The 64,486-nt window shown below is 32.9% G+C and overlaps 1 protein-coding gene across 1 annotated transcript; it reads left to right on the top strand.

The window, feature by feature from the left end:
- Positions 1-4,020: 4,020 nt before the first annotated feature.
- LOC127718716 (sodium- and chloride-dependent glycine transporter 1-like) lies at positions 4,021-44,464 on the top strand. The gene is made up of 15 exons (XM_052224772.1): positions 4,021-4,157; positions 20,477-20,666; positions 21,468-21,599; positions 22,187-22,396; positions 24,304-24,358; positions 25,148-25,280; positions 25,847-25,981; positions 26,426-26,529; positions 27,519-27,643; positions 28,186-28,298; positions 28,605-28,745; positions 29,573-29,726; positions 30,955-31,070; positions 40,553-40,714; positions 41,045-44,464. The coding sequence occupies exons 1-15, from the start codon at positions 4,134-4,136 to the stop codon at positions 41,270-41,272; spliced, it is 2,022 nt and encodes a 673-aa protein (XP_052080732.1). The 5' UTR covers positions 4,021-4,133; the 3' UTR covers positions 41,273-44,464.
- The last annotated feature ends 20,022 nt before the right edge of the window (positions 44,465-64,486 follow it).

The following is a 64,486-nucleotide window of genomic DNA, read 5'->3' as shown; positions in this document are numbered from 1 at the left end:
AAATGGGTTGGCTTTAGCACGACCAATAAGTAGTCTGTCATCACGATAGGTAGTTAAACGGGTCTTCCGAACCTTGGTCTATCATTTACAGTTCCTGTGTCAATATGGCGTTGTAAAAATCTGACAATGACGGTGCGATTAACATTGAAATGGTTACTAATGCTCCTAGTGCTCCTACTGGCATTTGACATGTCAATTGCTTGTCAACGTTCAGTCACAGATAACTTACCGCTTACCATATTTCACAGTGACTTGGTGAAGGTCAAATTTCACCTGTACGCGGGATAGTAGGAAGATGATTTAAAGGCATCGAAACAGTGTGTTTGTAAAAGTGCAGATGACCTTTAATAAAAGGTTGCTTGGCGAGTATATCGGAGTTTAATTTTTTTGGTCGTAATGAATTTTCTTAGTGTATGCTATAGGCAATTCATAACACCAAACATAAATATTTTTTTCGCAATAGTTACAAAAATATTGATAGTTATATTTAGGTGGTGCTTAACTTATGGCGGACTGTATATGTAGTGCCATTAAAAATATTTGCCTGCTAACCCCTACTTTTCTTTTCATAATTTTATTATATATAGTTTAAAAAGCCATTTTTTTTAAATCTTATAAATCCTTTTCCCGCCAAATTTTCAAAGGTTTATATCTCGAAAACAAGCACACGGAACCTTATTTTTTTCTGCTTTTTTAGTTCCTTTATTCATGTACTATCAATTTATAGCATCTTTTAAAAAGCGTGTTACTTTGTTAACATAGTAGCGAACATCCTTAATACGTCACAGAATTCAAATGTACGAAACTATTGCATGTAAAGTAAATATACAAGTGCATGTATGTGAATGAGGCTCTAGTTGAGATCATTTAGCCAATAGCGAATGTTTGGTGCTTGACATGACGTACATGTATCCACTGTAATGAGTCTGGCTATTCATCCAATCCTACACATGCACGCTCTCGTTTATCGAGGAGAGACTCTCTCCTTTTAGAAGTCAGCGTGAAATATTCCGAACGTTTCATGTGAAGGGCATCAGAAATTAGAATTCCATGTATATTGACCTTTGTGATTTGTTGCACTATGTAAATGATATGTTTAAGAACTTGAATGCAGATATTATATTGACAACATTTTTGTACATGAACATGATGAATGGAAAACATAATTATGCCGTAATTCCATATATATATTTTTTATATTTTATTATACTCGTTTACGGAATGATGGGTAAAAGCAAATAACAACATAATTATTTAACTTTATATTTTTTTCAGAATCTTTTCATTAATATTTTAAACTTCCGCTATAGCATAATTGTGTGTATTGCAATACATTTGACGTCCTTGTTCTGTTATTGTCTTGATAAGTATCTGTCTCATTGACATATATAACCCTGATCTAAATTATTGTATTCATATATTGTACTACCTCAAGCGTTAAACAACGTAAACACTTACTATATGCATCATAGCTTATTTTCTATTTACTATGAGAGTCTGATTTTGATTGTTGATAAAGGATAAAAAAAATATTCTAATAACCTCATGTATTAACTCATTTAACAATTTCACATTGCATACTATTATAATTACATTAGATGTATGTTTCATTATAATACGTTATTCTGATTGGCTAACTGCAATTTTGCGTTATTCCTAAATCAACTTCATTACACAATAAAATGTATCATTCATGATGACACGAGGTCCCACAATAAAGTGCACAGGTAAATTAAATAAAAACTTGATAAAAATCGTGTTTTCATGATCCTAGCTAAAAAATGTAATTAAAAGTATTGAAGCCTTCTTTTTGTAACTTCATAGGGTTGTAAAAGAGTTGACCGTGCGCACATTTTTAGAATGAAGCGCTTCAGCGCTTCATACAAAATGTACTTCGGTCAACGCTTATACACCCCAATGAAGTTACAAAAAGAAGCATTCAATTCTTAAATATAAGAAGATTAGAAGGAAATCGATTTAATATAATACAGCGATCATAGATTCCATGGTCGTGCTGTCGTGTCGCTTGTCATCGAGTTTCAGTCTGTAGTTCAAGGTTTTTGAGACATCAACCACTTTTTCAAAGATTTACAGTTTTTACGAAACTTGGACGTTTTTGTTTCCGTATTTTACTCATATATGAACGTATTTTTTCTGCAGTTAACTTTAAGATAGAGACTGTTATGAAAGTTTACTAGACAAACATTACTGTTAAACTTTCATTTCATTTTACGAAACTTTGATAGATTCTGAAGCTTCTTCTTGATCAAGAATTAGCATCTGTCTAACATTTTAATTTGTTTCCTTTTCTTTCAAGGTAATAAATTAAGCATTTTGTTGTTAGATATTTTAATATTTTCTTTATAGATATAAATATAATGGTTGTCGTTGGTTGTTGTCAGCTGTCATCACTTTATTTCGCGTGTTGTTGGATGATAATACAGGTCGTTGGTTTATCTTATGACGTCTTATACTAAATCTGTTGGTGGTGTATAGACTGATATTTGAGTTTGAGAAAAACAGTTTATGTATTACATTGTGTAGATGACATTGTGGTTTGAACTAGCTTTCATTAACTTCAACTACCCTTAGATCGGTATTTTGTGTCTTTTGATATTAATTTTGGTGCTTATTGCAGATTTCATGAGCAAACTCCTTTCTTAAACGAACAACACGACAGATGCCACATGTGGAATTGGACCTACCTGCCCTTCCGGAGCACCTGGTATCATCCCTTGTTTTTGGAGGGGTTCGAATAGCTCAGTCTTTAGTTTTCTATGTTGTGTTTTAGAGACGGTTTGTCTTTTCGTAATTTTAGTTTTTTGCTATGTCTTTGTCATTTTGCATTTGACTTATTAGTTTGGATATTCTTCTGGTATCATTCGAAACTATTTCCAACTGATTTGTACTTTTACAATGTGTTCATATATTTTGTTGGCACTTTTTAGGAAAACATATGAAAAAAGGAGCCCGAAATAAATGTAGTTTAATATTTCAGTGAAATAAAATTTATATAAACTTTGCTAAATCCGCACTCCCTTGATACTTTCTTGGTCATGTCAGTCAGAAGTTCATTCTGTACAAGATATGTATGCAATCGAATGTGGGTTTTTTGTTGTTTTTTTTTTTTTTTTTGCTAGCAGCAAATCTGGATCAATAGTTAGCAAAGTGTTTTACCACTAAACAATTTACTGCAAGGAAAGTATTCATAAAAGAAATAAGTAGAATTGGATATCAAACATTGTAAAAAGAGGGATATAATAATATATAGTTATTTTCTAGCATTATTTTATTGAAAAGGGGATGCGAAAGATACCACAGGGACATACAAACTCATAAGTCGAAAACAAACTGACAATGCCATGGCAACAATCGAAAAACGACGAAAAGACAAATAACAGTACACAAAACACAAACATAGAAAACTAAAGACTGAGCAACACGAACCCCCCCCCCCCCCCCCAAAAAAAAAAAACGAGGTGTTGTGTTCTGTACATCAGCACTATTTCTTTTTTCCTCCAGCATGTATAATTATCTTAGATTCCATTCCTCTAATTAACATTTTTGTTCGAACATGTCGAACGTCTTGTTTTCCTGTTACTATGTATTAGATACACATTGAGGGCGTTATCTAATTTACACCAAAGATGTTATTTTCAATGCAGAATGATAATTTTCAATAATTTAGGAGGGGGGTCCTTTCAGCGATTTGATCGTATGTTATTGAAAAGCATGATAAATTCAGGATATCCAATTTCATTTTTGACGACATCTTGGTGTAAATACTTATGCAGTGGAATTCGAAAACAAATACTCGAGCTGATTCTAGTCATGAAACTATGCATATATTGTCGTTATTAATTAGTCAAGCCAACTCCTTACTGCGTCATCTTAATTACATCTACATTCATCTCCATGATCTTTACCATCACTGTACTTGTTTTTTTTCTTTTTTACTGCAATGAAGTGCTAGAGGTCATGTAACCTGACAATGTTTTTATATCTAGTGGTGTCACGTGATATTGTTGATTACAAGGTTATTCTTATTATATGCATATTCAACTTCACAATATTGACAAAGTTTTTGTTTCAACGGGTGCGTTTTTTTATTTGACTACTAATTTTGATATTGGATGGCGGAAAAGACTGAGAAAAGGGTAAGAAATTTACAATGCGTTAAAATAAATTATCGAAATCTCATCATCACCTGATTCAGCGTGTGATTTTCCTAAAATAACTTTGAACAAAGTATTGTTCTTAAAAGTTTTATGTTTATTCTGTCGCGCTGAATTCCGCATCGAACATAATTGTGCTATCAATTGGAACTCAGTCAATCGCACTAGGAGGACAATTTATGGCAAGTCGTTTTACTATTTATTCTAACTTCAAGATATCTAATAAACTTTATAAGATATCTCATATAGTTTATAAGTTATCTTATATAGTTTATAGTTTATAAGATATCTCATATAATTTTCTTTATAAGATATCTTATAAATTATATGCGATATGTTATAAATTATATGAGATATCTTATATATTTTATGAGATATCTTGGTGTTAGAATAAATAGTAAAACGGCTTGCCATAACAATTTGTTAAGAAAAACTGCGAAGTAGAACTCTACTTAAGACCTTGATAAATTCGGCAATGGACATTTGAGCGAAATGGCAGGACATTTGAGCGATTAAAAAAGCCGTTTGAGCGCCAAAGTATAGGACATTTGAGCGCCGAAATTGTAGGACATTTGAGCGAGAATTTTTTTTTTAAGAAAGTGATGAAGGAGTACCTCTTCCGTTCGCCACATATAATCTGTTACCCTTGCTCACCACGGGGAGGTGGAAGTAGGATTTCGAGCAGGATATAGTTATAAAATGTGGAGTTTATTACGCACAAAGTTTAAAACCTTTTTTAATCGTAAAAAAATACAAAGCACTATTATAAAACTTAAAATTCGGCAATGGCATTATTTTCAAGTCAGTTCGGGCTTGAAATTTATATCCTAGGCTTCTGACATAAAAATCCTTCGTTATTTCCTGCTGCCAGTACAGCGAATGAAGTCCAGAAGATTCTGTTCCTTCTCCTTGTCTGTTCGGGTATGAGGTTTGATTGGTAATTAGAGATCAACTCAGGACTACACTACCATTAACTAGCCAGAATCGGTCGAATTACTCGGGTGTAACATCAAATAAAACATATTTATTTTAAAAACTTACTTTTTTTTCTTACTTTTTAAAAATAGTTTGGTGGGGTTCGTGTTGCTCAGTCTTTAGTTTTCTATGTTGTGTTTTGTATACTGTTGTTTGTCTGTCTTTTTCTTTTTTAATGTCATGGCGTTGTCAGTTTATTTTCTACTTATGAGTTTGAATGTCCCTTTGGTATCTTTCGACTCTCTTTTCTTAACTCATAAAAGTATCACAGGAAATTTCGCTCAAACGTTATATTTGAAAATCCAGGTAAGGCTAATATTCCGGCGCTTAAATGTCCTATGATGTCGGCGCTCAAATGACCCTATGCGCATTTTTTTTTTTCTTTCGCTCAAATATCCTAGTATGCCCGATAAATTTAACATTTTTGCGTATTAAAATAATATGTTATACTATTGTTTATTCACTATTATTCGTGGATAACTAATTTTCGTTGATTTCGAGTGTTGAGACCCACCACAAATTTAAGTTATCAACGAAACACAAGTTTTCAGTTTAGGAACAAATGACAGAACCATGTAATATAAAGTATCACTGAAAAATCAACAGTGTGGTAAAGGACGAATATTGGCACCACCAAAAATAAATGAATCCACAGTTTTGCATTTTTTATCTTCCATGACGATGAAATTATCAAACTGTTAAGAACCATCTTTAATTTGTCAAATCTATAACAGGTACATGTGTAACTAGTATATAGTTTCTTAGTTTTACTACTATACTGAAGGGATATCGAAAAAGCAAATAACTAAAACCGGAAAAAGAAAGTCTCTCCTGTCCTGACTGTCATCACACTTGTATTTATTTTTTTAGTATATTAAATAAGATATCTTATAAACTAAATAAGATTTCTTATAAACTAAATAGGATATCTGATAAATTAATCATACATGTATGTAGCTTATAAGATATTTAATAAAGTAAATAAGAATTCTTATATATTTCAAAAGATATCTTATAAACTATACAATATATCTCGTATATATATAATTAAGTTTAAAAGTTATCTTCTAAAGTTGATACGATATCTTATGAAATATATAAGATATCTAGATATCGTATTAAGTATATAAAATATCTTATTAACTTCAAGTTGAATAAGATACATATCTCATAAAGAATACAATATATCTCATACAATATATCTCATAAAGAATACAAGATATCTCATAAAGAATAAAAAATATCTCATAAAAATTACAAGATATCTCATTAAGAATAGCAGATATTTCATAAAGAATGTAAGATATCTCATAAGAATACAAGATATCTCATAAAGAAAACAAAATATTTCATAAAGAATGTGAGATATCTCATAAAGAATACAAGATATCTTATAAACTTTATGAAATATCTTATTAACTTAGTTAGAGATCTTAGATTTTAATTATTATAAAAACGACTTGCCATACATCATGATACATACATGCATTGAAAAGTGAACATATAAACATAGGCCATGTGGAGTAATGTTTTTTACATTAGCTGGTAGAGATAAGACACGTAAACATAATAGCGTCTGGCCATGAACAGCAAGTAGTACTATACAAATGTACATGTTAATGAAGTCTTTCAATAATTGGTGAGTTGCCATCCACTCATGTCAGCATAGTATTTATCTAAATATAAAAAAGATCTCAAGAAGTTAAGTATGAAAAAATAAAGATTGTTTGACTAGTACTAATTCAATGTTAAGAACAAACAAAAAGTACCATGATGTTAAAAATGTCTTCCTATCATACATGTATCATATAATACCATATTTTTATGATATGACACAATACTAGAGTAACATATCAATCAAAAAGGTTAAACAGGATTGGGGACAATCACCCACATGGTCTTAATAATCCATTCAGGGTATTAAAACCCAAATGGAATATAAATTTTCAACATTTTTCAGTGCAAAAAATCTTAATTTTTGGATTAAGCAAAAGTATCAGAATGTGTATTTGTTTATGTCAATAGTACCAACTTTTGGTAAGAGACTTTTACAGACTGAAATGAATAAGTTGCTAGATTGATCCCTCTTAAAAACAGAATCTTCCAAGAGATCACAATAAAAAACAACCATGTATTCAGAAAAGTTGCTAACCAAAAGTTGTTGCTCTTTATGTAATAATTTGCAAGTCTTTGTAATATTTTCCTTTTGGTCCAAAACCTGTTAAAGTTGTAGATTTAGAGCCATCCGAGAAGTTGAGACATATGTCGCTTTCATTCATGAAGTTTAAAATGCACTGCATGTAACGATTGTGATTTCTGTTTTTGAATTCCATTTCATTTGTATTTTTTTTTTGTTATATATAATATATGCGTATAGTAGGTTCGATAAGGCCAGATTAAGGCCCCTATTTCTAGCAAAAAAAAATATAAGGATATACTAGTATTGACCAACCCACAATGCAACATAGCTAAACAATGACTAGAAAGGAAACATGTAGTTTGTTGAAAATATTTACGTATAATCGTTTATTCATGACGTTAAAAAAAAATCCAATGAAAATAGGTTAATTTCCACTGATTTTTTGGCCTAAAAACATACAGCGCATGCGTTGACAACAAAGTTTTTTTAGCATTATATAGATTATAACAAATTAACTATTTGAATGGAATATTTATTTTGTGGAGCCCTGTGCTCTATGTTTCCTAGGCCTAAGTTGACTTAAAATCCAGACGATTTTGTGAATTTGTACGAAAAGCTCGCCAGAACAGTTCTATTTCATTCTCCTACATGTCTATTCGTCAACTTTAAACACTTTTTTACCTAGAAACGGTGTATTTAATAATCGTCGTGTCAACCTCTCTCTCTCTCTCTCTCTCTCTCTCTCTCTCTCTCTCTCTCTCTCTCTCTCTCTCTCTCTCTCAGATGAACTATGCAGGACAATAAAATGTAGACAGGACAAAGGACATTATAATATCTGTATTGTATGGAAGGTATTTCTATTACTCTAGCTACATATGTTTGTACCATAAGCTAAAGCGCTACAATAAAGTTCTTGAGCATATGAAATATGAATTAAATGAATATCAGAAATGTCCTTCACACAGTACAGAAAAATAATGCAAACCCATTATTAACGCTCTATGAACTCATTTTTCAATCTCACGTGTATGTCAGAAAACAATTATAATGCATGCCAATATCCAAACAAGAATTCGTTTGATGTTTCAAGATACTATATTTACCAACAGATTAAGATTCCCCAAAAAAACTGTAAAATTGGAAATTACCTACATGTACCTGAGGTCTGGATGGGAAGGGGGGGGGGATTCTTTCAATTCTGTATTCTTTAATCTTTTTACGCCATTTTTCTTTATTCTTTATAAATTTTGCCTATTATTCTCTATTCTTTATATTTTAGCACCTCATTATTCTCTTTTCGTTATATTTTGGCCTATTTTTCTCGATTCTTTGGCAGTAGTCCATTATTCTCTATTATGTAAACACCATCAAGACCTTCCTACATGTATAAAAAAACATTGAACAAGCGGTGGAAATATACGAAAGAGGCCTCCGAACTTTCAAAAATCCCTTGATTTACAAGGTGTATATTCTTGGTATACATATGCTAAAAACGTCTTACCAGACAATAACCTTAAAGACAAAGTGGCCAACTGTAAGAATATTACAGATGTAAACTATTTAAAATCACTAATTAAAAATGAATTAAATGATTATTATAAAGATTTATATAAATGTAAAATAAAAAAAATCGACGAAAGTAGCAAATTTTTTTCTGTATAAAAAACTAAAACCTTCACTTGAGGCAAATTTTTTCTTATTGTTTAATGATTTTTCTAACAGGAATATTTTTGCGTGAACCCCTGAGGGTTCACGCATATATATTAGTTAGAAATATAGTCTATGGAGAAATATTCGGAAGCTAAATTATTGTTCATTCGGAAAACCTATTCATCTTATCTGTATTAGCTTCCTGCACTGATTAAGAGCACCTCCAGACGGTGTATCTAAGATATTTAAAACATGGCAATAAAGAATTTTCACAGATCGCTAATTCACTTATCTGATATATGATAATAAACAATCTATAGATCCTTTTCAAACATGTATATTTATTGTAAAGCTACATTTTATGCATTGCAAGGGTTTACTGACTTGAGCAAAGTTGACAGTTGTACCCTTTGATAAACAAGTGAAAGTTAAATGGTCAAGATTTAATTATAACGACCTATGGTATCAAACATCTGTGCCTAGATATTTTAAAATAGTGCTGTGGTTTCTACATAATGAGTTATAGTGGGCTTTTGGATTTAATTTGTAACAATAAAATCATTATGCACACTTGTCATTTTGACAAATCAGATAAAAAAAATCTGTTTCAAATGAAAATAAAACAAGTAAAATAAAGACTGTTCGTTAATATACATTTTTACAACTTTTACTGTTTCCTTTTTACAGTATTCTCTATCAATTTAGTTATCTTGTAAGTTAATTAAATGTTAATTTAATTCATTGATGTCACTATTATTTCAGTGACCGCTGCAGAAAATCTTGACTCGTTCAAGAGACTACTGCATGCACATTACATTTCAAGTCCCATGCTTTTATTTGCACCATGTATAAATGTTATGTACAGCACAAATTATTTCCTTTCTGTTAAAATTGTTTTTGGACTTGTTAAGTATGCCGCAAGCGCACACCAAAAAGTGACAGGATAGTCAACTAAATGACGGTGGTCACTTAGTGGTAGAAGTAGAAATTTCTTATATTAATCACACACTGTAATGCTCTTAAATTTATGTGTGTTTTGGATGTGCACTAGTGATTGGTAAATATTGATACGTTTCTGTGTTTTTAATATATGTGACTTAACATCAAGAATTCCATTATTATGGAATCGTTCACTTTTGTACACTTCGGTATCTAAACAGAGGGCGGTAAAAGAGAGGGTCTGAACACGGAAACACGTGAAATAACAAATCGCAAAAACGTTGCACGAAAAAAAAAAACACTCTGGAAAAACGAAGCCAAGGAATAAAATCGTAAATATTAAGGAAAAAAGGTATTACTTAGCCGTTCTTGGAGATCATGCAGTCATTATAAATGGACATGGCGACCCTGCATGTGGTCACCTTTTAGCGTCCGTTAGTTGCATCCGATTTATCCAAGTATAAATGGGTACAAATAATTGTAGAACTGGGCATGCCCAAATAGACATATATCGGACTAATCGGGCATGCACAATTCTGCAAGTTTTATTTGTGCTGAACACCATTAGCAAATGCTGTATAAATCCCATTACATGATTAATTGAAGTAAAATGATTTGAATTCAAATGCACAGTTTTACAACTTCTTGTATGATTATGCACCGATTTAATTCAAATGCACAGTTTTACAATTATTTGCATAATTCTGCAATAATTAGATTAAGTGCACAGTTATACAATAACTTTCATAATTCTTCTATTTCTTGATTCATTACAAAGCTTTATTATTATTTTCATATATTTCACGTGCACAGTTTTACAATTATTTGCAGAATTCTGCAATGATTTTTTTCAAGTGCACAGTTTTACTATCATTTGCGTAATTTTGCAATTATTTCAATCAAGAACAGTTTTGCTATTTTATAATTGTATGACTAACCTTATGGCATTACTTTACGTGCATACGTATGCACAGTTTTACAATTGTTTGATGATCTAGGCTTCATTACTGTGTATGCATATATGAAATGCTCACTTGTACACTTTCCTGGGGAATTGTGCATGGTGCACACAGATCGTATGCAAATTGTGCAACAATGCATGCCCAGTTCAACAAACTTTGGTAAAACTGGGCATTGCATAACTATCAAAGCATGCCCAGTTTTACAATTGTATGACGACTCTGGTGGCATTACTTTACGTGTAGAAGTATGCCCAGTTTTACAATTGTTTGGGGATCTAGACCAGGGGCGGATTCAAGCGGGGGCGCCCCCCTAAAATTTGCAAAGCAAGGGTTGTCCTCAGCTTAATAAAGAATATTTCGATATTTTTACCCTCAAAAAAATTTTCGCCTCGCTCCGCTCGGACAGAATTTATTTGAGCCCTCTAAACCTAAAATCCTAGATCCGCCCCTGTAGACTTCATTACTTTACATGCATATATGAACTGCTTACTTGTACAATTTCCTGGAGAAATATGCATGGTGTACAGATCGTATGAAAATTGTAAAACAATGCACGCCCAGTTCTACAAACAATTGTAAAACTGGGCATGCTCAGTTCTACAAAATCATGTGACAAAACATACCTCATTTATCATAGTGATATAATAGGCTATTAATAAATAACTTGGGACCACTCAATTAGTTTATAATTTAAAACAATATTTGGACTGACTTTGAATAAGTCCCGGTTTACTTTTTAATCAAATGCGGGACAAGCACGAGAAAATAAGAGTACCGACACGAAACACGGAAAATCATTAAGGGAAAACACGAAGCACGCACATCGAACCAAACACGAGAAAACGAGAAATAAAACGTCGAAACACGGAAACACGTGAAATAAAAAGGCCGAAAACGTTGCACGAAAATAACCCGTGCCTTTACCACCCTCTAAATAGACCATACTAGATGTCGACACCTCATATTAGAACTTAAGTAGATGGTAAATTTCGTTTGCAAGGTTAAAGAAATCTTCAGCTTGCTCTAATTTGCCTGTGAAGACCATAAAACCGTCATCCCTATTGACAGTGTAATTTGATGTTTTCTCTCTATTGGAACTTATCTAAGATTTTAATGAATAGGGCAGACAGATGCAGATCTTTGCATGTTGGTGACAATATACCACCCATGGGCGCTCCTATAATGTGTTTGTATAACAGTCCATTAAACTCAAATTCATTGTTTCTAAGAATTAATTTAACAAATGCAGTTAAATCTATTTTGTTGAGAATCTTAAAGTATATTCTCCTGTGTGTCAATAAATTCTAATGCATTGATAACAGTTTCTTCTAAATTATCATGCAATGATCATATTTGTGTACATTGACGTACATCATAGGCAATAAGAATGCATACTTTTTCACCTCGTGTGACTCTATTTTATTGATAAAGTTTTTTGTAGAATGTAAAAATTATGCCTCTTCAATAATTGGATGTTGGATGTGTACGGATTGATAATTTAGTCTTAGATGCATGATTTTTTTTATTAGTTGTTAGTGGCTTTGAACTAGCTGTCAGTAACTGCGAGTACGCTCAGATCTGTACTATGTCTATTTGTTGTTGGGATATACAAGTACTCGGCCACGTCCACTCTGTGTAGTATTTCTGTTTGTATCCATCTGATGAGTTAAGCCTTTTTCAACTGATTTTAATAGTTCGTTCTTACTGTTACACCACTGTCCCATGTTAGGGTGATTGTTGGGGTCCCGCTAACATGTTTAACCCCGCCACATTCTGTATGTATGTGCCTGTCCCAAGTCAGGAGCCTGCAATTCAGTGGTTGTCGTTTGTACCAGACTCAAGCTGGCAGCCACTTTTAGCAGCCAATCAAGATAGCAGCCACTTTTTTCCAGCAGCCAATTTTGATGATATGTCTAAAAACCCAAAACTATATCAGAGTCAAACGTTCCAAAAATCTCAAAATCTAAGTTAAATGTAATTCAACAGCGGAATTCGACAATTTCACGGCTTGTAGTGATTCTCAAAGGATTTCTGTCCATTTAAAATACCAATAATGATAGCAGCCACTTTTTTCGAAATTCAAGCTACCAATACGATATATATTTTTTTTTAACGTCTAAATGACCAGAGATGTTCAGCATTTTTTGTTGGACAATGACGTCAGTAACTGAAAGAACTTACTAACCTGATTTCTAAATCCCGGAAATCGTTTTATGACCCCTTTAAGCTCGAATATAAACCCTTATGTCAGTTGCATAATTCTTTATGTAAAATATAGTTTTATCAATAAAACAACATTTAAGATGTATTTTACATGCAATATTTCTTAAATCAATAAAAAAAATATCCTTAGGGCTAGAAACATTTGAAAAATATAAATAGAAATATTTATCGAAAGCCCCCGCCTACCCCAAAAAATGTATAGTGGAAACCTACCAACTTTGAACGCCAACAATTTTCGAATGGGCCTAACTCCCAAAAAATCATTCCAGTGTGGCCATCCCCAAGTTATTACCTTTCATTTGAGTCATGTCCGGTGGCGAACTTTACCGTACGGAGCTGGCGAGGCTTACCGAAAGAATGTAGGTTGTATACGTATTTTATTCCTTAACAGCAACTTTGAACCCCAACAATTTTTGAATGGGCCTAACTCCCAAAAATTCATTCCAGTGTGGCCATCCCCAAGTTATTACCTTTCATTTGAGCCATGTCCGGTTGCGAATTTTACCGAACGGAGCTGGCGAGGCTTACCGAAAGAATGTAGGTTGTATACGTATTTTTTTCCTTAACAGCAACTTTGAAACCCAACAATTTTCGAATGGGCATAACTTCCAAAAATTCATTCCAGTGTGGCCATCCCCAAGTTATTACCTTTCATTTGAGCCATGTCCGGTGGCGAACTTTACCGTACGGAGCTGGCGAGGCTTACCGAAAGAATGTAGGTTGTATACGTATTTTTTTCCTTAACAGCAACTTTGAACCCCAACAATTTTCGAATGGGCCTAACTCCATAAAAATCATTCCAGTGTGGCTATCCCCAAGTTATTACCTTTCATTTGAGCCATGCCCGGTGGCGAACTTTACCGTACGGAGCTGGCGAGGCTTACCGAAAGAATGTAGGTTGTATACGTATTTTTTTCCTTAACAGCAACTTTGAACCCCAACACTTTTCGAATGGGCCTAACTCCCAAAAAATCATTCCAGTGTGGCCATCCCAAAGTTATTACCTTTCATTTGAGTCATGTCCGGTGGCGAATTTTATCGTACGGAGCTGGTGAGGCTTACCGAAAGAATGTAGGTTGTATACGTATTTTTTTCCTTAACAGCAACTTTGAACGTCAACAATTTTCGAATGGGCCTAACTTCCAAAAATTCATTCCAGTGTGGCCATCCCCAAGTTATTACCTTTCATTTGAGCCATGTCCGGTGGCAAACTTTACCGTACGGAGCTGGCGAGGCTTACCGAAAGAATGTAGGTTCTATACGTATTTTTTTCCTTAACAGCAAATTTGAACCCCAACAATTTTCGAATGGGCCTAACTCCCAAAAAATCATTCCAGTGTGGCCATCCCCAAGTTATTACCTTTCATTTGAGTCATGTCCGGTTGCGAACTTTACCGTACGGAGCTGGCGAAGCTTATCGAAAGAATGTAAGGTGTATACGTATTTTTCCCTTAACGGCAACTTTGAACCCCATCAATTTTCGTACGGTAAAGTTCGCCACCGGACATGGCTCAAATGAAAGGTAATAACTTGGGGATGACCACACTGGAATGATTTTTTGGGAGTTAGGCCCATTCGAAAATTGTTGGGGCTCAAAGTTGCTGTTAAGGAAAAAAATACGTATACAACCTACATTCTTTCGGTAAGCCTCGCCAACTCCGTACGGTAAAGTTCGCCACCGGACATGGCTTAAATGAAAGGTAATAACTTGGGGATGGCCACACTGGAATGATTTTTTGGGAGTTAGGCCCATTCGAAAATTGTTGGGGTTCAAAGTTGGTAGGTTTTCACTATACGTTTTTTTGGGGGAGGAGGGGGGCTTTCCATAAATATTTCTATTTATATTTTTCAAATGTTTCTAGCCCTAAGGATATTTTTTCTATTGATTAAAGAAATATTGCATACAAAATACATCTTAAATGTTGTTTTATTGAGAAAACTATATTTTACATAAAGAATAATGCAACTGACATAAGGGTTTATATTCGAGCTTAAAGCGGTCATAAAACGATTTCCGGGATTTAGAAATCGGGTTAGTAAGTGCTTTCAGTTACTGACGTCATTGTAGTTGGTTTGTCCAACGTTCACTTCTAAGTTGTTATCAAAGGTACCAGGCTTATAATTTTATACGCCAGACGCGCGTTTCGTCTACATAAGACTCATCAGTGACGCTCAGATTAAAATAGTTAGAAAGCCAAAACAAGTACAAAGTTGAAGAGCATTGAGGACCCAAAATTCCAGAAAGCTGTGCCAAATACGGCTAAGGTTATCTATGCCTAGGATAATAAAATCCTTAGTATTTTGAATAATTCATATTTTTGCAAACAGTAAATTTATACAAATGACCATAAAGTTAATATTCATGTCAACACCGAAGTGCTGACTACTGGGCTGAACATCTCTGGTCATTTAGACGTTAAAAAACAATATATATATCGAATTGGTAGTTAGAATTTTTTTAAAAAAGTGGCTGCTATCATTATTGGTATTTAAAATGGACAGAAATCCTTTGAGAATCACTACAAGCCGTGAAATTGTCGAATTCCGCTGTTAAATTACATTTAACTTAGATTTTGAGATTTTTGGAACGTTTGACTCTGATATAGTTTTTGGGTTTTTAGACATATCATCAAAATTGGCTGCTGGAAAAAAGTGGCTGATATCTTGATTGGCTGCTAAAAGTGGCTGCTAGCTTGAGTCTAGTGTCATTTGTTGATGTGTTACATATTTGTTTTTCGTTCATTTTTTTGTACATATTATACAAATTAGGCCGTTAGTTTTCTCGTTTGAATTGTTTTACATTTGTCATTTCGGGGCCTTTTATAGCTGACTATGCGTTGTTGAAGGCCGTACGGTGACCTATAGTTGTTAATTTCTGTGTCATTTGGTCTCTTGTGGAGAGTTGTCTCATTGGCAATCATACCACATCTTCTTTTTTATATTTATAATTAGATCAAGTAAGTATCTCTCGCGGGAGAGTTACACTTATTGATGATTGGTCGGTAACGAACATTAATGTGTTCTACTAGCTGACCAGTTCGCAATGCCTCATTACTTATTTCTAGATTAATTTTATGAATATTTGGAAGAAGGTACATGTGTCCTCCATGTTTTGAATTATTATTATTCTTTAAGAAATTATACGTCTGGGAATCTTTTTTTTTTCTCTCCTCGCTTTATATTTAACACTTCTCTCAACATGCCAAAATTGTAATGATTTACAATAAAAAAAAATATTATCCTCCACACACATGGCCAAGATAACACTGATATATAATTTCTTATTCAGTTGAATTAATAACTAGAATAAAAAAAGTTCTAAGGTTCATTGTCTTTTTTTTTTTTTAAAAGCAACTTGTTACCATACTTCGTATAAGTGACCATGGTCTTGAAATAGAAAATGGACATTACATTAAAATTCCTAGAGAACAAAGACTGTGCAAAACCTGCAAATTAAGTCATCAAAGATGAATTTCATTTTATTCTGAATTGCAAGGTAAACCAGAATATCAGACAAAATCTATTTAATGATATACAATTAGATGATGAACATTTCATTCATTTCCCTGATGAACAAAAAATATTTTATATACTAAACCCCGCTTCCTTGAGACATGTTGGAATTATTGGCTTCTTTTTTAAAAGTTCGTTAGAACTGAGGGCAGATGTCTCATTGTAACATGGCTATTGAATATTGTAATATTGTAAATCTATCACTTATGTTTTTTTGTATACTGTTTTGTTTTTATCTTGTTGTTTATACACCTTATCGCTATTCCCGCTTGACCCGAGAATCTGTCCCGCTTGAACTTTTGACGTCATACAACAATCACTTTTCCATTGTGGCGTCAGATATTTTCTATTATGACGTCAAAATTTTACGGGAACTTTTGTGATGTCCAGTAATAGCGGATAAATAGCGATAAGGTGTATTGTTTGTTTAAATTTATATTGCCACAAACAAACTGTAAATGTTTAATGATAATAAAAAAATAACACTGTATAAAGAAAAAAAGAAAAAACTTTAAAAAATACTATAAGACTTTTGGCCATCAAACCTGGAGTGATATCAGTTACTCTGAAAGGGTAGGTGTAATACGGTGGATTCATTATTATTCATGGGGTGCCAATTTTCGCGGATTTCGTGGGTGTATGTAAACAACGAATTTTAAAGGTTTCAATGAAAAAAAAATGTTTAAAAGGCTTGTGCGTGTGCTGACTTTGGAAAACCACGAAACCAAATATCCATGAAAATACATGTTTCCTCATTCCACAAAAATTGGTTTCCATAACAATAAATGGATCCACATTACCTGTTTTGTATTCATATGACCTTGATACGGTAGTAGACAACAAGAATAAGATGCCGAAACAATTAATTAGACTTAAAATTACAATACACAAACAAGACAAGGGTATGTCAGGCGACAACTGGTATCATGCCCGTTGGTTAAAGCAGCTAATTATAAAGTGTCAGTTCCGGTGAAATGGTACACATTGGTAAAATAACGACGAACATTTTCATTTCGGTTATTTCCAACACCTTCTACTGATAGTCATGCCAATCGATCATAAAAAGCTAACCAACTCTGATAGGAATACACATGATCAAATGATACAGGTTCGTGTATACATGGTGTTTTCCGGTAAAAATCGAATTACAATAAATATTAACGTTTTTCATGAAAGTTCCTTTTGTTATTTTTCATGTGAAGTGATAGGTGTAAATAACGGTTTAAAGTATTATGGTATATAAAAAAAAGAAGATGTGGTTTGATTGCCAATGAGACAACTCTCCACAAGAGACCAAATGACACAGAAATTAACAACTATAGGTCACCGTACGGCCTTCAACAATGAGTAAAACGCATACCGCATAGTCAGCTATAGAAGGACCCGAAATGACGTAAAATAATTCAAACGAGAAAACTAACGGCCTGATTTATGTACAAAATAAAGAACAAAAAACAAATATGATATACAGCAACAAACGACAACCACTGAATTACAAGCTCCTAACTTGGGACAGGCACATACAGAATGTGACGTGGTTAAACATGTTAGCGGCGCCCAACCCTCCCCTTAACCTAGGACAGTGGTGCAACAGTAAAACATAAGAACAAACTATAAAAATCAGTTGAAAAGGGCTTAACTCATCAGATCGATACAAAGCACAAAAACAAGTAACAAAAACACAAAGTGGACGTGACAGGATACTTAGATACATCCCCACAACAAAAAGACACTAAGTGCAGATCTGAGAATACTCGCAGTTACTGACAGCTAATTCAAAGCCAATAACAACTAATAAAAAAACACGCATTTAAGACGCTTTAAGTAACAAAGCATGTTTTATTTTAATGTAAAAAATGCCTTCTTTGTAATTGATAATTATGAGGTTAAAATCTTACACATGGTTTAGCAAGTCACAATTTTTTTATGTTAGTAAAAAACATCTACATCTTTTTAATACAAGATGTATAGGGGTGCACGAATGACTTACAGTCGAACATGTTGAAATGATAAACCTAAGGGTTTATTTTTATCAGTGCAGATTTGCGACATAAGGCACACATACATACTAGTACTAAGTTTTTCTATTCTTAACGTACAATATACCCCATTTCATGGTACGTCACTTTCTAGTTTGTACGACAATTATCTATGCTGCAGCTACAAAGTATAATCTGTTTCATCTTCGTCCAGATATATGATAAGATTGACAGTAATGACATCACTATTGTGACAATCTACGGTGGGTTGTACTTAGCTAAACATTAACTCTGTTTTTCGGTCTGGATGTGAAATAACGTCATTGGCTTATGCGAGTGTCTGGATCGGGGTTCGGGGTTTACAGAATAGAGAATAAAGGGTAAACAATATGAGTATTGAAAAAATTAAAGAGAAAATTAATAGGGTGCAAGATATAAAGAATAGAGAAAATAATAGGGTGCAAAATATAAACATTAGAGAAGAATGGGTAAAAAAAGAAAGAAATAATTAAAGACCCCCTCCCCCAATCCATCCCCTCGTATATCAGATTAAAGGATCCCATTCATCAGGTGGATTATTTTCACTTTCATCAGATAATGTGCTTTATTCAACTTTTGGACCAAATGACTACATTTTATGAATTATGTTTTTCATATTTTTACTTGGTGTTGCATAATTATGTATGATTTTAATTGTATTTTCTAATACCTAAATAAGACTTTCGTTCATAGACGTTTAAACTTTTTCCTGGCTTTGACCATTGGTCAGTAAGATGGGATAGCATGCGGAGCATGTGTCCGTATCTTACTACAGGCCTTCACCACTGTCCAGTAAGATGGATAGCATTAGGAACATGTGTCGGTATCTTGCACCTATTAATTAGACTACGTCTATATTTACTGCCATGATCTATAACAGATCTTTCTTAAACTGTTCGTTTTAAAAATTTAGAAATTATGGAAAAACTAAGGTTTCAACTCCATCAGACAAAGCTGACCTTAGATGAATTTTGGTATCATTTTTAGGTCCTTTTTTTTTGTCATATAGGCTCTTCAACTGTTTTCTAATAGTCGGCTTTGGGCATTCCTGATGAAGGTAAAGGTACGCATGAAATTTATAAAGTGTTGTTTTTATTTTTTTATTCCAATAATCATACGCGGAAATCCGAATGTATGTTCGCAAAAAGAAGACATTCACACCAAAACTGCATTTTTTAAATTACATTTGCCTTTAAGTATAATTATTTTTCCGATTTAAGTGACAATTTGACAAAGGATGTTATTTTTCATGTCAAAAGGCTTTGCTTATAATTGATTAATATAAGGTTAAAATCTTGCACATGGTTCAGCAAGTCACAATTTTTTATGTTAGTAAAAACATCTAATTGAAACATGGCATTCACTTTTTCGCCTTTATTTACAAATGCATTGTGTACGCACTTTCAATTCCAACTTCTTCCAACAGTAGTATATTCTTAAGTATGACATCACAAATATACGTATTATCACACTAAGTATGATATTGTAGTGAATAAGTTAATAAATGCCGTACTATCGTAAACATTGGTCTCGGCAAGAAACTGCATCAGTTTTGTTTTTATGAAAAAGATCAAACAGGCAAGTTCTTAAAACCTTTTACGTGTTCATGTGATCTGTAAGAAACTGGGTCCATTGGCGGATCCAGGTGGCCTAGAGGGCGTTCACCCCCTCGTTGGTCGCCAAAAAAAAATAATTATATAATTTTTTTACGATTTATTTGATTTTTTTAGCATGTGTACAAGGACATCATTCGTAAATATAAAATTACATTAAAATATTGAAATGACCGATTTAGTGTAATGACCATTTGTTTATCCCCTTTGTATCTTCTATCAATCTTTGTATGTATGTACATGTACATATAATTGTATTCGTTTATAGGTGACACTTGCAGTAGAAAACGAAAATGGTGAAGTAAAAGAAAAAGAACATCTGGTAGAAGAAGCAGACGATGTCGACAAGAGAGCGAACTGGGGAAGTCAGTTAGAATTTATATTGACCTGTGTCGGGTTTGCTGTCGGTCTCGGCAATGTATGGAGATTTCCTTATCTCTGCTTTAGAAATGGTGGAGGTAAAGTGTGCATCGTAAAACAGTTTCATTGATAAACAAATTTGCTCGAAAGTTTTACATAAACTTATCTGGAGATACATTTGCATTTTTGAAGAAGATAATTATGATTCTTTTCTTTTATTATGCTGCAGATATGTCTTTGTGGTTATACTACGGACACCAGTTAGGACTTCCTTAAAATCAATATATCTGACTATGGGTAATCTCATTGTTCGTTCACCAAAAGGACTATGGGTAATATCATTGTTCGTTCACCAAAAGGACTATGGGTAATATCATTGTTCGTTCACCAAAAGGACTATGGGTAATATCATTGTTCGTTCACCAAAATGAAAATAATGTTACGTCATTGGTTGAATTTCCATTGTTTAGAACGGTTTAAACCAATCACCACGTTTTAATGTACGATTTTCAAAATATTACCCAGAATACATTAGATTCTGAAACGGCGAATTAGAGTTGCAGTCTTTTGCTTTGATTTTGCAAATTTTCTATTCTGAACTTATGTACTTTGATGATTTCGTCTTGTTTTGCACAATCTGGAATATTCTCTATCAAATAGATTATGTACTATGATTGGCTTGACGTATACCTATGTTTGTTTCTTTAACTGACTTTTGGTATTCGCTGTATTTAGATAGCAGGACAGTATTCTCTGAGCTATCCCAACGAAGGAAAACTCACCACTGTGTGAATCGAAAACCAATAAAAACGTGTGTCTTCAGTGGTTATATCACAATGTAATTTCCTTTGAAATCTATTGTTTCAACATTGTTCCATCTTTTCTTGTTTCTATTTCAGGAGCTTTCCTCATTCCATATTTCATTTGCCTAGTTATGATTGGTATACCTTTATTTTACCTTGAGCTATGCTTGGGACAATTCTGTAGTCTTGGACCTATTAAAGTATGGCGGATAAACCCTTGGTTCAAAGGTAAAGTTAAATGTTTTAGATGATATCTTTATATTGTATAATTGTATTTTACTCCATCATTTTTTTTCCATTTTAACCTTTATCATCCATAAATCTACATTCTTAGATACTAATTGATAGTCGGATCATATAGTAATAGTAAGGATGAAGTATTATCTCTTATTCACGTTACAGATGACGCATGCGTGATGGTTTATTTCGTTTTGTTTTCAAGTGTCGTTTTTTCTTTTTTACGAAAACCTGTTAGGGTCACAAGAAAACAATTGTATGTCGTTATTACAACATATCTATGCTACGTCGAAATAACGACAACCTATGACGACATAATTTGTTTTCACTGTAATTCTAACCGGCTTCCACACTTTCTGAATCGTATTTTGTGTTCTTTTTCTTCCTTTGGTGGGACTAATTCAGAGACCTTCGAACTTTAATCGCAAATATTTGTAATTCTAACATGTCTTCAGACAGTTATATATACAAGTGGTCCGATTCTTAAAACAATTTTCTCAGTCTACAGAAAAAGCATGTACGCTGTATATAACTGCCTTCTGAACGTACGATGTCATTGCCATACATTTCTACTTTAGGTCTTGGTGTAACCATGTTGGCAATCTCCAGCCTTGTGTCCATATACTACGCTGTTATCATTGCATACTGCACTTATTTCTTCTTTGCGTCGATGCAACCGGAAGTTCCATGGAAGTACTGCGATGAAGCATGGAGTACATGTAACTGTCGAGACGGCACTCAGAACGATTCACTTCAAGATCCTTGGAACGGCACAAGATTGGAATGTTGTAAGTAGCTGCAATTGTGGTAATTTTTTAATAGAATGCACAATTATTTTTATGGTTTGGTTTATTAGAAACGCTCGCCCAAACCAGATATGATAACACGTTAGTAATACCATTTATTACAAAAATAATTTACACTGCAAACATTCCTTTTTAAAAATAATAATCAGTCGCGATTAACGGTACACCAAAAGCAGCAACGTTTGATTGGCTGACGTGCAAAAACTTCATTGCGAGATAATATTAATTTGTATACATTCCAATTTATCAAATGATGAAACTTCGTCAATTTTCAGTACAATTTTCGATGAAGGGTACTCGTTTGAGTCTTTGATGATTTGCTAATTTTCTTAGATATATGTGTTTATTATCTCTAATTTTCGCTGATTCATTTTATTTTTTCTCTATTTTAACGCAATTTTAACACTAAATTCACTTTCAATCCAACAGGACACGAATTCCCTTAATTACACTAATGTCCGTTTATAAATAGGATTTCTCGCTATCTGTGATACTGGAAATCAAATATTTAAAAAATGTTAGTATCAAAAGGAGTAGGCCCAGTAAGACCCCTTTTGGCCCCAAAGTATAGCAGTTTTACAAAATTGTTAAAATGTAAATTTTTAGCTATTTTAAATTGGAAAAAAGAATACTTCTGTCACATAAATATGGGCTGTTTTTGACAATACAATGCTCATGTATCGGGTACTAGCATCATTAAGTCATGTTAAATTACTGAAATCTTCGAAATTTTAGCATTTTGGTTAATTTTTAGACGGTTTCCGTCTGAAATGGAAGTGGCCGCATTTGTTATCATTCTTAATATTTAAATGTAAGTTGTATTTGATGATAATACATAACTTATATAAAGGTTGAGAATGAACACAGATGCGGCCACTTTCATTTTTGACAAAAACCATCTGAAAAGTGACATATTATGGCATATTTGATAGATTTTTCATATTTAAGCTTGCATTTGAGCGTCTTTAATGACTAAATCAGTTCAAATCTTTCACATAAACTAATTGAATCGACTGAAGTAGACACTTAAGTGTTTAAAAAGTGTCCAAAATCTTTAATCAGATGAACCTGAATTTTGAGGCCAAAATCGGCCCTTACCGGACCTACTCCTTTGAATAACAACCTACTCATAATAATACCAAAAATGACACAAACACCATACTAGGAATGCCTTTGTGATAACTTTAGAAGATTACACATTTTACATCTTTTCTCAGGCAATTTATACAAAATATATCATGTCGTAAGTTAAAGCGGTAGTGAAGGGATAGATCAAATTTCTGAAAAAAAAACCAAACAAATACAGCTAAAAGAGTTTATTTTAAAAATTAAGTTCTTTTGGCACCACAACGGAATAAACTAAACATGTTAGATGTTATGATGTTCGTTTAGTAAGTTAGGGTGTCATATGGAACTCTTACCACCTTACCAAGTGACATTTTTCTTTCTTAAATCATTTATTTTTATAAAAATAGGGAGATATGGTATGATTGCCAGTGAGACAACTATCCACCAAAGTTCAAATGAAGTGGTTGTAAGCAATTATAGGCAACCGTACGGCCTTCAACAATGAGAAAAATCCATACCGTATAATCGGCTATAAAAGGCCCCGACATGACAACTATGAAACAATTCAATTGAGAAAACTAACGGCCTAATTTATAACAAAACATGTACAAAAAAAAAACATGACAGATATGAACCAACGACAACTACTGATCCACATGCTCCTGGCGTTGGACAAGCACATTTAGAATGTGGCAGGGTTAAACTAGTTTGAAGGCGCCAACCCTCTTCTAACCTCGGACAGTGGTGTAACGGCACAAACCAAGAAAAAACTATGCAAACAATAAACGAGTTTAAATGTTTAACTACTCGTTTTATTTTAGTAAATTTTACATATGAAGAAAATGCAACAGTGGCAGCAAGTGACGAGTATTTCAGGTATGATTGATCGATTGATGGATTGATTGCTGCTTAACATCTAGTGTTTTCAAGTAAGAAGACATACGATATTAAGGAAAAAGAATTTACCCTTTTATGAACATGCGTTAACTGTATACATATCACAAACTGATTAAAATGAATTTATTGAACATTATTGCATATAATGATAATGAAGTGAACTACAAATTATTTGGTTTTTGTTTCAATTTAATTGAATAGGTATAACTGATTAAGTTTTTTTACTTTCACTAAAAATGTCAATGAGACAACAACCTAACGACACAAAATATTACAAGGCTTCTAAAGGTCAACAATGGACAGGTTTACGAACGAAATAAACCATCCGGCCTGATGTAAAAATATTTGAAATAAGTAAAACAGAGAATTTGCAATCAAAATTTTACAAATGACAAAAAACAAGATTAACCAACAACAAAAACGCGAAATACACAGACGAAGTTTCAAACTTAAGTCAAGTACATGAACATTATTTATAGGATTGATATGCTGTACCTTTACTGAATGAAATATACCTTATTTATTTACGGGTGCAACATGTAGAGGAGTATCTGCTTATCCTTCCTGAGCACCTGAGCTCCCCCTGGTTTTTGGTGGGGTTCGTTTTGCTCACTCTTTGTTTTCTATGTTGTGATTTGCATACTGTTGTTTGTCTTCTGGCCGTTTTTTCTTTTTTTTACCTTGGCATTGTGAGTTTGTTTTCGACTTATGAGTTTGATAATCCCTTGTTGGTATCTTTCGCCTCTATTACTTTTTTTATTTTTCCAGTAACGAAGTTCTACAACTTTCAAGTGGTATAGAAGATATGCAGAATCTTAAATGGGATCTTTCGTTATGTAACCTGTTTGTCTGGCTTCTGACATTCTTAGTTTTATCTAAAGGAATCAAATCACTAGGCAAGGTATGGAACATTTGAATAGGTACGTCGTAGTATAAAATTATCTCCGCTGCCCAATTGGTCTAATGGTTACAGAGTGTTGTTTTCTCATCAAAGCTCTTGATTTTAAGCAAACAAACGCGAAATCTATTCGCAATAGATTGATTTGAAAAAAAATTTTTTTTCTCTCCAAAAATGTCAAAAAGGAAATTAATTTTGCACTTAAAACTTGAAACTGTTACAAAAACACTGTCTAATTTAAAATTTAAATTCCTTCTTAGATATTTGAATTCTCGATTCTTCTTTTTTGTTAACCCTTTTTTTATATCATTTTCCGTAAAATAAATTTGACCCTTCGTTTAATAATACGTCATTTTCTCACTGAAAAGTTTCTTAATTGGTAAGATTTTCTAAATTGTATGGAATATCTTTGCAAATGAATGTTTTTCATTAGACCAATTAAGATTTTTAACCTATTTATCATATTTTAAAATAAATTTCAGTTTAAACTTAATATGATTCGTTTCTCTTGTTATCTCGTATTATGTTATAGCTGCTATAAAAAGGTGTCAAGCATCACTTTTTTTCAGGTTGTTTATTTTACCGCCATTTTCCCTTACTTCCTTCTAACAGCACTACTTATCCGCGGTTGTACATTGGAAGGGCATATGGAGGGAATCAAGTTTTATCTGACTCCATATTTTGAGAAACTAAAAAAGGCTGAGGTGAGTACGCCATTGACAATCTCTGAGATCATTCCATGAAAAAGCTGCAATTACATGTACATTTATATTTCTTTGAATTCAATGTTAAATTTTATGTTGTGCGATGTTGAGATTCAAATTATTGTCACTTACATTGTACGACCAAGAAGATCAGTTTGTTTGTTTTAAACATTGAAGCATCGTATTGCACACTAGTCAACAGATATTTCAAATAAGCTGATACGATCATCCCGAATATTTGACAGCTTTGATAAGATTAGCGATACTAATTCCATTCTATGGTCTTGTACAAACAACTGCATGCCCATGATAATAGAGCGTACATATGCAATCTAAACTTTGCTACTTAATGTTGGAAAACAACATTAAGCAGCAGTTCTATAATAAGTTTTCAAATAATAATACATATTTGTTGTTCTTGAGTTTGCATCATTCTGATTGAAGGTTTGGAGTGATGCAGCTGTACAAATATTCTACTCTCTTGGTACTTGTGTTGGGGGTCTGATAGCTATGTCCAGTTACAACGAATTCAGGAATAATTGCCTGAGGCAAGTACATGTGTTCCACTATATTGGTAAGCCATATGTATTCCACAATGTTGGTACGCTATATATGTTCTATGTTGGTAATTCATATGTGTTCCACAATGTTGGTAAGCCATGTGTGTTCCCCTATATTGGTAAACCATATGTGTTCCCTTATGTTGGTAAACCATATGTGTTCCACTATGTTGGTAAAATATATATGTTTCACGATGTTGGTAAACTATATGTGTTCCACGATGTTGGTAAGCCATATTTGTTCTGATAATGGTCAGCCATACGTATTCTGATGTTGGTCAACCATTATGTGTTCCACTATGTTGATTAACTATATGTGTTCTGGTTTTGGTCAGCCATACGTGTTCCACTTTGTTAATAAACTATATGTGTTCCACTATGTTGGAAAACTATATGTGTTCCACGATGTTGGTAAGCCATATTTGTTCTGATAATGGTCAGCCATATGTGTTCCACTATGTTGGTAAACCATTTGTATTCCACGATGTTGATAAACATTACTTGTGTTCCACTTTGTTGGTGAACAATGATATCTAGTTAAAATTTGTATAAAATATCCGTGTAAGTGTTACAAATCAAGCTTCGTAGAATAGATGCAACGTAATAATATCTTTTTTTTTCAATTCGTAAAAAATAGGAGGGATTTCTATTGTATACTTGTCTTTGTATTATTAACTCTTACATGTACATGTTGCAGTGTTTCCGACTTTGTAAAGCCTTAATGTTACGTTTAAATATTAAACCTGTGTATCTAAATAAGAGGTTGCAGATACCAAGTGGACATTAAAAAACCCATATGTCGAAGAAAAACTAACAACGACATGGCAAAAACAAAAGCGATGAGAGACGAACAAGTCCACAAAATACTAATGAATGTCAAAGAAAAACAAAAATACATTTGATAATCACATTTAGGTGTAGCAATTAACAAGAGATGAACAAATTGTTTGATTATTTTCTAATTCTATTTATTTCAGGGATGCGTTGATGATTCCTCTCATTAACTGCCTGACCAGTTTTTATGCTGGATTCGTTACATTTTCTATACTTGGATTTATGGCGCATAAGAAAACCACTACTGTGGACAAAGTAGCTGCTGGGGGTATTGTTATTTGATACTGTACAGATATAGAATTAAAACACTACTGTGGATAAAGTAGCTGCTGGGGGTATTGTTATTTGATACTGTACAGATATAGAATTAAAACACTACTGTGGATAAAGTAGCTGCTGGGGGTATTGTTATTTGATACTGTACAGATATAGAATTAAAACACTACTGTGGATAAAGTAGCTGCTGGGGGTATTGTTATTTGATACTGTACAGATATAGAATTAAAACACTACTGTGGATAAAGTAGCTGCTGGGGGTATTGTTATTTGATACTGTACATATATAGAATTAAAACACTACTGTGGACAAAGTAGCTGCTGGGGGGTATTGTTATTTGATACTGTACAGATATAGAATTAAAAGACTACTCGTGCATTTAAACAAACAAGTCATTGAATATTCCAATCAATCTAAATATGTGAATAACGTTTTCAAATACGTAATACACGCGTTCACAACATAAAGACATACATCATATTTCATCGTTTTGCATTATATTATACGAATTTATAAATAAACTTTTCTATCAGGTCCAGGACTTGCCTTCATAGTATATCCTGAGGCATTAGCACAGATGCCTGTGTCCCCTGTTTGGGCTGTTCTCTTTTTTCTAATGATGATGATTCTAGGATTCAGTTCAATTGTACGTATAGTGATATTTTTATTTAACTGACAATTTTACATTTTTGTCAATCTTAAAAAAGCTTCTTTATCTAAAATATATGTATTGTCAAATATTTGAATTTATTACAAATTGTATCGATTGCTGGTGTCAATATTTTGTGTCTGTCGAGTATTTTTGCGTAAATTTCTGTATAAAACTAGCTGAAACTAGCCATTTTCTGAATAATAATTTTATAGTGTTACCAAATCCACCAGAGATTTGAAAAGTATTACTTATCGCAACCTATTTTTAAAGTTCTTTTCTTATCTTATTCTATATTTTCAGTTTTCCATGACAGAAACAGTTATAACTGGGATATACGATCAATTTGAAGACTTCATGAAGAAAGATAAAAGGCGATTATATTTCTTCCGTCTATTTGTTTGTTTCTTCTTCTTTGTACTTGGTCTTCCAATGGTTACCAAGGTAGTATTTTATCTCATTGGCAAAAAAAAAGAATACTCGAATGCCTTCCACGTGCTCAGATGTTAAAGCTTGTATAATGTATATGTGGCTATTCAAATGAAGTACATAACTTTTATTGAGTCTTTGTGTGGTAATAGAAATGGTTCATCATTTTTTTTAAAAGCCAATCATCTCGGTGTTTTCGTGGTAGCGTGACCACTTCGAAGGGTCGATCGTCGGTAAGATAACACAACAGACTAAAATTGGCCATGTCCTTTTTGGGACTGATACCATGTATAGCTATAGGTTAACACGTGAAAAAGACCTAACCTGCGTGATAGTCGAGTACATTGAAATATGTCATCGTCCTGAATATGCATGTTATATTTTTCACTCTTATATATACCTTATTAATAAGTACAAAATACTATAAAAAGTATGAAGATGAGGTATGATTGTGAAGGACTGCTCATACATTCACCAATCAAACATTGCCAAAGGCCTCGTCAGGAAAGTAACACATGAATATACATGTAAACCTTGCTGAAAAAAAGTATTCTAAATTATATTGAAAAGAACAGGAAGAACAGTTTATACTATAACAATATTATGATCCTATTTTATTTCATCTTATAAACCAATATCTTGTCGTATGATTTTGCACTTCAAAAAAAGGATTTTCAAATTGAAAATGGAATACTTTTAGATTTCTTTCATTGATTTGTACGCTTGTTTTTTCTTGTTTTTTTTTTTGAGAAATTTTTAAGAATTTTACAGTAGTAAAACAGTAACAGGAAAATTAAAATGGTAATAGATAATACGTGAAATCTGTTTTATTTAATTTACAGGGTGGACTGTATATGCTTAACCTTCTAGATAACTATGTTGGAGGTTTCCCTTTGCTCATTGTTGGAGTAGTAGAAATAATAGTAGTAATATATGTATATGGATTTAGTTTTTCAACCTCTGACACTGAAAAATATCCCATGCGCTTTCTTAGAGGTAAGGCGAAAACAAGTTATTACCTTCGCTAGAATTTTGTAAAACTAAACTTCGAGATAGATTGATTGATTGTTAGTCGCTTAACGTCCAGTGGCAAATATTTCATGCATGTTCAGGACGATACTTCGAGATAGACTTCTCGATTCAAATCGACTACTTTGATGTCTAATAAAAATGAGAATGGAAACGGGGAATGTGTCAAAGAGACTACAACCCGACCAAAGATGAGAAAACAGTCCAAGGCCACCAAAGGGTCTTCAACATGGCGAGAAAATCCCGCAACCGGAGGCGGACTTCAGCTGGTCACTAAACAAAAAAGTGCACTTGTTTATAGAATATGGACGTCAAACTAAATTCCAAATCATATAAATGAACCGAAATTGAAAAAAAAACACACAAGACTAACAATGGCCAGAGGTTCCTGACATGGGATTTGTGCAAAATCCCGGCGGGTTAAACATGTTTTGTGAGATCTCAACCCTTCCCCTATACCTCTAGCCAATGTAGAATAAACAAACACACAGCAATAAGCACAGTAAAACTCAGTGTAAAAGAAGTCCGAGTCCGATGTTAGAATACGTAAAAGAAGAAACTAAGCAAAATGACAATGATAACATAAATTAACAAAGGACAACTAGGAGTTACTGACATGCGAGCTCCAGACCTCAATTGAACTGATTGAAAAATTATGTCTTCGTCATATGAAAATCAAGCACAATCCCTCCCGTTTGGGATTTAGTATCATACTATCATAAAAATACGAGAAGAATAGTGTAAGCTTATCTGTTATGGTAAAATATTTGAGAGTTGGTAAAATGTTTGAGAGTTGTAATAGCTAAAATTGCAAAATATGTTAAATATTTGACATTAGCATTTGTAGGAAAAAATATCAGCAAAATATATTGCTTCTTGTTCAATTCTATACTATTAGATTGAACTTTGGAAGCTACATTACGCAGCGTCTTATGCTTTTTGTATGTACAATTAGTATATTTAATTCAAAGTGATTTTTTATTGACATATACGGCAGGGGTGGATCTAGGATTTTTGAAAAAAGGCATAATGCAACAAAACTGAATATATACGAGCGAGGCGTGACAAATTTGGACAATTTTATGTTTGAAAAATTATTATTTTCCAATCAAAGAGAGGAGCGTTTGCCCTCTACGGCCCCTGATTCCGCCACTGTACCTTGCAATAATTGCCCTATCCACGTTTTACATTTCAGGTTTTCTACATTTCAAGACTGACATAGAGATGATGCTTGGTAGAACTATATTTACTACTGTGACGTTTTATTTCTTTGGAGTCATGTGGTGTGTTGTAGCACCTATAATACTATTGGTAGGTTTATCGTAACTGTCATCTCAAGTTAAATGTACTACATCATACATATATGACGGTATGGGTTTTACTCATTGTTGAAGGCCGAACGATGACCTATAGTTGTTAATTTCTTTGTCATTTGGTCTCTTGTGGAGAGTTGTCTCATTGGCAATCATACCACATCTTCTAATATTTATATATAGTAACTATATTAGATGTAGCAGTGCGACATATACTATTATTTTATCAATTCGCCGTTTGAGAATCTATAGCGTGGTTGGTAATTTTATTGTTCGTACATGGTTTACTACGTGTGCAGACAGTATCGTTAGATAGATCAGTCAAAACACGAAACCTGACAATGAATTATTTTATTAGGCCATTTTTCTCTATTCTTTATACTTGTTGCCCATTTTTTTTTTTCTATTCTTTATATTTTGTACCTCATTATTCTCTATTCTTTATTTTTTTGTGTCCATTTTTCTCTATTCATTATATATATATATATATTTTACCCATTATAATATTCTGTATTCTGTACATCCCCATCCACACCCTCATAGAAAGGACACAAGTTCTGAATTACGAGGTCTTCGAAATGACGAGGCAATGAAATATGTAAATATTTCGATTAAATTCTACTGGACTTTGAATTTAGCAAAATACTGAATAAGATTTCCGACAAAAAAAGTTTACGCATTTTAGTGAACTCTTAGGAAGCAAAGCAACATTAAATTACATAATATATAATAATCGCATGTGACAACCTGTAAGTCATTGGTAGTGAGAGAGACTCGTCGCGTTGTCTTCCTTTGACCAGAAAAAAACATGTCATCTAGTTTTCATTTTGTAGCTCGATAAGAAACTTATTGTACTTTGATATACAATTCCTCTACGGTAGTGATAGACAGACATGATATCTCTGCATTTAGAATGTGATGGACTGTGGTTGATTTCATTAATGTACCCAAAATGAAAATAACGCCACGTAATTAATATTGGTTCAATTTACATTTTTTTGACGTTTTTCAATCAATCACAATACTTTGTTGTACGCTTTTGAAAATATCACCCAGAATGCATTATATTCTGAAACGGCGAGTTCATAAATTCTTAACCATCTAGGTTAGTTTTCAAACGCGTGATACTTCTAAATGCATTAATAATTAATAAATGGGTCTTGCTCACTGTTGAAGACCGTACGGTGACCTATATATCTGTTAATCTCCATGTCATTTGGTCTCTGGTAGGGAATTGTCTCATTAGCAATCATACCACATGTTATTATTTTTTATACTATAACCATCTATTAGATAAATCTTCAAAAAGGTGATAGCAATACCAAACTTAATGTAAAATATACGTGTAGGTATATCTATTAAATATATATTGGAGCAAAGAAAAAAAATATGTTCTTTTTCTGCATTAATTGCAATACTCAAAGAAGAAGACCCTACAATAATACTGAACGAATAACAATGAGATGAAGAACAACGATCAAGAGTTGTTGTTGTATTTTCTTAACTATGTTGAAGTCCTTCCTTTAATCACAAAGCGATTAAAAATTGTTATAGAGTTGTCTTTCTTTGTCTGTTGTTTATTGTAATTCAGAAATACCAAGATTAAAATACTACATACTTTCTGTATTTTATACTCATTTGTGTAGAGGTTCCATCCTCTGTTTTTCATTTATAACCTTTACCATTTATACAAAAAACAATCATTCTAATTAAACATAAATTTTTTTACACCAACTTGTATTTACATTTTCATGACTAGAATATACATTTTTACTTTGTGGCATTACTTTGGCTACAGAGTATTCTATAATATTTTGTTGAGGCGCCAGGGTGACTACCGATTACCTATACACAATGGCTATCAGCTGACCTATGTTGACATAGTGTCATAAAAACCCCTGGTAGTTAAACACGGTTACACCACCACCTACCATGGGTAGTGAACGGGGGAAAACACTCGTATTACCACGCTCCAGTTATTAGTGCCCCACCTGTTGGCAGCTGTAGTCCTCCCCTCTATAAGATGAGGTGGAGGAGGTCCCAGAGTTACCCATCTGTAGACCCCACCGTTACCACTTACCACATTTTCCAAACCTGCAAATTGTAGAACTTGTCAGGCCCAGAGCAAGGGCCGAGTGAAATAATCCCCTAATCACTACCAGTCTCCCTGGACCGCCATATGAGAGCCTAAGTCAGCTACCAAATCTGACTTGGGTTCTCACCTCCACAACATTTTCATTATTGAAGCATTCGAAAAGTTGATTTTGTTGTGCGTAGAAAAGACTCAACACCCCCCCCCCCCCCCCTCTTTATTATTTAATAAAACCTGATTTCCAGTTTGTGATAAATGAGTTCCATCTGTTCTGTATAAAGTATAAAGACACTTCACTTGCCCTAATATTCTCATGTAAAATAGCTTTTCCCCCATTTTCTATTACAAAGTTTTTGACCACTGAATTCACTCTTTTTTTCTTCTGTTCGATTATTGGACCCGCATTTAAGGATGCAAAATGCCAGTATCTGCGCTGTAGCATTGAAGACCATATTATAATAACATTTTTGAATAAAGCCTGGTAACGTAGGATAGAACATTTTACATTTTCAAATAAAACCCTTTCTGTCAATTCTAAATCTGTCAAATCATTAGCTCCACAGTGAATAATAATAAAATAGGAGAAGGTAAAAATTTTCTTTTTGAATCCAGTAGGGAGTCCAAATCTTTATACTGTAAACCAGGTTGACCAATCCAGTATGCTGAGACTCCTTTGGACTCCAGTCCAAGGTTGGTCCTACCATATTTCTTTGCCTCTACATTGGCCAAATGAACAAGGGAACTTCCAACAATCCATTAAATCTTGGGACCTGTGAAAACTTGTAGCTTGTTAGCCTTTTGTAACTAGAAAAATTGCAACCTAATATACATGTAGCGAGAATAAGCATGCGATTTCCATCTGCCTAATTTCTTAATTACCTCCTCTGAGACCCCCTGCCTGACCAGTTCAGTGGCTCCCCCAATTCTAAAACTATCTGACCTAGAATGACCTTTACTGATATAAAGAAAATGTAAAGCCTTTTCCAGTATACTGCTGAATTGGTATCTAGTTAAAGGCATACCATTATAACATTATCGTTAATGTTACAGGTAGGTCGTACCTTTCAGTATTCGTTAATGAGTCGTATCGGACAGTAGTTTTTTCGGTTCCCAGGTATCAATAAAGTAACGGACTTTCCCTTTTGGTCAGTTTTTGACCACCTTACTCTTAGCTCTAGGACTTTTTTCTTAACTGAAATAACAGCAATTGTTAAGTTGGAGCCATTTACAACAGACTTAGTTTTTGAAGTAGTGAATTCCCCTACCCTTAGCAAACCAAAGAAGGCAACTGAAAAAACTGCTGAAAGTTAAGCAGCTTCATATTTATTCTTACATACTTTATCTAAATAACTTATCATATCTGATAACAATTGCACTGTAATTGGTGCTCTAATGTCATTACGTTTCCCTCCTTGAATTCTTTTTATTCCTTCTAATGCCTTGCCAATTATAAAGAATTTTGCAGTATCATGTATGCCTCGTATTTTATGATGATATGAAACTCCTGATATATAAGATGATATGGTACCCCCAGAAAGACCTTGTACTGACAAAAAAACTATAAAATTTAGCAAATCATTGACTGGCACTGCCCAATGCTGTTTCAATTTGTAAGATGATTTAAAATTACAAAGTTTTGACAGAGCCAAATTGTATGATTTTTGTGTATTTTAGGACACACCTTGATTGACAATATAATCCGCCACCTGACTTAAATATTCTATTTCTGTGTTGGAATTTTGGTTGGCCATGGACTGCTGCTGGAGCTAGGCTTATGAACTTCCCCCACTGAGAACGAGAAAGACAATCAGCAATTTGGTTTTGTTTTGAAGGGATATAAGTTGCCTTAACTGACGTATTGTTTTTTAAATTCATTAAAACCATTTGTATTACTAAAGTCATAACTCTACTTGATTTGCTAGTTTTCATATTAATGATTTGAACAACCGCCTGTTATACAATTCCTTTACGGTAGTGATGGACAGACACGATATCTCTGCATTTAGAATGTGATGGACTGTGGTTGGTTTCATTAATGTACCCAAAATGAAAATAACGCCACGTTATTAATATTGGTTCAATTTACATTCTTTTTGACGTTTTTTAATCAATCAAAATACTTTGGTGTACGCATTTGAAAATATCACCCAGAATGCATTAGATTCTGAAACGGCGAGTTCATAAATACTTAACCATCTAGGTAAGTTTTAAAACGCGTGATACTTCTAAATGCATTATATTCTGAAATACTGAATTAATAAATGGGTTTTGCTCATTGTCGAAGACCGTACGGTGACCTATAGCTGTTAACCGCTATGTCATTTGGTCTCTTGTGGAGACTTGTCTCATTGGCAATCATACCACATGTTATTATTTTTATATTATAACCATCTATTAGATAAATCTTCAAAAAGGTGATAGCAATACCAAACTTAATGTAAAATATACGTGTAGGTATATCTATTAAATATATATTGGAGCAAAGAAAAAAAATATGTTCTTTTTCAGCATTATATACAAAATATTTTAAAATACCATTTAAAGTTCATTATTTGCGATCAGTTGTACTTTTCGTTGCTAGTACTTGAGGGAAGATTTAATATGTTTTTCTAACACTATTTATCAGCAAAAAGTTCAGATTTTGGCAATTAAACCAGAAAAAGGCAAGATAGCACAGAAATTCATATTGCCAAACAAAAGCAGTGATAAGGTATCAATTTGAAGACAGAAAAATAGACGCAATTAAGATTTCATTCCAAGTACATAACTACAAAACATCTTCTGAAAGTGTTACTGCATCTGGAAACTTTGAGATAGTGACACTGTTCTTGTTTTATCAAAACTAATTGCATTTTCTTTGTAAATCAGATGTAATGGTTTCATATCTTTGGGGCTAACGCACCTCAGATACGAGAAGCTTACATCTAATACAAGCAGTGTATCACGTGTTAAACATATCCTTATGAAAAATTCAATACACTGTAACATCAGCCACAAATTATAGAACTAATAAGTAGTAATTATTTCTCTAACATATGTACATGCATGTGATAAATAAGTTTATGTGACAGCAACCCCAAAACACTAAAACAGAAGACAAAGAATATCTGCATCTGCTTACAAAGTGATTCTCTTCCTCTATTTCTAGCTGTTAACCGCTATGTCATTTGGTCTCTGGTTGAGAGTTGTCTCATTGGCAATCATACCAAATGTTATTATTTTTATATTATAACCATCTATTAGATAAATCTTCAAAAAGGTGATAGCAATACCAAACTTAATGTAAAATATACGTGTAGGTATATCTATTAAATATATATTGGAGCAAAGAAAAAAATTATGTTCTTTTTCTGCATTAATTGCAATACTCATAGAAGAAGACCCTAAAATAATACTGAACGAATAACAATGAGATAAAGAACAACGATCAAGAGTTGTTGTTGTATTTTCTTAACTATGTTGAAGTCCTTCCTTTAATCACAAAGTGATTAAAAATTGTTATAGAGTTGTCTTTCTTTGTCTGTTGTTTATTGTAATTCACAAATTCCAAGATTAAAATACTACATACTTTCTGTATTTTATACTCATTTGTGTAGAGGTTCCATCCTCTGTTTTTCATTTATAACCTTTACCACTTATACAAAAAACAATCATTCTAATTAAACATACATGTTATTACACCAACTTGTATTTACATTTTCATGACTAGAATATACATTTTTACTTTGTGGCATTACTTTGGCTACAGAGTATTCTATAATATTTTGTTGAGGCGCCAGGGTGACTACCGATTACCTATACACAATGGCTATCAGCTGACCTATGTTGACATATATAGTGTCATTAAAACCCCTGGTAGTTAAACACGGTTACACCACCACCTACCATGGGGAGTGACAGGGGAAAACACTCGTATTACCAATGCTCCAGTTATTAGTGCCCCACCTGTTGACAGGTGTAGTCCTCCCCTCTATAAGATGAGGTGGAGGAGGTCTCAGAGTTACCCATCTGTAGACCCCACCGTTACCACTTACCACATTTTCCAAACCTGCAAATTGTAGAACTTGTCAGGCCCAGAGCAAGGGCCGAGTGAAATAATCCCCTAATCACTACCAGTCTCCCTGGACCGCCACATGAGAGCCTAAGTCAGCTACCAAATCTGACTTGGGTTCTCACCTTCACAACATTTTCATTATTGAAGCATTGGAAAACTTGATTTTGTTGTGCGTAGAAAAGACTCAACACCCCCCCCCCCCCCCTGTATATTATTTAATAAAACCTGATTTCCAGTTTGTGATAAATGAGTTCCATCTGTTCTGTTTAAAGTATAAAGACACTTCACTTGCCCTAATATTCTCATGTAAAATAGCTTTTCCCCCATTTTCTATTACAAAGTTTTTGACCACTGAATTCACTTTTTTCTCTTCTGTTCGATTATTGGACCCGCATTTAAGGATGCAAAATGCCAGTATCTGCGCTGTAGCATTGAAGACCAAATTATGATAACATTTTTGAATAAAGCCTGGTAACGTAGGATAGAACATTTTACATTTTCAATAAAACCCTTTCTGTCAATTCTAAATCTGTCAAATCATTAGCTCCACAGTGAATAATAATAAAATTAGGAGAAGGTAACAATTTTCTTTTTGAATCCAGTAGGGAGTCCAAATCTTTATACTGTAAACCAGGTTGTCCAATCCAGTATACTGAGACTCCTTTGGACTCCAGTCCAAGGTTGGTCCTACCATATTTCTTTGCCTCTACATTGGCCAAATGAACAAGGGAACTTCCAAAAATCCATTAAATCTTGGGACCTGTGAAAACTTGTAGCTTGTTAGCCTTTTGTAACTAGAAAAATTGCAACCTAATATACATGTAGCGAGAATAAGCATGCGATTTCCATCTGCCTAATTTCTTAATTACCTCCTCTGAGACCCCCTGCCTGACCAGTTCAGTGGCTCCCCCAATTCTAAAACTATCTGACCTAAATTGACCTTAACTGATATGAAGAAAATGTAAAGCCTTTTCCAGTATACTACTGAATTGGTATCTAGTTAAAGGCATACCATTATAACATTATCGTTATTGTTACAGGTAGGTCGTACCTTTCAGTATTCGTTAATGAGTCGTATCGGACAGTAGTTTTTTTTCTGTTCCAAGGTATCAATAAAGTAACGGACTTTCCCTTTTGGTCAGTTTTTGACCACCTTACTCTTAGCTCTAGGACTTTTTTCTTAACTAAAATATCAGCAATTGTTAAGTTGGAGCCATTTACAACAGACTTAGTTTTTGAAGTAGTGATTTCCCCTACCCTTAGCAAACCAAAGAAGGCAACTGAAAAAACTGCTGAAAATAAAGCAGCTTCATATTTATTCTTACATACTTTATCTAAACAACTTATCATATCTGATAACAATTGCACTGTAATTGGTGATCTAATGTCATTACGTTTCCCTCCTTGAATTCTTTTTATTCCTTCTAATGCCAATTATAAAGAATTTTGCAGTATCATGTATGCCTTGTATTTTATGATGATATGAAACTCCTGATATATAAGATGATATGGTACCCCCAGAAAGACCTTGTTCTGACAAAAAAACTATAACATTTAGTAAATCATTGACTGGCACTGGCCAATGCTGTTTCAATTTGTAAGATGATCTAAAATTACAAAGTTTTGACAGAGCCAAATTGTATGATTTTTGTGTATTTTTGGACATACCTTGATTGACAATATAATCCGCCACCTGACTTAAATGTTCCAGATCTGTGTTGGAATTTGGTTGGCCACTGGTCTGCTTCTGGAGCTAGGCTTATGAACATCCCCCACTGAGAACGAGAAAGACAATCAGCAATTTGGTTTTGTTTTGAAGGGATATATATTGCCTTAACTGACGTATTGTTTTTTAAATTCATTAACACCATTTGTATTACTAAAGTCATAACTCTACTTGATTTGCTAGTTTTCATATTAATGATTTGAACAACCGCCTGTTATACAATTCTTTTATGGTAGTGATGGACAGACACGATATCTCTGCATTTAGAATGTGATGGACTGTGGTTGGTTTCATTAATGTACCCAAAATGAAAATAACGCCACGTTATTAATATTGGTTCAATTTACATTCTTTTTGACGTTTTTTAATCAATCACAATACTTTGGTGTACGCATTTGAAAATATCACCCACTGTTATACAATTCCTTTACGGTAGTGATGGACAGACACGATATCTCTGCATTTAGAATGTGATGGACTGTGGTTGGTTTCATTAATGTACCCAAAATGAAAATAACGCCACGTTATTAATATTGGTTCAATTTACATTCTTTTTGACGTTTTTTAATCAATCACAATACTTTGGTGTACGCATTTGAAAATATCACCCAGATTGCATTAGATTCTGAGACGGCGAGTTCATAAATACTTAACCATCTAGATAAGTTTTCAAACGCGTGATACTTCTAAATGCATTATATTCTGAAATACTGAATTAATAAATGGGTTTTGCTCATTGTCGAATACCGTACGGTGACCTATAGCTGTTAACCGCTATGTCATTTGGTCTCTGGTAGAGAGTTGTCTCATTGGCAATCATACCACATGTTATTATTTTTATATTATAACCATCTATTAGATAAATCTTCAAAAAGGTGATAGCAATACCAAACTTAATGTAAAATATACGTGTAGGTATATCTATTAAATATATATTGGAGCAAAGAAAAAAAATATGTTCTTTTTCTGCATTATACACAAAATGTTTTAAAATACCATTTAAAGTTCATTATTTGCGATCAGTTGTACTTTTCGTTGCTAGTACTTGAGGGAAGATTTAATATGTTTTTTTAACACTATTTACCAGCAAAAAGTTCAGATTTTGGCAATTAAACCAGAAAAAGGCAAGATAGCACAGAAAATCATATTGCCAAACAAAAGCAGTGATAAGGTATCAATTTGAAGACAGAAAAAAAGACGCAATTAAGATTTCATTCCAAGTACATAACTACAAAACATCTTCTGAAAGTGTTACTGCATCTGGAAACTTTGAGATAGTGACACTGTTCTTGTTTTATCAAAACTAATTGCATTTTCTTTGTAAATCAGATGTAATGGTTTCATATCTTTGGGGCTAACGCACCTCAGATACGAGAAGCTTACATCTAATACAAGCAGTGTATCACGTGTTAAACATATCTTTATGAAAAATTCAATACACTGTAACATCAGCCACAAATTATAGAACTTATAAGTAGTAATTATTTCTCCAACATATGTACATGCATGTGATAAATAAGTTTATGTGACAGCAACCCCAAAACACTAAAACAGAAGACAAAGAATATCTGCATCTGCTTACAAAGTGATTCTCTTCCTCTATTTCAGCTTGTCGTGATACTTAAAGCACTCCAGTATGAGCCAATAAAGTTAGGATCCTATGTTTATCCTAACTGGGCCAATGCTTTAGGTTGGCTTACTGTTCTGTTTTCTGTGTTGTTCATTCCTGGCTGGTGGATGTATTATTTTATAACAAAGGACATTTCACGGGTAAGTACGTACAGTACTACCTGTATAACGTCAGCAAAAATAAGTCAGTTTAAACGCTGTATAGATATATAAAAGTTAAGACTCATATCTTTTATTGCATAAGACATTATTTCCTATAAAGAATAGGGTATGTTCGTTTCCGATCGCTTCTTTGTTGATAAAGAATAGGATATTTTCGTTTCCGATATCTTCTTTGTCTGCAGAAATAATTAAAAAAAATACAGATTTTTCTTTGAAGTACTTTAATTGTTATTTATTTTGTTATTATGTATTATAGGTATTATATTTTCTTTATTTTTTCGAAGTTACAAATGTTTTGCATTTTTACAGGGCTGCAGACCACGAACTACTTGGGGACCATCACAGATGGCGAAAAAAGACTGGTCCTTCTTTATACATCCATTTAAGAAATCACGGAGTCGAATAGACCTTCGACGTTTTAGTCAACCAAACGTTGTTACGCCTAAACGATCACTTAGATCCAAATCAGCTCCATTTCTATATACGCTAGACGAAATAACACATGAACAATCTCCAGATAAAGTTCAAGATCTATAGTTCTGATCAACATATCGTATTTGCTTCATATTTACAAGTATCGTGTTCAAGATTATAACAAGTCTTGAGAGTCTTTTTACATCTTCAAACCTCAGATATTGTGCCGTGTAAAATTAAAATCATCGCTCATGATCTCAAAAAAGTAAGAGACATGTATAAGACTACATAAAGGGAAAGATCTTTAGAGTCATTGTAAAAACATGTATTCTAAATCTTGTTGAAGATGACTTACATTTTATTATTAGTTGTCCAGCAAACACCGATGATAGGGCTATATTTTAAACGCAGAGGTAAACAATTATAAATCATATGTTTTCGGTATATATCTGTAGTGAAATATATCATTAATAAATGAGCTTTTCGGATAGAAATCGACTATATTCTAGTGCACGTTTACATGTATATGTCGTCGTGTGAATCTTATAGTGTTATTTATCCCCTTCTGATAAAAATGAAAATAGCTATATATTTGAGATCCAAGTGCAATGGCCTATCTCCCTATATAATACGAGGTTTTTTTCACTCTACCAGTTTTTGTCAGAACTACACGGTTCTATATCCACACCCCAATTGGATTATAATGGCTTATTCATTTAGTTAGTTCAGAGAAACATATTTTTATAATGTTGTATCTCCACTATTTCTCATGCATTTTTGCTGTTAAATAATTGTTAACAAAATTATCTTAGTCGTCCTATGGTTAAATGGTTTGCATGGTTTGAACTCAATCCTTGAGCAATTCTTATCAAATCCAGCAGTACAGAATTGGGGATATTGCAAAGTTAAAAAGTTCATGGTCTATCTTCAATGGAAATATATGGATACATTCAAAAAACTACATTGTTTGTAGTGAAATATTCTATCTCAAGGGGATGCTTTATTTATCTAAGTTGCTTGTCTATTAAATAAAAACAATCGAAAAAGAGTTATTCTTCATGTACGTCAATTTGATTCCTGTATAACTTTTTATGTCTGAGTCCAATATTTATGATATTGAGCTTTATATTACCAAATAGGAAATGCATCATTATAAGATTCACACGACGATGTGTAACACTTTGATTGATTTTGGAACATTCAAATACGAAATAAAAGAGGAATTTTGGTCTGTTTTGTAGGGTTCTTATATCAACTCAATTTTCAAACAGTTACAGACTGCATAAACATTTTTTCAACCCGAAACAGATGTATAGATATGCATTTGCAGAAGGTCGATTACTATCCCACGCAGCTCATAATTTAATGTATAGAGATAATGTTAGATGAGATGTATACAGCCGTGTCTTGAATATCACGGACATTGTTTATCAATCATAGTGTCATGTTAATATGAATGTCATGTGGCCCAATCAAGAGCCAATAACTAGAATAATTAATATTCTTTTATATTCTAATATGAAGTATCAAGAGTTATCTCTCATTTGTATATTTATTTAAAAAGCGGGTAGATTGATTGATTCTTTGTTTGTTGGTATTAAGGTGGTACCCAACACCTTGACTAATATTAATTTGGCTCGTTTAATTTTCATAAAATTTTGACAAAATGTTTACTTTGACCATTTGACAAAAATATAAAAATTTCAAAAAATTTGAACCAACCACTTTATCAAAAAAATTTCATTGGTTATATAGCAGTTTGACAAACACTAATTTTGATCATTGAGAAGCTTAATATTTCCTTAACAATACAACGTGATTAAAACGTTTAGCTGATTTTTACAGAGTTATCTCCCTGTAGTGTTAGGTACCACCTTAAACGCCAATTTCAGTACTATTGGCTATGTCGTGGAAGCCAGTTTTATTGGTGGAGGAAGCCGGAGTACCCAGAGAAAAGCACAGCGATCTTTGTCTGGAAATCTGACAATCATATAAGTAATTAAGATTGGAGTCCAACGTCCGGGGTTCCAACTCACAACCTCAGTATTGATAGGCTAGTGATACAAAAGATTGCACTACTTTGATCACTCGGCACCGAGGCCCCTAAGAAGGGAAGACAATCAGGTCTTATATGCAGCTGAAAATATTGCTAAAGATTTGTATTATTGGATAAAAAAACTATTGTATTGTATAGTGTATGCTTGTGACACTGTTATAGTCAAAATGTCTGTATAGTAAATATTGTAATTGTGTATTTATATTGTATGTATCTATACTAATCAATATTGTTTATTCCTCTGTATATATGTTTGTTGTGTAGGTCCATTATTGGTAATAAAGTTAGTTGTTGTTGTTGTCAAAATTAATGCTTAAATGTGTATAACTGTCATATTCGATTTTCGTAAATTGAATTAAATTCACACTTTTCATGTCGGAGCCTTTTATAGCATACTACATGGCAAGAGTTTTTCTCATTATCAGTGTAGGCCATACGGTGACATCCACGTCATTAGAACTATGGTGAATAGTTGTCTCATTGGCAATCATACCACATCTCCTTATTTTTATCCAAGGTGAAAGATTGATTGGTCAATCATTGTTTGCTTAACGTTCAGTGGCAAATATTTCTTGTATATTCAGAACAAAATAACAATAAATATGTATTGCAGGTTCTGCCAAGGGGTTGATAGTGATGTAGGGCCCGATTAGGTGGTGTTGCATCTTACGAAGTTTATCCAAATTATTTTAACAAAGAATTCCGCTCAAGCTGGTGCTAGGGGTCGTTTTAAACTTGCAGTGAGGTAAGAGTTTTTTTGCTCGGTGTTGAAGTCCTCACTGTGACTTTGAGATGAAGAACAGCAATAAAAGCGCTGTTCCTTTGCTTTTTGTGTGTTTTGTTGCTGTGCATGTACTGATTTTGTGTCATGGATGTATACCCCATATCCTTTGTTTTTCCATTAAATGTCACTAGAAAAAGAGGTCAGGGAAGCAAGTTTGGCTTACATAAGGGGAGATAACTCAGATAGTAGGGGAGATAACTCAGATAAGTAATTTTTATAATAGAAAGTGTTATGAATTTACCTATTTTAATATGTAGCAAGAAAACAAGTCTGGTGACCCCATTTTTTCTTTTTCTTTTCTGAAAGCATGTTATAAGAGCTATCTTCTCACATTTTATCTTAAAATTCTATGGTGTAGTTTTCTTTTTATCACACACAATTGGATTTTCCATGCATAATCTATACAAAATCTGACAATTTAGCACAACTTGTAGCGTGAAAAAAAGTCCGGTGACCCTTACTTTTTATTATATTTTGGAAAAACAGCATGATAAAAACTACATTTTGACAAATTATCAAAAAATTCTATGGATTTTAATTAAGACCCCCCATCCACCTTAACGTCCTATTCTGAACGAACGTGGCTACGTATTTATAAATGCCGCACAGCTAAACAAACTCCCCCACATTATTTACTGACCGAGTATATATAAACGTATAATACCATAGATGTCTATGTTATGGTTCTTACCATTTGACAAAGTCTATTGTTTGTATTATATGTTTCTATATGGAAGCCTAATGATAATTCTTGCCAGGCATATAGGAGTGTAATTATAAAAAAAGAAGATGTGGTATGATTGCCAATGAGACAACTCTCTACAAGAGACCAAATGACACAGAAATTAACAACTATAGGACACCGTCCACTTTATAGACTTATCTTTTCTTTCCTCTCTCTCTTCGTGACAATATAAAATTTGATGAAAATTAAATTGAATATTTTTTTTTTCCCGCGATGGAGTACTAGTTTTACTAAAGACGTGTTTCGGATTACATGTAAAAATAATGAATTTTCCAGTTCCAAATTAATCTTTTGTTGAAATAAATAACTTTCTGTGATGATACATGATTCTTGTTATATTGATATATGTAATAATTAGTGTTTTAATGTACAAATGTAAATAAACATATTTTCAATGAATTCAATCTATTTTATCTTATATTCTGTCAACAAACCAAATGAGACTGGTTCATACTGCATTTTTACTTATCTGTACTTCAATGATTTTTCTGTAATAATGTTACGAGAATTGAATTGTTTGTAAGATGAATGTCCGTTCAATGATCAATAGGGCGGAGCAATATATTATAGTATGACTGGCATATTGGAAAAGCGTAACATGTAGGCGTTTTAAATTTAAGTAATAAGTAGTGAACTATATATTATATAGTAGTTGTAAGGATTGGATAAAAGTGAAAGAAAAATTAACGAAGACGGTACAAGATTGTATTTTTATTCAATGTGTAATTGACATTTTCATTTTGCGTGTCTTTGTGCTGAAACTATTTTGTTCGTCATGTTTCTTGCAGATATATGTGGTAATTGTTACTGTTAATCCTAAAGACGATTTCCCGTTGCTCATAATAACCCATCATAATTTTTCCCACACTCTTCCTTTTTCGTGACCAAGGTCCTCATTTACGAACGTTTTGAAAACGAAAGTAAGAAACAACCATCCAATTGGAGTGATCATTCCTTCATTTTAAATAATTGCATGATAAACCAGATAATGTAACAGTTTTAAAGGTGACGATAAATTTCATATTCTGAGAAAGAGAAAATAAGGCATCAACGTTTTTCTAATATGCAGACAACTAAGTTAGAGAGTTGTCTGGAAACATGAATATGGTCATAAGGACCGTCTGACAAAAATCTTATTTTTTTTTTTTTTCATCTTTGTTTGATATTGCCTCAATTAAAAATAAAGGAAAATTTAAAACAAGAAAAACTTTTACACCTTCGCCCAAATAATGCAATGAAGGACACATATAATTGAAAACATCAAATTTTTAGAGAGAACCCATTTGATTTTATGGGGAATCAAGTAAGGAATTAAAGCAATCTAGTTTAAAATAAGATTGATAAATAAAACTGAATTGAAAATAACCGAAAATATAAGACAAAACTGAAATGAAGTGTTCCACGATGACGCGCAAAAAATCAAGGCTCGAAAAAATGAACCCACCCACTTAACCCACCTCCTCACAGAAATAAACAAACAAAATCGTAATTCAATACTTTTTAGTACGTTTATAATAAAAAAGGGATATTTTTTATCGATATAATCTAATACCAAATATTTGCATTCCCGTGAAAAAAATTGTCAAAAGTAAACAAACAATTTGTTATCTAAATGTGCAATTTATGATAATTTTTATTTTAGAAAAAGTATGTTTGAGAACGTCTTGCTTATTTGAACTGTATTCATACATGTATCTAGCCGTGCTTGTCAAGAACTAACCATCCATGCAACATACAATAACAAAATGTAGCTATTATAGGTATACAGAGAAAATTGAAAACATCAATGTGAATAGATTACCTATACTTTATTCGAGAAAACCCTTTCGGAATTTTGGGTCCTCAATGCCCTTCAACTTCGAACTTTATTTGGCCTTGATGAGTCTTTTGAAGACGAAACGTGCGTCTGGCGTAATAAAATTTATTCCTGGTATACGTACCTATGATGAGTTTATTTAGCTCAAGATGTACATTTATATATCATAATAGGGCAAACAATTGCTACCGTTTTCCATATTAAACAGTATTGTGCAAAATCAGACAAAGTATTAGTATATACATATATATTCGAAAATGGAAAGTTCTTAGGTACAGTTACATGTATGTATGATCGTTTCATGATAATATCAATCGTTAATAGGAATCAATCGAATTTACCGTGGAACTCGAAAAACAAATCCTTTTCATATCATCCTTATTTTTTACAGACTTTCACTGTACAGATACATTCATTTTTACTTTTTCAACTTTAGACCACGTTTTCTATAAAATCTTCTTGCTTTGTTTATTCGGAAGGATTAATTCTCTTTAAAAACTTTATATAAAACGGAGGTATTCAGAATTTCCCCATTCCACATCGATCAAAATGTTTACTGCAAGTGCTTATTCTGACTGGGGGGTTACTTTTATTAATATCTGATGTTTATTTACTCTGACCCTGATATGAATGTTTACATCTTTTATGATATGTAACAAATTTACAACAATCGTTCTCCAACGAATTATCTAAGGTATTACAGCGCACACACCACAATTTATGATATACTTTTTCTGAAATGTAGCCCAACTTTCGTTCGTCTCAAGTTGATTTTTTTTTCTGTTAACAGCAATGAGATGGAGTATTCCATTCAAATAAAAGTTTCATATCTAGGGCGCTTTAAAATTATATTTCCGTCTTTTTTATTAGGGTTGAAAAAATCATAAAGAGCTATTAAAATGGGCGTGTCTTTGTATTTACAAAGAAATATTGGTCATAGAATTTTCGTTTACCTTTTTGGTCACGATGAAATTGAGCAACGTGTAAAAATAAATAAAGCTATTACATTTCTATAATGAAATAAATGGAAGATTATATTTAGCATGTTTAGAATTGATTTATCATGATTCTTTAAAGAAAAAAAAGAACTTTTCAATATATTGCATGATATTATTTTAGTAATGTAATAAAATCTGTTTTGTACTGTGTTTCTATTGAATACATGTGACGGCTATTTTATAAATACTTCCGACATCAATATACGTATACAATACATATCAAGCTTACAATAATAGCTTGAAGGACAACGACAAGTAAGCTATATCCTTCTTTACCAAAGAGTGTTTTTTTAGTATCTCTATCGTTGACTAGTCGTTTTTCGAGTTTTGTTAGCAAAGTGGACTTGCATTCTTTGTCGTACATTGCAGTGGTGTATTCCAAACTAGGCAATTAAGAAATAGGAGCAAACATTTGGTTCGAAAAAGGTACTTATACTGACAATCTTGTGGCATGCATAAGCTCTTGGATTTAAAGTAGTGTATGAACCCTCCGACTGGTGTGGGTGGGTACATTACTATATACATCAACTGGCTAATCATATCGTCAGGGAAACACTTTTATAAGACATTAGGGTTTTGTTTACTAGTAAAGACATCAAATGAGTAGTTGTAAAAGAAGGGAAGGGTGAATTCGATTATCTGAATTAAGCCCATTGCATCAGCCCTTTCAACAATCCTTTGGAGAACCATTGCGGCCTTTTGCGTGGTTCTTATCTTATTTCAGAAGAAATAATTTAATTTCACGTTTGCAGATAAACTATTTCGACCAATAATTTTTCATTAACCTACGTACCTTATTGATTAAATGTAACTCTGTTCTTCTGAGTATTCATAAAATATTTGACACTGAACCATTCATAACTAAATTATGTTGGTCTCATAAATCGTAGCCGTTTCTGCTGTTTTCTTTAGGCTCTTGCAATGGTTTTGATCATCATTAACGTACTCTGTATTTGACATACCCAATTGTTAGTCACTGGGTTATTCCAAAAGCACCTGCATTTGGGTAAATTTAGTAAACTAATTTTAACCTGAAAAGGTCTGATCTGAACAACTCTCTCTCTCTCTCTCTCTCTCTCTTTAAAGACTAAACTTTCACACATTTTTCAGACTTATCCACTGCGGAAAATTCAGTACTGTTCAGACACTACGTTCAACTTTGTTGTCAGTTAGGTACTGTCATTAAGATGCAGCGAGGTGGGAGTTTTACTTTAAGATTGATTCCTCCCTGTGTCTTTGATATAAATAACAGCAATAAAGGTGCAGTTCACCTTGCCTTTTTTCATGATCATGTAGTTATTTTGTGTTATGAATTGATACACCACATCCTTTCTATTCCATTGCAATTAGAGGATGTTTAAGTTATTTCAAATTATAGAATTTCGAAAGCCTATTGGCAATTGGGCTTTTGGACACATCTAGGTAGGTCTAGATGGGAGTCCTTCATTTCTGTATTCTTTAATTGTTTAGGCCATTTTTCTCTATTCTTTATACTTTTTGCCCATTATTCTCTATTCTGTAAACCCCCACCCACACCCTCATCTAGATAGCCTGAAATAGAAAATTATCACACAGAAAGGCAAATGAATGAAAATAGCGACATATTTTTCAAGGTCATGTATGTCGTTATATATATAAAACTAACTTTTGATATAATGTACCCTTTATTGGGACAAAATACTGTAATTGATAGATTTTGCAAGGTCATGTTCATGTATAAACTGTACGCCTACTGACAAGGTAGCATAAGTTGAAAGGAAATTGCCCTCCGCCAGAATGTGTATACAAGGTTATCTCCATAGATAATAAAATGTTCTTTCTTTTAATGTCCGGAAACTTACACAAATGCATCATACTTATTATTTGTATCTACCACAAAATAAAATCTTTAAGTAGATGTCATTTACTGAAATTTGCCAATTTTTTTTTTACTTATATTAGAATTAAAATTATATGTACATGTAGTATGAAACAGTCTATAAAACTGTTTTGATCATACTGTAGGGAACCAGTGATGTTTTGAAGGAACAACATGCAGCTGCAACTATTTTATCCAGAAGCAACTATTTCATGCAGCAGCAAATATTTCATCCAGCAGCAAATATTTCCTGAAGTAGCAACTAGATGATCCAGCAGCAAATATTTTATGCTAGGGCAACTATTTTATCCACAGCAAGTATGTCATCCTGCGGCAAATACTGCATGCAACAGCAAATACTTCATCCAGCAGCAAATATTATATGCATGTTACGACGAGACTGAATTGTACAATGCATAAAAGAAATAAGTACCGCAAAATTTGTCGGGTGGTATTGAGGGAAGGATATTACTTGGTTTGCCATTTGAAATAGAGGGAATGATGGATAGATGCAGTAACGAAACCATCTGGAGTTTGCACGGGTTTAACGCGCAGAGTGTTGTATTCTCTCAACTCGGGGTATCGGTATTAGCGTCATTTCAATCAGGCAGGTTTCGTACTTAAAATATCCGATACAACTGCGGACACAAAAGTCGAAGAAATGGGATCAACTCCATTATCCTTGGAATCCTTCGTATACACATAGCTCATGCAGAGACTGGGTTAATAAATGGATACAACATCATTATTCTTCTAGAGAGTACTCCAAAGCAAAAACTCACGTTCTATAAACAATAACTTTATTCGTCACCATACTCATATACAATGTACATGTAAATACAGAATATAAAAAAGTATACAACAGTTGTGAATTATCAAAGCAAATCATAACTATTGTGAAAAAAGTATACAACATTTTTAAATTATCAAAGCAAATGAGAACTATTATGAAATAGGCTAAAATATCGAGATTTCTTAAAATGTAGTGAATGAAACTAGTACGGAAATATTCTGGATAAACATACATTCTGTCATGCTTCTCGTTAATGTTAAATATACATACACTCGTATGTTTACATCTTGAAAACCGTGCAACATAGATTTACAAAGAGGCAAGGTCAGTTTCCTCTGATTTTATTTTGGAACGAGAGCCATTTTCAAAAAGTTCTAAAATTTCCTGTAATTCAGTTTCGTGAGTATATTTGAACTTCTTACAATATTATGACATATTTTTAAACATATGACCATATTATAATTGCATAAAGATGGCTCAAAACTGCAATTTTCATATATGTTTGCCCAATTTATAATATCTATCAAAGACCAGATTAAGAAGGACATTCTAAGTAAAAACTAAAATTATACAAGAAGAAAAGCTATGTTTTGCCTTTCAGATACAAATCTATTGATTTTGGTTAGACATATCCTTTGAAGCAATTTATTACAAAGATCTGTAAAAATATGACAAAAGTGCCTTTATTTCATACAGCTATATGTACCGTCGGCAAACCTATTGAGTCCAAGTGATTGCAAATATTTAGTATAAGATATATCTTGAGGGTGGTAGCCCGAATGGATGTATCTAATTTACACTAGGGTATTTTTGTCAATGCAGAATGACAGTTTTCAATAATTTAGGAGGGGAGTCTTTCAGCGATTTGACAATATGTTATTGAAAAGCATGATAAATGGAGGGAATCCAATTTCATTTAACGACATATATATATATATATATATATATATATATATATATATATATATAAAACGTCTGAATAATAGTCAACGATTTTTCCCACGAGGGCGCTGGATCGTTACGAGTAACGATACACGTACACAATAAATAAATTATATAAACGCCTAAAAAGAAAAGACATTGATAAAGGTTTTTCTCGTGCTAACAACATCAGCCGAGATGAACTTTTACAATATAAAGTCAAAAAGGTCAACAGGAGGGTGCCTTTTGTGTTGACTTACCTTCCAAAATTTGACAACTTATCTCACCTAATCCGCGAAAATTGGAAAGAAATCGAAAAACATCCTAAACTATCCAAGATCTTTCCCGAGCCACCTGTACTGGCTTTCCGTAGGCCCAAAAGCCTTAAAGACTTGCTGGTGAGAGGTGATTTATCCTCTCAAGCAGGCTCTTCGTGTGTGGGCTCTTGCAAGGGTTGCGGAAACAAACGATGTCTGACTTGCAAACAAACTTTTAACAGTCACTCCACTGGTACAGAATACACCATATTTTGTAATGTTAATTGCAAGACTACAAATGTTGTGTATCTCCTACAGTGTTAATGTGGTAAACAGTATGTTGGCGAGTCAGAACAGCCGTTTCACAAACGAATGAACGGTCATCGTAGCGACTACCAATGCAAGCCAGACCTCCCTCTCAGTCGACATTTGAGATCCCCTGGCCACACTAAGGCAGATCTCAATCGACTGACCATTACAATCATTGACCACAACTCTGCTTGGTCTAGGGAGGATAGACTCACTCAGGAAAGATTTTGGATACGAAAATTAACAACTTTGGCAGCAAATGGGATAAATGAAAAGATGTAGTTCGACTCCATGCAGTGCTTCACATTTGGGTTATATTACTTATTATTACAGTCTCTGTTTCATTTTCTTTACCTTACTCATCTCTAAAATAAATCTGTTGAATATACCAATTTAAATTGCTTAATTTTTTGAGGGATGTAAAAGTACCAAGCCACGTTCAACTAGTTAACCTTAATCAAAATTTATTATTTTATTTTAACGGCCGTTTGTTTGCGATGTTTAAATACGCAGACTCTGTTGCAACTACATTACCGTTGTCAAATTTGAAATATCTACAAATTTAGATCGTTCAGTGCTGTTTATTTGGAATTCTTATTGACGCAATCGTTCTTGTAACATCATAACTGTCGTCACCGTTAAAGCTTTAGAATTGTGCTAGTTCATATCGCACATTATTATTTTTATTTAAAGCATATATTTGAACTCTCTGTTGTAATTAGTCATATAACCTATGTCGTGTTTAACACATATTTAGAATTGTGCAAGCGTCTTACCTGATGTTCGGTATGACATTTTTATTGTATACATTTCAAGATTGGTATAGTTTAATCTAAGTAGACTGTTATATGATTCATTCAACATCACAATCATATTTATTGATGAAGGATATCTGTTATCCGAAATATTTATAAATAATCACATTTATAGTTCCTTTTTTTGTTATTGGTGTTGTAGTGTACACTTTTTTGGCGTTTATATATATATATATATATATATATATAAGTCTAGAGATTTGCACAACGATACTAATATAAGATGGTATTATACGAAGATGTTGTTAATAAATCGTGTTGACAAATATTTCGGCTTAACAAATAGCCTTCTTCGGTGTCAATTATTTTAAAAATACTGATAATATGTATAAAAATAGCTCAATAATACAGGTAAGTTTTGGTCTATTGATTTAATCCAAAATCCTGAACATCATAATATAAAACAAAACTCAATACTCAAATATACGTGACTGTGTATACTTACAACCCAAAATGAGTGGAAAATAAAACTTAGTATTTTTTATTGATGCCGTTTCGATGATGTACATTTAGTTCCTTTATCCAAAAGCTTTCCCGAACCTGTCGCTGGGCATCACTCCAGTGAATGTTCTGTTCAATCACTAGGATCTTCATGCGGTTAAAGTCATCAAGTGTGTGACCAGACTGTCTGAAATGCTGAGAAACTGGGAGAAGTGGCTTCTTAGAGATATCACTCCTATGGCCATTGAGGCGTTTGTGGAAAGGCTGCTTTGACTCACCAACATATTTACATTCTAGAATGTTCGGTTTGTGGCCTCCAATATGTTGGTGAGTCAAAGCAGCCTTTCCACAAACGCCTCAATGGCCATAGGAGTGATATCTCTAAGAAGCCACTTCTCCCAGTTTCTCAGCATTTCAGACAGTCTGGTCACACACTTCATGACTTTAACCGCATGAAGATCCTAGTGATTGAACAGAACATTCACTGGAGTGATGCCCAGCGACAGGTTCGGGAAAGCTTTTGGATAAAGGAACTAAATGTACATCATCGAAACGGCATCAATAAAAAATACTAAGTTTTATTTTCCACTCATTTTGGGTTGTAAGTATACACAGTCACGTATATTTGAGTATTGAGTTTTGTTTTATATTATGATGTTCAGGATTTTGGATTAAATCAATAGACCAAAACTTACCTGTATTATTGAGCTATTTTTATACATATTATCAGTATTTTTAAAATAATTGACACCGAAGAAGGCTATTTGTTAAGCCGAAATATTTGTCAACACGATTTATTAACAACATCTTCGTATAATACCATCTTATATTAGTATCGTTGTGCAAATCTCTAGACTTATATAATTTTTTTCCTTATCTGCACAGTATCGTCTATTCTAGACGATCCGGTACATAGTAAATTTGCTGGTTGGTCCTTTTTATAGACTTCTATATTATTTTCCTCTGAATGACCTGTATTATGTTATTCACATAATCCCAGTGAATTTAAGTTTTCAGCTCTTATATCATGAACATCAATGATTATTTTAAACAACTTAGAGCTATTAAACAAAAACAAATTAGAACTGAACACCACTTATCTAATTTAACCCATTATGTGTATAATGAAAGTATTCCTAACGGACTACAAATCAAGCTTATGCCACAAACACCTGGCAATTTATCCAACACATTACTTCGCAAATGGGATCAAACCCTCTACCATTGTTCCAAGCGGTTAATGGTCCTCCTCAAACAACACTGCGAAGAATATCTGAAAACTCTTACTGGCGAATTTAACACCCTTTCAAATAGCTGCAAAAAAGATCTCACATCTGACAATTGTGATGCTATCAGTGCTCGCCTTAAAGACATAACAACCATACAATCTCAAAATTTGAGTGAAAGGCAGAAAAGAAAATTCCGTAGGGATGGCATCGAACATATCAATCCTTCTTTACCATCTGAAAAAAAGAGAAAACGAATAAGGCGCTTTAAACGTAGGTCACTAGAGACTGATTCGCCCTCCAACATTGTGGTCAATCTTTCCAAACACCAGTTAACGGAAGCTGAAACATCTCTTCTCTCGAGAGGCTTAAATTTCTGTCCTTTACCTGCCCCTGTCAATGAAACTAAATTGTCGGAAGACCTTGACAATTTTGCCAGAAGTCTACGCATTAAGGAATATTTCGCGTCGAAGGAGAACAACAACAGATGCTCGGATAGCGACTCAGAAATTTCAGAAGACGAAAACAACTACAAATTTATAAAAAAGAGTACTTGGATTCCTAAACCGAGCAAAAATGCCACCTTGGAATCATTTATTGACAATTTTAAGTCGGACATTATTAGAAATACTAGAAATAACAATAAACCTTTTGACAATCTTACCAATGAAGAACGAACTGCACTGAAAAACTTACGATCTAACGACAATATCGTCATTAAACCTGCAGACAAAGGCAGTGCAGTGGTTGTCATGGATAAATCTGCCTATATTCAAGAGGCTGAACGACAACTTGGCGATGCAAGGTTCTACCAAAAACTAGACTCTGATCCTACAACATCTTTCAGCAGAGAAATAACTGATAGTTTGGTAGAAATGCACAACGATGGTTTCATCGATGAAAAGACTCTAGAATATTTGAAACCAGAAAATCCAAAACCGGGCAGATTTTATCTTTTACCTAAAATTCATAAGGCCAATAACCCAGGAAGACCTATAGTTTCAGCGAACGGTCATCCGACGGAAAAAATATCGGAATTCGTTGACTTCCATCTTCGTCAACATGTTGAGGACTTGCCATCTCACATCAAAGATACTACCGATTATCTTAGAAAATTGCAGGCCTTAAATCCACTCCCCTCCGACACGACACTTGTCTCTATGGACGTCACCTCCCTCTACACGAATATTCCACATGCAGATGGCATTGATGCATGTAAAGAAGTTTGGAATTCCCGACCAGTGAAATATCCACCTACTGAATGCCTGGTCAAAATGCTCACGCTGGTACTCAAAAACAACAACTTCACTTTTGATGGAGACCATTATCTGCAAGTTAATGGAACTGCTATGGGTACCAAAATGGCTCCATCATATGCCAACATATTTATGGGCAAATTAGAAAAACAACTCCTTGAATCTTCCATCGAAAAACCGCTTTCCTGGTTTAGATTTATAGATGATGTGGATATGAAATGGAATAAAAGTGACGAGGATTTAGATACATTCATCACTCATGCCAACAACATACATCCAAGTATCAAATTTACTCATGAGAAATCTAAATCCAAAATCACCTTCCTCGATACCTCCAGCTTGCTCACAGATGGCATCATATCCACTGATCTATATTCTAAGCCTACTGACACTCACCAATATCTGTCCCCTAAAAGTTGCCATCCTGCTCATTGTACTAAGAGCATCCCGTACAGTCAGGCACTCAGAGTCAAGCGAATATGTTCCAACTCAGAAACAACTAAAAAACAACTACGTCAACTCGAAACCCGCTTGAAGAGAAGGGGCTACAAACACAAAACCATCCAAAAAGGCTTTCAGAAAGCGGAAACTATTCCAAGGAGTAAACTGTTAGAATACAAATATAAAAAGAAAAATAAAAGGACTCCATGTGTTCTTACTTACCACCCATCTCTCAAAAACAGCTTCGGTGTCATTCGTGAGCATTGGAAAACAGTTGAAAAGAATTCCAAACTATCCAAGATTTTTCCCGAGCCTCCCATGATAGCTTTTAGGCAACCCAATAGTCTGCGTAACCTGCTGGTGCGGGCTGAAGTGTCTGATAATAGAAGTACTTCTGGAGAATGTCGTTCGTGTGATGAAAAACGCTGCAAATGCTGCCTACAGATGCATCACTCATCAACTTTTCACAGTAAGGCAACCAAAAATAACTATAAGATATTTTGCAATGTTAACTGCAAAAGTATGAATGTTATTTACATTCTAGAATGTTCGGTTTGTGGCCTCCAATATGTTGGTGAGTCAAAGCAGCCTTTCCACAAACGCCTCAATGGCCATAGGAGTGATATCTCTAAGAAGCCACTTCTCCCAGTTTCTCAGCATTTCAGACAGTCTGGTCACACACTTCATGACTTTAACCGCATGAAGATCCTAGTGATTGAACAGAACATTCACTGGAGTGATGCCCAGCGACAGGTTCGGGAAAGCTTTTGGATAAAGGAACTAAATGTACATCATCGAAACGGCATCAATAAAAAATACTAAGTTTTATTTTCCACTCATTTTGGGTTGTAAGTATACACAGTCACGTATATTTGAGTATTGAGTTTTGTTTTATATTATGATGTTCAGGATTTTGGATTAAATCAATAGACCAAAACTTACCTGTATTATTGAGCTATTTTTATACATATTATCAGTATTTTTAAAATAATTGACACCGAAGAAGGCTATTTGTTAAGCCGAAATATTTGTCAACACGATTTATTAACAACATCTTCGTATAATACCATCTTATATTAGTATCGTTGTGCAAATCTCTAGACTTATATAATTTTTTTCCTTATCTGCACAGTATCGTCTATTCTAGACGATCCGGTACATAGTAAATTTGCTGGTTGGTCCTTTTTATAGACTTCTATATATATATATATATATATATATATATATATATATATATATATATATGTAAGGTGGTGTTAAGTTAAGTCTTAATGAATCGTCGACACAATAAGGGATTCATAACAGACAGTTATCAAACTGATATCTATCATTTGGTGTTAAGTTAAGTTAGTTTAAATGAATCGTTGACATAATGAGAGACTCATAATAGACAGTTATCAAAATGATATCTATAAGGTGTGTTACGTTTAGTCTAAATGAATCATTGACAGTATAAGGGATTCATAATAGACAGTTGTCAAACTGATATATTTATATATAAGGTGGTGTTAAGTTAAGTCTTAAAGAATCGTTGACATAATAAGGGATTCATATTAGACAGTTATCAAATTGATTTTCATAAGGTGGGGTTAAGTTAAGTCTAAATGAATCGTTGACATAATGAGGGATTCATATTAGACAGTTGTCAAACTGATTACTGTAAGGTGGTGTTAAGATAGGTTTTAATGAATCGTTGGCATTATAAGGGATTCATAATAGACAGTTGTCAAACTGATTTTCATAAGGTGGGGTTAAGTTAAGTATAAATGAATCGTTGACATAATGAGGGATTCATATTAGACAGTTGTCAAACTGATTCCTGTAAGGTGGTGTTAAGATAGGTTTTAATGAATCGTTGGCATTATAAGGGGATTCATAATAGACAGTTGTCAAACTGATATTTATAAGGTGGTGTTAAGTTATGTCTAAATGACTCGTTGACTTAATAAGGGATTTATAATAGACAGTTGTCAAACTGATATTTATAAGGTGGGGTTAAGTAAAGTCCAGATGCATCGTTGACATTATAAGAGATTCATAACAGACAGTTATCAAACTGATATCTATCAGTTGGTGTTAAGTTTAGTTTAAAAGAATCGTTGACATAATGAGAGACTCATAATAGAAAGTTATCAAACTGATATCTATAAGTTGTGATACGTTAAGTCTTAATGAATCGTTGACATAATAAGGGATTCATATTAGGCAGTTGGCAAACTGATATATATATATATATATATATATAAGGTGGTGTTAAGTTAAGTCTTAATGAATCTTTGACATAATAAGGGATTCATTACAGACAGTTATCAAACTGATATATAATAATTGGTGTTAAGTTAAGTTTAAATGAATCGTTTTACATAATAAGGGATTCATATTAGACATGTGTCAAACTGATATATAAAAGGTGGTGTTAAATTAAGTCTAATTGAATAGTTAACATTATAATGGATTCATAATAGACAGTTGTCAAACTGATATATATAAAGTGGTGTTAAGTTAAGTCTGAATGACTCGTTCACTTAATAGGGGATTTATAATAGACAATTGTCAAACTGATATTTATAAGGTGGTGTTAAGTTAAGTCTAGATGCATCGTTGACATAATAAAAGATTCATAACAGACAGTTATCAAACTGATATCTATAAGTTGTGTTACGTTAAGTCTTAATGAATCGTTGACATAATAAGGGATTCATAATAGACAGTTATCAAACTGATATATAAAAAGTGGTGTTTAGTTAAGTCTCAATAATTCGCGGAAAAAATACGGGATTCATAATAGACAGTTATCAAGCTAATATCTATAAGGTTGTGTTAAGTTAAGTTTTAATGAATCATTGACATAATATGGGGGCTCATAATAAGCAGTTGTCAAACTGATAATTATAAGGTGGTTTTAAGTTAAGTCTAATGAATCGTTGATATAATAAGAATTCATAACAGACAATTATCACTCTGATATCTATAAGGTGGTGTTAAGGTAAGTCTAAATGAATCATTGACATTATGAGGGACTCATAACAGACAGTTGTCAAACTGATATCTATAAGGTGGTGTTAAGTTAAGTCTTAATGAATCGTTCACATAATGAGGGATTCATATTAGACAGTTGTCAAACTGATTATTGTGTGGTGGTGTAAAGACAGGTTTTAATGAATCGTTGGCATTATAAGGGGATTCATAATAGACAGTTGTCAAACTGATATTTATAAGTTGGTGTTAAGTTAAGTCTAAATGACTCGTTGACTTAATAAGGGATTTATAATAGACAGTTGTCAAACTGATATTTATAAGGTGGTGTTAAGTAAAGTCTAGATGCATCGTTGACATTATAAGAGATTCATAACAGACAGTTATCAAACTGATATCTATCAGTTGGTGTTAAGTTTAGTTTAAAAGAATCGTTGACATAATGATAGACTTATAATAGAAAGTTATCAAACTGATATCTATAAGTTGTGTTACGTTAAGTCTTAATGAATCGTTGACATAATAAGGGATTCATATTAGGCAGTTGGCAAACTGATATATATATATATATAAGGTGGTGTTAAGTTAAGTCTTAATGAATCTTTGACATAATAAGGGATTCATTACAGACAGTTATCAAACTGATATATAATAATTGGTGTTAAGTTAAGTTTACATGAATCGTTTTACATAATAAGGGAATTCATATTAGACATGTATCAAACTGATATATAAAAGGTGGTGTTAAGTTAAGTCTAATTGAATCGTTAACATTATAAGGGATTCATAATAGACAGTTATCAAACTGATATCTATAAGTTGTGTTACGTTAAGTCTTAATGAATCGTTGACATAATAAGGGATTCATATTAGGCAGTTGGCAAACTGATATATATATATATATAAGGTGGTGTTAAGTTAAGTCTTAATGAATCTTTGACATAATAAGGGATTCATTACAGACAGTTATCAAACTGATATATAATAATTGGTGTTAAGTTAAGTTTAAATGAATCGTTTTACATAATAAGGGATTCATATTAGACATGTGTCAAACTGATATATAAAAGGTGGTGTTAAGTTAAGTCTTAATGAATCGTTAACATTATAATGGATTCATAATAGACAGTTGTCAAACTGATATATATAAAGTGGTGTTAAGTTAAGTCTGAATGAATCATTGACATAATAGGGGGCTCATAATAAGCAGTTGTCAAACTGATAACTATAAGGTGGTTTTAAGTTAAGTCTAATGAATCGTTGATATAATAAGAATTCATAACAGACAATTATCACTCTGATATCTATAAGGTGGTGTTAAGTTAAGTCTAAATGAATCATTGACATTATGAGGGACTCATAACAGACAGTTGTCAAACTGATATCTATAAGGTGGTGTTAAGTTAAGTCTTAATGAATCATTGACATTATGAGGGACTCATAACAGACAGTTGTCAAACTAATATTTATAAGGTGGTGTTAAGTTAAGTCTGAATGACTCGTTCACTAAATAAGGGATTTATAATAGACAATTGTCAAACTGATATTTATAAGGTGGTGTTAAGTTAAGTCTAGATGCATCGTTCACATTATAAAAGATTCATAACAGACAGTTATCAAACTGATATCTATAAGTTGTGTTACGTTAAGTCTTAATGAATCGGTGACATAATAAGGGATTCATAATAGACAGTTATCAAACTGATATATAAAGAGTTGTGTTTAGTTAAGTCTCAATAATTCGCGGAAAAACTACGGGATTCATAATAGACAGTTATCAAGCTAATATCTATAAGGTTGTGTTAAGTTAAGTTTTAATGAATCATTGACATAATAGGGGGCTCATAATAAGCAGTTGTCAAACTGATAACTATAAGGTGGTTTTAAGTTAAGTCTAATGAATCGTTGATATAATAAGAATTCATAACAGACAATCATCACTCTGATATCTATAAGGTGGTGTTAAGTTAAGTCTAAATGAATCATTGACATTATGAGGAACTCATAACAGACAGTTGTCAAACTGATATCTATAAGGTGGTGTTAAGTTAAGTATTAATGAATCGTTCACATAATGAGGGATTCATATTAGACAGTTGTCAAACTGATTATTGTGAGGTGGTGTAAAGACAGGTTTTAATGAATTGTTGGCATTATAAGGGGATTCATAATAGACAGTTATCAAACTGATATCTATCAGTTGGTGTTAAGTTTAGTTTAAAAGAATCGTTGACATAATGAGAGACTCATAATAGAAAGTTATCAAACTGATATCTATAAGTTGTGTTACGTTAAGTCTTAATGAATCGTTGACATAATAAGGGATTCATATTAGGCATTTGGCAAACTGATATATATATATATAAGGTGGTGTTAAGTTAAGTCTTAATGAATCTTTGACATAATAAGGGATTCATTACAGACAGTTATCAAACTGATATATAATAATTGGTGTTAAGTTAAGTTTAAATGAATCGTTTTACATAATAAGGGATTCATATTAGACATGTGTCAAACTGATATATAAAAGGTGGTGTTAAGTTAAGTCTAATTGAATCGTTAACATTATAATGGATTCATAATAGACAGTTGTCAAACTGATATATATAAAGTGGTGTTAAGTTACGTCTGAATGACTCGTTCACTTAATAGGGGATTTATAATAGACAATTGTCAAACTGATATTTATAAGGTGGTGTTAAGTTAAGTCTAGATGCATCGTTGACATAATAAAAGATTCATAACAGACAGTTATCAAACTGATATCTATAAGTTGTGTTACGTTAAGTCTTAATGAATCGTTGACATAATAAGGGATTCATATTAGGCATTTGGCAAACTGATATATATATATATATAAGGTGGTGTTAAGTTAAGTCTTAATGAATCTTTGACATAATAAGGGATTCATTACAGACAGTTATCAAACTGATATATAATAATTGGTGTTAAGTTAAGTTTAAATGAATCGTTTTACATAATAAGGGATTCATATTAGACATGTGTCAAACTGATATATAAAAGGTGGTGTTAAGTTAAGTCTAATTGAATCGTTAACATTATAATGGATTCATAATAGACAGTTGTCAAACTGATATATATAAAGTGGTGTTAAGTTACGTCTGAATGACTCGTTCACTTAATAGGGGATTTATAATAGACAATTGTCAAACTGATATTTATAAGGTGGTGTTAAGTTAAGTCTAGATGCATCGTTGACATAATAAAAGATTCATAACAGACAGTTATCAAACTGATATCTATAAGTTGTGTTACGTTAAGTCTTAATGAATCGTTGACATAATAAGGGATTCATAATAGACAGTTATCAAACTGATATATAGAAAGTGGTGTTTAGTTAAGTCTCAATAATTCGCGGAAAAAATACGGGATTCATAATAGACAGTTATCAAGCTAATATCTATAAGGTTGTGTTAAGTTAAGTTTTAATGAATCATTGACATAATAGGGTCTCATAATAAGCAGTTGTCAAACTGATAACTATAAGGTGGTTTTAAGTTAAGTCTAATGAATCGTTGATATAATAAGAATTCATAACAGACAATTATCACTCTGCTATCTATAAGGTGGTGTTAAGTTAAGTCTAAATGAATCATTGACATTATGAGGGACTCATAACAGACAGTTGTCAAACTGATATCTATAAGGTGGTGTTAAGTTAAGTCTTAATGAATCGTTCACATAATGAGGGATTCATATTAGACAGTTGTCAAACTGATTATTGTGTGGTGGTGTAAAGACAGGTTTTAATGAATCGTTGGCATTATAAGGGGATTCATAATAGACAGTTGTCAAACTGATATTTATAAGTTGGTGTTAAGTTAAGTCTAAATGACTCGTTGACTTAATAAGGGATTTATAATAGACAGTTGTCAAAATGATATTTATAACGTGGTGTTAAGTTAAGTCTAGATGCATCGTTGACATTATAAGAGATTCATAACAGACAGTTATCAAACTGATATCTATCAGTTGGTGTTAAGTTTAGTTTAAAAGAATCGTTGACATAATAAGAGACTCATAATAGAAAGTTATCAAACTGATATCTATAAGTTGTGTTACGTTAAGTCTTAATGAATCGTTGACATAATAAGGGATTCATATTAGGCAGTTGGCAAACTGATATATATATATATATATATATAAGGTGGTGTTAAGTTAAGTCTTAATGAATATTTGACATAATAAGGGATTCATTACAGACAGTTATCAAACTGATATATTATAAGTGGTGTTAAGTTAAGTTTACATGAATCGTTTTACATAATAAGGGATTCATATTAGACATGTATCAAACTGATATATAAAAGGTGGTGTTAAGTTAAGTCTAATTGAATCGTTAACATTATAAGGGATTCATAATAGACAGTTATCAAACTGATATCTATAAGTTGTGTTACGTTAAGTCTTAATGAATCGTTGACATAATAAGGGATTCATATTAGGCAGTTGGCAAACTGATATATATATATATATAAGGTGGTGTTAAGTTAAGTCTTAATGAATCTTTGACATAATAAGGGATTCATTACAGACAGTTATCAAACTGATATATAATAATTGGTGTTAAGTTAAGTTTAAATGAATCGTTTTACATAATAAGGGATTCATATTAGACATGTGTCAAACTGATATATAAAAGGTGGTGTTAAGTTAAGTCTTAATGAATCGTTAACATTATAATGGATTCATAATAGACAGTTGTCAAACTGATATATATAAAGTGGTGTTAAGTTAAGTCTGAAGGACTCGTTCACTTAATAGGGGATTTATAATAGACAATTGTCAAACTGATATTTATAAGGTGGTGTTAAGTTAAGTCTAGATGCATCGTTGACATAATAAAAGATTCATAACAGACAGTTATCAAACTGATATCTATAAGTTGTGTTACGTTAAGTCTTAATGAATCGTTGACATAATAAGGGATTCATAATAGACAGTTATCAAACTGATATATAAAAAGTGGTGTTTATTTAAGTCTCAATAATTCGCGGAAAAAATACGGGATTCATAATAGACAGTTATCAAGCTAATATCTATAAAGTTGTGTTAAGTTAAGTTTTAATGAATCATTGACATAATAAAGGATTCATTACAGACAGTTATCAAACTGATATATAATAATTGGTGTTAAGTTAAGTTTACATGAATCGTTTTACATAATGAAGGATTCATATTAGACATGTATCAAACTGATATATAAAAGGTGGTGTTAAGTTAAGTCTAATTGAATCGTTAACATTATAAGGGATTCATAATAGACAGTCGTCAAACTGATATATATAAAATGGTGTTAAGTTAAGTCTCAATGTATCGTTGACATAATAAGGGATTCATATTAGACAGTTATCAAATTGATTTTCATAAGGTTGGCCTAAGTTAAGTCTAAATGAATCGTTGACATAATAAGGGATTCATATTAGACAGTTGTCAAACTGATTACTGTAAGGTGGTGTTAAGATATGTTTTAATGAATCGTTGGCATTATAAGGGATTCATAATAGACAGTTGTCAAACTGATTTTCATAAGGTGGGGTTATTTTAAGTCTAAATGAATCGTTGACATAATGAGGGATTCATATTAGACAGTTGTCAAACTGATCACTGTAAGGTGGTGTTAA

Source organism: Mytilus californianus, unplaced genomic scaffold (assembly GCF_021869535.1).
Source record: "Mytilus californianus isolate M0D057914Y unplaced genomic scaffold, xbMytCali1.0.p SCAF_10, whole genome shotgun sequence".
NCBI classification, from domain to species: Eukaryota; Metazoa; Mollusca; class Bivalvia; order Mytilida; family Mytilidae; genus Mytilus; species Mytilus californianus.
Note: the sequence above shows the minus strand (reverse complement) of the source record. Positions and strands in the feature narration are given on the sequence as shown.

Coding starts and splice junctions, on each gene's coding strand:
- LOC127718716 (XM_052224772.1), top strand. CDS start 4,134: ATGGCGGAAAAGACTGAGAAAAGG. Junction 25,281..25,846: donor GAATCAAATCACTAGGCAAG/GTATGGAACATT, acceptor ACTTTTTTTCAG/GTTGTTTATTTTACCGCCAT. Junction 31,071..40,552: donor TAGCACCTATAATACTATTG/GTAGGTTTATCG, acceptor CCTCTATTTCAG/CTTGTCGTGATACTTAAAGC.